General features: G+C 36.6%; 2 protein-coding genes and 1 non-coding gene across 3 annotated transcripts; 1 reads left to right on the forward strand and 2 right to left on the reverse strand.

Moving 5' to 3' along the window:
- Positions 1–17,439: 17,439 nt before the first annotated feature.
- LOC110931176 lies at positions 17,440–18,174 on the reverse strand. Its single transcript, XM_022174583.1, has one exon. The coding sequence runs from the start codon at positions 18,172–18,174 to the stop codon at positions 17,440–17,442; it is 735 nt and encodes a 244-aa protein (XP_022030275.1).
- Positions 18,175–20,367: 2,193 nt separating this feature from the next.
- Positions 20,368–45,606, forward strand: LOC110928588 (ent-kaurene synthase TSP4, chloroplastic). The gene is made up of 14 exons (XM_022171609.2): positions 20,368–20,489; positions 24,620–24,657; positions 24,733–25,024; positions 25,098–25,278; positions 38,410–38,618; positions 38,731–38,851; positions 38,938–39,035; positions 39,116–39,330; positions 43,823–43,935; positions 44,024–44,122; positions 44,227–44,439; positions 44,529–44,670; positions 44,776–45,021; positions 45,097–45,606. Exons 1-14 carry the CDS (start codon positions 20,411–20,413, stop codon positions 45,409–45,411), a joined length of 2,361 nt encoding a protein of 786 aa, XP_022027301.1. The 5' UTR covers positions 20,368–20,410; the 3' UTR covers positions 45,412–45,606.
- Positions 45,607–66,728: 21,122 nt separating this feature from the next.
- Positions 66,729–66,834, reverse strand: LOC118490973. The gene has a single exon (XR_004890198.1). It is a non-coding gene; the product is annotated as a small nucleolar RNA R71 (small nucleolar RNA).
- Positions 66,835–72,089: the final 5,255 nt, after the last annotated feature.

The raw sequence follows: 72,089 nt of genomic DNA on the forward strand, positions 1-72,089 counted from the left end.
ACACTGGCGCATTGCTCAACTTCTTCTTCAAAATGTCGAAGGATTCCTGCTGCTTAGGGCCCAATCAAACTTAATCTTCTTACGAGTCAACGAAGTTAGGGGCGCAGCAATTCTTGAAAAGTTCTCGATGAATCGCCTATAGTATCCTGCCAATCCGAGGAAACTGCGAATCTCAGTAGGAGTTTTCGGCTCCTGCCAATTCATGACTGCTTCTACTTTAGCGGGATCTACTTGGATACCTCGCTCACTTACGACATGTCCAAGGAATTGGACTTCTCGAAGCCAAAATTCACACTTCGTAAATTTGGCATAAAGTTTTTCCTGATGCAGAAGTTTGAGAATACAACGAAGGTGTTTCTCATGGTCAGCTTGGTTCTTCGAGTAGATAAGGATGTCGTCGATAAAGACGATGACGAATTTATCCAAATAAGGCTTGCAGACCCGATTCATGAGATCCATGAATGCGGCTGGTGCGTTAGTGAGTCCAAAAGGCATCACTAGGAACTCGTAATGTCCATATCGAGTCCTAAACGCTGTCTTGTGCACATCTTCATCCTTGACCTTTAACTGATGATAACCTGACCTCAGGTCAATCTTGGAGAAATAGCTTGCTCCTTGCAACTGATCGAACAGATCGTCGATCCTGGGTAACGGATACCTATTCTTGATAGTGACTTTGTTAAGCTCACGGTAATCGATGCACAGACGCATCGATCCATACTTCTTTTTAACGAACAAGATTGGCGCTCCCCAAGGAGATGAGCTAGGTCTAATAAAACCTTTAGCTAACAGATCATCCAACTGCGTCCTCAGCTCCTTCATCTCCGTTGGTGCCAACCTATATGGTGCTCTTGCTACAGGCGCTGCACCCGGAATGATGTCTATTCGAAACTCCACTTGCCTATCCGGTGGCAAACCGGGGAGTTCTTCAGGAAATACTTCAGGGTATTCTAAGATAACCGGGATATCCTCAATCTTCGGCTTTGGCTCCTCAATGGTAACTTGTGCCATATAAATGACACATCCCTTCTGCATGCATCTGGATGCCTTGAGCATGGACACTTGCTCCGGCAATCCATGCTGAGTATCTCCTTGGATAGTAAGTGACTCACCAGACGGAGTCTTCACTATCACTTGCTTTCTATTGCACAGAATCTGGGCTTGGTTATGCGATAACCAATCCATGCCTATCACTATGTCGAATCCAGCTAGCTTAAAGGGAAGCAAGGATAACGGGAAAGAATGATTCCTAATGGATATAACACATCCATCTAGGACAGTCGAAGCGGTTTCTATGGTTCCATCGGCTAATTCCACCTCATATTTCACACTTAAGGCTTTAACAGGAAGGTTTAACAACTTACAAAACTTATCATCTACAAATGACTTATCAGCTCCTGAATCAAACAAGACTCTAGCAAAAACATCATTTACAAGAAACGTACCTGTAATGACGTTGTCGTCAAGAACTGCCTCCTTGGCGTCCATTCTGAAGACTCTCGCATTAGTCTTCTTTCCCTCATCAGCTTTCTTAGTATTCTTTGGGCAATTAGACCGGATGTGCCCTTTCTCATTGCAACCAAAACATGTTGCATCCTTAATCCTCTTGCAATCCAAGGCTTTATGGTCTGTTGACTTGCAGATTCCACATCGCTTTTCGTGAGACTGGGATTTTACCTCTAAGCGACATTTCCCAAAATGGTGTCTCTTGCAGGTCTTGCATTTGGGTGTCTCACCCGATTGATGATCTCCCTTCTTGAATCCCGACCCTTTCCTATGGTCGTTGTTCCCTCTGTGTCGTTTCTCAGATCTTCGTGAGGTGTCATCCTCATGTTTCCTCTTGTTTTCCTCCGAGCTCTTAAGGGCTCTCAATCTGACTACATCTTGAGTGAGGGAGAGGGATAGATCAGCTACTGATCTGAACGTCGTAGGCCTGGATGCCTTAACGCTCGCCTTGATCTCTGGTGCCAGACCCCCAATAAAACGAGCGATCCTTCGCGGCTCCGGGGTCACCAAATACGGCACTAATCGAGATAAGGTGTTGAAGGTAGTGAGATACGCCTGACAGTCGAGGTTCTTCATTACCAGGGATACGAAATCCGATTCGATCCTTTCGACTTCGTGTTGCGGACAGAAATTTTCCTTGATCAGGGCTACAAACTGATCCCATGTCATGCTGTACAATGTGGCCTTACCGGCAGCTTGTAGGAGTGACTTCCACCATGCTAGAGCATCTCCTTTAAATGACTGGGACACGTACTTCACAACGTCCCTATCAGCACACCCGCTGATATCAACCACCGTATCCATCTCATCAATCCACGTCATGCAATCAACTGCTCCTTTTTCCCCAGTAAAATCTCTGGGTTTGCAAGAAACGAAATACTTGTACGTACAGGACTTGCTGTGCGTATCATGCTTCAGCTTGACTTCTTGCTTTGGGATGCTGCTGTGGTTGGAGGAGTGATTATCCTCCTCATCCTTCTTCGGCTCATTCTTTTTAGAAGGCGGCTTACTATGAGCCTCTGAATGAGTCTTGGGCTTGACATGCGATACGGTTCGGGTCCTACTCCGAGTCCCGCTAGATTCTCTGAATTGCCTATCCATAGCCTTGGCAACAGCGTTTTCTACCAGTGCTTGCAGTTCCGCACCAGTGACGTGAATCCTTGTATTATCTGGGTGCTCCCCAGAATGACTGTTGGTTTCTTTCGATTTGGCCATGTAGCTTTAAGCTACATAAAAGTAAGGACAAGGTCTATTTAGAAACCTAACAGTATTATCGTTCTAGACGATTTATTAACCATGGTATTAATAACCATAATAGTTAATTTAATTAATTTCATTCAGGGCTCTTATTAGCAACTATAATGGAATGAAATATATATATTGGCACAATAAGCCTAGTCACTTCGGACAACTTCTAAATTTTTAAATTTAGATTTTTATAGGATTAAAAATTGTATAGTTAAACAAATAATTCTTTACTAGGCAGGGAGTTATAAACCACAACTGCCTTTTTGCTTTATATGACATAGTCATAACCCGTAGGTATCAAGTCATAATCGGACTTGTATACAGATATAGTCTGTAGATAATTTATTAAAAGGGTGGCTTGTGTGATTTTGCAGATCATGCTTAGCCAGGAATGTTAACATGTTTACAGATGTTAACAGAGATTTGAATCTTTTCAACCAGGTTTTACCATATTGGCCAGGCCTGTTAATAAGACATTCAAGCTAGGTTTTACCTTACTAAGATCCTTATTAAATAGCAAATCAAATAAAAATTGATATTTTCCATTTATTTGTATATTAAATTCATGCACATAGATAAAATGAAAAACTTAAATTAACCATTTTAAATAAAGTAAACTAGTACAACTTTGCCCTAAACGGGACTTTTCTCAAATAGCATGCCCACGCAGGGGCTAAACTAAATAACAACAAACAAAACAAACAAACAGACAAAACCCACGCAGGGGTTAACAGAAACAACATACCCACGCAGGGGTAGAACAAGAGAAATATACCCACGCAGGGGTAGAATACAGGAATGAATGTCCTCGCAGGGACATGAGTAAATGAGCTAACAACCAAAGGATTTAATAATCCTTCTTACTCTTACCCTTAATCAAGTCAACCATCTTCTTGAACATACCGCGGTTGTGTCGGCGATCATGTCGCATTTCCTGTCGCAATTCCCGTCGCACGCCGTGTATCCCTTGCAGGATTTCTTGGACTTGCGGTGGCGACATCATCGGCGCCGGCGGCGGTGGCTGATACTGCGGTGGCTGTGGAGGCTGCGGCTGCTGGTACCCTTGCGGTAAGTACCCAAAAGTTGATTGTCCCGTAGCCCAGGGACCTCCAAACGCACTCTCCTGGTTGAGAGGGTTGTAGCCTGAAGCTAACCAGTAGGGATCTCCCGTATAATCATAACCGGGAGGAAAAGTCGGCTCGAAAGGGTTGAACTGTGCTGCGCTAGCATACGCAGGGATTGGCTCTCCAAAGTTCTGTGGTGGCGGTGGCGCAATAGGCGCAGAAGAAACCTCTGAGACGGGATGCGGAGACTCTCCCATCTCTGACTCCTCGTGGAGCGGCGAGTAGCGGCCGCTACCTGAATGTCGAGGGGTGCCAATGCGAATCCCTCCTCGCGTAGACATACGCGCGTTCCTCCTTGGCCTCTGAGGCGGAGGAGGCAAAACCGGTGGTGGTGGTGGCGACGGAGTGACCATGTCGCGCCAGAAGGCCTCAGATGGTTCCTGCTGCTGAGGCTGCTGCCGATGCTGCTGCTGCTGGGAGTGATGCTGGGAGTGCACGGGAGAGTTGTGGTAGGACTGGTGCATGGGGGAGTTATGGTAGCTGGGGGTATAGACCCAGTCGTGCTGCTTAAACCTCTCCTCGTAGCTGTCAACACCATTGAAAGGTGATCCCCTGTATGGTGACCCATCCGATATCTCAATGGGATGGTTGGGAGTGCCGGACGGTGGCATGGAGGGATCGGTGTCTTCGTCGACCTCCATCTCGTTGCCACCAGAGAAGTGGTCTTCAGGTCCTAGTGGGTTATGACCCACTGGTTCATCCAAGTAGGCATCAGGGTTGTACAGGCCCTGATAAACGGGTGCTGGGTAGTTGTGAGGTGACTGGTGAAGAGGTATGAAAGATCCATGGGAGTCGTGGGGCCCATTTTCAGAATGTGGCCCAAAGGAGTGAGGTAGGGATGGTGAGGTACTCAGTGATACCGAGTGCCTGGCTGGTTCAGCAAATGATCTCCAAAGATCGTGGGCAGCAGTGTTGTGGGATGCTGATGGGGTCCGCCTATGCGAAGGCCCTGCCTCGTGGTCATGTGAGGTGGCAAATCCTTCTCGTCCCCTTCCTCGAACTCGTGGCGGCATGTTGAACCCTGTCCAAAATCAAACAAGTTGCCCAACAAAAATATATATATGAGACAAAGTTAGAAAATGAAAATAAAAATAAACGAAATTTTGAACATTTCCTAAGTTCTTTGTCTAGACTCGAAAATCGAGGAATGTGCAATTGTGTAACTGAGATTAAACACAAAAGACTAGTGTTTAATTCACTCAGCGTTGGCTCTGATACCAACCTGTCACACCCCGGTCTCCACGTGTCACCGGTGGGCCCGGTGTGGGGTATGGTGACGTAGTTGGCATCGTCATAGACAAACAACACAATATAATAATGCACAGCGGAAGCAGAAATAGATTCATTTCAACTTTAATTAAAATGTAATAATAAATATCACAAGTAGTTGAAACGGATCCACAGGCGGATCAATTAAAAATGAGATATATTGTTCAATAGTTTATTTGTCATCCGAGCTTGCGAGACTATAGTGGACGCTCTTAGGAAACAGCCCGCCTAGTTCGTATAGTACCTGCACTTAACCTTTTGGGAAAAATACGTCAGTTTACACTGGTAAATACAAATCAACCGACTCATTTTGAAAATGATTGAAAATTGATTTAAATGCACAAGGCATAAATATTTTTATTAACTTGGGATAATTATGCAATATAAACTTGTGAACGAATTACATGCTACTCGTACTTTTGGTGGCCCGGGATCTACTGTCCAGGCTAAAGATTAAATGACACACCACATTAAAGAGTTATACACGACGGGTGTACGCCTACACCCCGTGCTCTGGTCGTGGCCATCTCGTAAGATAATGCCAAGGATATCCGGGACACGGTCAATAACCCCCCAAAGGCCTAAAGTAAGAACAAAACTGTTTAAACGAGTCGCACAAACTTTTCCAACTGGACACCCAAGGGTGCAGGATCTGTGCGCTCGATCAAGCGGTATTCTATATACCGTACCCCAATAGGGAAAATAAGTTAAAATGTATTTACCTGAGTAAGTATGAATCACAATTGGTAAGTGTAGATAGCTTTTACTGGGCCTCCTAATCTGGAACAAAGGTTTATAATAACCTATTAGATTTCTAACGGGTCTTTTATTTAAGCCTAAGCTTTGACCGGCTAGTTTTAAGGACGATATGGTACAAGCGCACGATTAAGCGAAAGACCGGATAGAATGTGATTTAGATACGACAAGTTTGAATACTTGTTTAATATAGGTATACTAAATACCAAGGTTGGAGAACTCGCTAGTCGCTAGTCGGCCGGTGAAGTGGGGACTAGCGACTACTCGGGATTACTCGGGATTAATCAGGATTAATCGGATCGGGTTTTTTATATGTAATTTTCAGTTTTATGTATAAATATATACCTTTTTATAGGTAAATATTTTAAGTAGCTAGGTTTTAAATCTTACTCAACTCATTTATTTAAGTATACATGATTAATTGTTGGAATTCAAATGATTTGGTTGGAAACTGACCGGAATTTAGAGGTTTTGGCTGGAATATACAGGTTTTTTGCTGGAATCGTCGACTTTTGGCTTGCCTAGTCGGACCTAGTCGTGCCTAGTCGGACCTAGTCGGGTAATGGACCGATTTAAGAAAAATTACTCAGTAACTGGACGACTAGCGATTAATCGCCGACTAATCGTCGCCTAGTCGCGATTTTTACAACACTGCTAAATACATTCTGGATTTTGAGACAAAAATGATAACGTTTGACCCGTTTCGGTCAATTTACGCAAACTAGTTACGTAAACCGAACCGAACGCAAAAAGGGCGTTACGGGTAGCCAAATGAGTCGTATGCAAGTTCCCTGAGATAATATGCTTTAAATATGATATAATATCAGTAAGTTATGTTCTATTATGCCCCGAATAATTCTAAACTCAATTTATGCCTTAGAAGGGCATTTTGGTCATTTAAAAGATTATAAAAGAGTTAATTTGGAAATCTGAGTCTCGGGTCTGATTTATACAGTAAATATACTTCATTTAACATATTATAACAGTAGGGTATGACCCGTATACAAAACTTATCATTTAATATCAAACTATGCACCGTAGGGGTATTTTAGTAATTTCACAAGGGCTAAAAACGCTAAAACTGGAAATCTGAGTTCAAAAATTTATACTTACTGTTATTACATGAAAATATGCTAAATACATCAGTAGGTATGAGTCTTATATGTTTAATATGAGTATAACGCTTACTATGCGCTAAAAATGCTAAAAATGCGATTTAGAGCCGTTTCCGGGTTTTCAAAAGAAAGCAGAGATTTTTATATTTCCAGAATGCTCAAAATAATTTATTTAACATATAAAATCAGTAGAAAAAGGTTTGGGGTCAAAAGAATGTATAAAACTCATTTTATGGCTTAAACGGTCAAAGCCGGCATTAACCGAATCGACTTAGCGATCTATGATACGTTCAGCCAAAAATTAAATAAAAATCATCAAAAATCCCAAAATATTATATAACATCAGTGGGTAAAAAGTTTTATATCAAAACGTGGCCTGAAATAGGTTATACGCGAAGTGCGCCGTTTACTAAACATAAAGGTATAGTTTTACGCTATCGGCCATAACTCAAAATCTGGACCACCAACTGACCTCAAATTTTCGGTGCAAGTTTATAAATTAGTAATAAAGATTTCTACTCTTTCACTTTTCCAAAAATCACGTTTTATATCAAAAAGGGCAAAATAGTCAACTTTTAAGCATAATCGGAAACATGCATATGAATCGGTTAAGCATAGACTCAAGATGTAAAAATTCCAGAGAGTTAAACTAAAAATAAAAATGGTTCAAAATATGCTCTAATACAGATCTCAAACATGCATGCACGGATCCGAATCGAGAGTCAACGAAAAAGTCGTTTTATAAGACTTTCGGTTCCAATCCGGGTTTATACTAAAGATTGTCGAGTTGATCATGGTAAAACATATTCTTATATTCATTATAAAGCTATTTTTGATGATCAAACTGATTGCACGTCATCTACATTACCATTTACGCTATATTTCGCAAAAACCATTTCTGTTGACTTTTTAAGAACATCTTTGACTCGACAAATAGCATGCATAAAGTGGGAATCAGAGAATACCCTTTTGAGGGTTTGTTCCCCACATAAATACCAACTTATAAGTGGTTTCAATTTGAGAAATGACAGAGCCAAACTCGTTTAATCGAAAAGTCAAACTATATGAACAACGGTTTGACTTTTAACTAATAATCAAAGCAAGAACGAATTATAGAATGATATAGAGGCTTACAAAGGTCCTAATGAAGCTTAGTTAACACTTAGAGTCTGCCTTGTCGACCAGAATGTCCCTGGAGAAGCCTTGTGAAGTTCTTGCAAGTTTGGTGTTCTTGATCACAATGCAAGTGCCTCAAAAATGTGAGCTTTTGATCTAATTTATGGTGAATTCAGATGTTACCAGAGCTCCACAGGTGTCCCAACATGCAAAGGCTTCCATTGGTGAGTTTTAGAGGTGCACACAGCTGTTCCCCACTTCAAAATTTGGACCAGAATGCAAAATTCGCGAATTACTGCATCTGATAGGGGCATGCAGCCCGCTTAGACCTACCCAGGCGGGTCGCCTGGCCTGCTGGTCAGCCAAACATCTTTCATACTTGGCAGTTTTGGTCCCTGTTCTTGCACGCGATGCTTTGGCTACTTATTTTGACTCGTAAACCCCCAAACTTGGTTTTTAAGAACCTTGGGACATTTACCAACATGGTAATGTCCTCGGATAACTTTGCGCTCAACCGAAAAGCCATGAAATTCGACGTTGACGCTTTTAACCCCTCAAGTACGGTTTTGGCCATAACTTTCTCATACGTTAACGAAACTTCACGAAATTTTTACCACATATTCTAGTGAGTATATTTTAGCATTAGAAAGCTTCGGGTCTGCCAAAAGTTCACTCAGAGGTATAAATTCAACATGTTGACACTTTTAGCCCCTATAGTTTGTAATTCCTCACTTTTGTGCAATTTCCGCTTCGTATGATCCATGAACCATCCGTTTAAGGTTATGAACATTATGTAGGGTTATCATAGAGTCTATTTATCCATTGTTGACACTTTGGACCCTTACGTTCCATAGTTTTCACTGTTTGTCAACTTTAGTCCCTCTAAAGTTTGTTTTCACATACCGGAACCTTATGACACGTGTCAATACATTATTGGACGTAAATTTTCAAGGTGTTACACATTCACGGGAAGTCCTTTCGGCCATATTTAAATACTCTTCGTTCTCGTCTGGAGTGTTACCGGTTGCAAGTTGTTTAATAGCCGATGTAACTTTTTGCAACGGTGTAAAACTCTTCTTCATTCTCGCATCTACGCCCTCTTCAAATCACGAGTTATTCGCTTCCACGTCGCTCACAATTTTTAGAAACAAACTTTTTGACATACGGAACTGGTGACGAAAAATACTTCGTTATATTTCGGTTCCTCGACAAAATAATCCGCCATAAGGATTTTGTGGCCACTCTCACGACCACGATGAACATAACGTTTCTTACTAGATGTGCCCGTGTCTTGTAGTTCGGCTTCGACGATGAGTTTTTGGAAAAAAAACTTATGCTACTATCGGATGAATCACCGTTATCGGGTGGGAATAAGATAGGTATTTCTTCCACCATTTTTAAATAAAATAGGGGTAGAGATTTATAGATTTGGTGTGAATTTGTTTAAAATGGGTGTGGTTTATATAGATTTATAAAATAAAAAAAATATTTTTTTATATGTAACGGCTATAATGCGGTTTGAAAAAGCAAGTTCCAACGTTCAAATCATGGTTCCCCAAAGCGGCATACTCACCCGATTTAACTACTCCCCGCGCGACAAATTTCCTTGGCGGCGACGTTCCCAATCGACAAAAGGGTTGCCGATAGAGACCACCCCATGCACCCTAATAGGACATGATTGTTCTTACTATGTCAGAGCATGGGTTTGATCGAGTTGTAAGACCACCCGTAGTGGGGCGTGATTTTTAAAAAAAATTGCAAAAAAACGCCCCAAAACGCCACCACCCCCATTACATGGGGTGTTATCCGGCATTATAATTGAATTTGAATGTGGCCGGCATTTTTAAAATAACGCTAAAGTGGTCAAATGCAAGTGTAAAGGTGGCCAATGGGAGTTAACCAAGTGTAAAGGTGCCATTTCTTTTTTTTTTCTCTATAAAAAATAATTGTTTATTGATTGGAAGGGGCGTTATTGGCATAATGCCCCACTACGTCACTTTTGCTATAATGCCCCATGCTGACTGGGATGCCACGTGTCGGATAATGCCCCAAGATAGAGGTATTATTTTGTTCCACCACTACACATGGTCTAAGTAAACTACACATGGGTTTGACCGAGTTGTAATGGGACATGATTTTTTAAGGGTCCTAATATTAATACATGCTAAAATCTTATTTACACATGGTGTATACGGGCCGTATACAATTATACGGCCCGTATATAATAAAATAAAACTAACAAAGTCTGTGCCTTCAGACTTTGTCAGTTTTTTCATTCCATACGGCCGTATAACTGTATACGGCCCGTATACACCATGTGTAAATAATTTGCCTGGTCGTATACAATGGATACGAATAATTTATACGGGCCGTATACAGTTATACGGCCCGTATGAAAAGAAATTAGATTTTACCCAAAGTATTTAATGGATTTAAGGTGTCAATCACACGAGACATTTTAAAGTTGTTAGGTGGTCAAAGCTTTCTAAAAGTAGAAAAAAATAAAACTTTAACAAGTAACAAAGACTGAAAAACAAAAAAAAAACGTGTCGTATGACTGTAATAAAAAGGAATGGTGAGGCATTTGATGAGAGTTGTAAGGAGAAGCGTTTTAATCACTTGTTTTCAATGGGGATGTAATGCAATGATTACACAGGGTGATATGAACCCAAACCAACTGCTTTGTCTTGAGTCGTCGGGAAAACTTTTCCTCAGGGGAGGGTGAGTAGCATGAGTCTGAGTCCATTATGGTTCGGGAATGTTTCAAGGTCTTAAGTGATGGACAATTGGTTAAAAGATGTAGAAGATTTTGTTGGTTTGTTTCCAAGTAGGGTTTAGAATGTTTGAAGTATTCTTGGTTCAATACCAACTCTTCTGAAAGACAAGAATACAACGTTCATGTATCACAAGGAATGACCGATCTAAGGCAGAGAACCTGATTTAGATACACAAATTCATCACCGGTTTCTACAGCACAAGCACATACACAGTTTGTTTGAAGAACCTTACACGTCTTCTGCTAGTTACTCTTTTCTTCGATTTCAACAAATCTTTCAAGGTCTTAAGTGATGGACAATTGGTTAAAAGATGTAGAAGATTTTGTGTAGAGATCTTTACGTACAAATTTGCATCATCCTTACGGTTACAAATGAAGTAAGAAAAAAGATGTTAGTTTCTTGACAATATGGTTTCTCGACAAATGAAGTATTATCTGTCATTGCTGCCTCTTCGGTTGGTAAAAGACATAGGATGGTTTCTAATACAGGCTCTTTTAGAGAAGCGTTGGGATTCAAGGGTTTATGAGTAAAAGATGTTAGTTTCTTGACAATATGGTTTCTCGACAAATGAAGTATTATCTGTCCTTGCTGCCTCTTCTGTTGGTAAAAGACATAGGATGGTTTCTAATACAGGCTCTTTGTCAGTTATGGTTGATTTATAGCAGGAGGTTATGAAACGAATATATGTTTATGCGAATTCACAACATCCTCGCTTTATTCTCTTTAATCTATTAGAACGATCCTTGTTTTGTCACGTACATGCGTTTAATTCCCAACATCATCTGTTCATCATTGTTCTTGAAGATGATGATGAAGATGAAGAAACGAGGGTAGTTTCTCATTAATCTATTAGAACGATCCTTGACTTGAATTTGTGGATTTCGGTTGGATCAGAAAAACTTAACAAGAGATCAACTAAAAAAATACAATTGATTACTCGGTCGAATAACCGGTCCGTTAAAGTTGACCTTCCTGATGCAACTTTCACAGTGGTACCAATGTCCTACTACTACAATCCTTCCAACGCCTGATTTCGATACAACCCTCGATGTTGATGAGTGAAAGAGTTAACATTCTGATTCAGATTCAGGAAGCAGATGTTGATGAGTGAAACAGTTAACATTCTGATTCAGATTCAGGAAGCAGATGTTTATGAGTAAAAGATTTAACATTCTGACAATATGGTTTCTCGACAAATGAAGTATTATCTGTCCTTGCTGCCTCTTCGGTTGGTAAAAGGCATAGGATGGTTTCTAATACAGGCTCTTTTAGCGAAGCGTTGGGATTCAAGGGTTTATGAGTAAAAGATGGTAGTTTATTGACAGTATGGTTTCTCGACAAATGAAGTATTATCTGTCCTTGCTGCCTCTTCGGTTGCTTTATTCTCTTTAATCTATTAGAACGATCCTTGTTTTGTCACGTACATGCGTTTAATTCCCAACATCATCTGTTCATCATTGTTCTTGAAGATGAAGATGAAGATGAAGAAACGAGGGTTTATTCTCATTAATCTATTAGAACGATCCTTGACTTGAATTTGTGGATTTCGGTTGGATCAGAAAAACTTAACAAGAGAATCAACTAAAAAAATACAATTGATTACTCGGTCGAATAACCGGTCCGTTAAAGTTGAGCTTCCTGGTGCAACTTTCACAGTGGTACCAATGTCCTACTACTACAATCCTTCCAACGCCTGATTCCGATACAACCCTCGATCTTGAAACCGGTTTTACCTCATGAAAAGGAAAGAGTTAACATTCTGATTCAGATTCAGGAAGCAGATGTTTATTAATGTTTGAGAAACTAACAAGGTAAACCTGAATTTTCAAAATTTTTTACCATGCGTATACGGGTCGTATACCGTTTATACGGCCGTATACAACTGGTAAAAAATATATTTACCGATCGTATACTATGTATACAATGATTGTATACGGCTCGTATATTGTTATACGGCCCGTATACTATGGGTAAAAATGGTAAAAATTGGTTTATTCTCTTTAATCTATTAGAACGATCATTGTCTTGAGAACCTGATTCTGATTTAAACAATGGAATTTGTGGATCAACAGAAATAACTGAAAATAACTTGCCATTCTCTTGCATCTGTATACGTTGATTGTGGATTTAAGTTGCAAGAATTGTGTCTGTCGCATGGACTCAGACTCATACTACTAGCAGAACCCGACACGTCTTCTGTGATGATTCGAAACATTCCGAATCACTAGCAGAAGAACCCGACACGTCTTCTGTGATGATTCGAAACATTCCGAATCATGCCGTTTTTTCTCTTCCGGTTACCAGGCCTATCATCTCCGTCTACGTTTGGTTTCAGCTACTGGAGTGAAATATTTGTTGGAATTTGTGGACCAACTGAAATAACTGAATACAACCGGTCAAATCACACACTATATAAAGTGTAAAGTTATCGTGTGTTGTAGCTTGTAATAGATTAACTAGACCCCTCAAGTTGTCATTCATAACAACTAAGCGTCTGGAGAAGAGTATGTTGATATAGGAGAGTTGATGCAATTTTACAAGCATTTTACAAGTTCATCACCGGTTTCTACAACACAAGTTCATCACCGGTTTCTACAGCACAAGTTCATAACCGGTTTCTACAACACAAGTTCATCACCGGTTTCTACAGCGCAAGTTCATCACCGGTTTCTACAGCACAAGTTCATCACCGGTTTCTACAACATAAGTTCATCACCGGTTTCTACAGCACAAGCACATGGAAAAACAAGGACCATTCACCTCTTTCAACCTACCAAAACACCAAAATCCGTACCGGTGATTGTTTATCCATACTATTCTTCATAGCCATATTCCCACTCACAAGTTGTTGATACTGAGCTTCCTGATACATATCGTTCGTAAGAAACTTTTCGTGCACTGAACCTTCAGTTGTGTACTCTTCAATCTTCTTGAGTATTTTTCTAACTTTATGCTTGCATCCACCACAGTGAATATTAACTTTGAGTGAAAGAGTTTGGAAACTGGACGGTAGAAACGAAGTAACTGTTGGAATTTGTGGATTTCGGTTGGTTCAGAAACCTAACAAGAGAAGCAACTAAAAAAATACAATTGATATCTCTTCATGTTACGGAGAATGTTCTAGAAATTGAAGGAAAAGGAAAAGATTTGTTGAAATCAAATTCAACAGAGATAACTTAATACAATCGGTCAAATCACACACTATATAAAGATTACAGAGGTTTTTACCATATGTATACGGGCCGTATATGGTTTATACGGCCGTATACTCTCGGTAAAATTTTTTTTTACCGATCGTATACAATGTATACGAACGATATATACGGGTCGTATATTGTTATACGGCCCGTATACTATGGGTAAAAAATGGTAAAAATTGGTTTATTCTCTTTAATCTATTAGAACGATCCTTGTTTTGAGAACCTGATTCTGAAAGACAAGAATACAACGTTCATGTATCACAAGGAATGACCGATCTAAGGCAGAGAACCTGATTTAGATACACAAATTCATCACCGGTTTCTACAGCACATACGCAATGAAGTATTAAAAGATGTTAGTTTCTTGACAGTATGGTTTCTCGACAAATGAAGTATTATCTGACATCATCTGTTCATCATTGTGTGAGATTAGCCAAACGAGGATGAAAGATACTCAAACCATTTGATCCCGTTGTTGCAAACTCCTTTAATGTGAGATTCTTCAAGTTTGCACATTTTGAGAAAATACCAATGTGTTTGTCAGCTTCGTCAACACACAAAGTGACATAATGACGTGGAAAAACAAGGACCAGATGTCGATTGTTGAAAGTTTGAACTGATTATTTGTTATCAGGTGAGTTCCAAGCATTTTATCGTGTGTTGTAATTTTAATGAAGCAATGAAGATTGAATATGCACTAGGGTTTTTTCTCTTCCGGTTACCAGGCCTATCATTTCCGTCTACGTTTGGTTTCCTCAACGAAGAACCATCAGCCATTATCTGCCCTTTTTCCTTTGGTTTCTGGTTGATTTTGAGGGTGAGGGTTTTGCATTGATTCCTACGCTCCAATCATCTGCTTCCTGAATTGAATCTGAATCTGAATCTGAAAGTTAACTAGACCCCTCAAGTTGTCATTCGTAACAACTAAGCGTCTGGAGAAGAGTATGTTGATATAGGAGAGTTGAACCGACACGTCTTCTGTGATGATTCGAAACATTCCGAATAACTAGCAGAACCCGATCCACTTACATTCGAATAATGCTGAGAATCCACAATGTCTGCTTGTTTTATTATCACGAAAATACTGAACAACCGAGATAGACACAATAACAATGGTCTATTTGCTTCGTCCACTAGAACTATTTGTGTATGCATTCTTTTGGTAGTTAACAACGCTAATTAGAAAAAAATCTGTAACATTAATCATATCGATTGCTATAACAGGATGGATGTGACACACACAGATAGATAAGTTGTCACAGTTGTCAAGACTGTTTGTTGGGTTTCCAATGCTCACACAGGGTGATAAACAACTGATACGAACATATGTGTTTCGAAATAGGCTTTCTTCTTGGTTTAATGAAGTTACACGTAACATCTACTTATATTCAGATTTAAACAATGCCCGCCTCAACTGAGATAACGGACATCCATCAAGCTCAAAAAGAAAACTTGTGTTTCCCATAGTCACAAAAGATTGCGGTTTGTATTTCGCATAGCCACCGTTTCCATAGTAAAAAACGGTTGCGGTTTGTATTTCGCATAGCCACCGTTTCCGTAGTAAAAAACGGTTGGGTTTGCACATTCAATCTTCAATACTTCATTAAAATACCACTAGTAGAAGAACCCGACACGTCTTCATGTTAGGAGAATGTTCTAGAAATTGAAGGAAAAGGAAAAGATTTGTTGAAATCGAATTTGATAACTAGGACAGCTTATTAAAGGTAGCAATCACCTCCAATCATTTCCTGGTCAAATCACACACTATAAAGTTTAAAGTTATCGTGTGTTGTAGTTTGGAAAGATGACCGAACATAGATCTGAATAACAAACTGTGGAGAACTTGTTTGTGTCGGGTTCTTCTGCTAGTTACTTGATCAACGGACTGATCGGTAACGTTACTCTACTTGTGCTCCGATTTAAGCGGCGTGTTCCGATCAACGTTGTTTAAAGGTGATGAACATGGTTTTCGTAACCGGTTCGGACCGGCTGGTTCAACTGGTCCAACCGGGGTTCGGTCCCTCAGCAAATATCACAAAAACATGTGTATTGTCACCAAAAGTCAAAACATGAACAGATCATAAGTATTGATGGTTAATTTCAACAACATTTGATGAAAATCTAACCTGATCCTTGACGATAACTTTTATACTATCATCGGATTCGGAGATAAGGGTTTTTCTTTGAGAGAGAATGGAACAGATTTGTGGTTTGATTTTATGAAAAAAGATATGTAAGCACTAAGCTGAAAAGTTGAAGGGTTGTTGAAGTTTAAGGGTTGTTGAAGTTGAAGGGGTTTAAATATATTATATATATTGTGTCATCCGGTTTGTAAATCCGGTCCGACCGGTCAAACCGGTTCAACCAGTGAACCAGTAAGGCGTACGGTTCAATGTCCGATCCGGTCCTGAAAACCATGGTGATGAAGAGTTTAGAAACCCTAGAATGATGGTGCTTTTACGGGAAAAAAACGTGATAATTGAAACCCTAGAATGATGGTGGTTTTACGGGAAAAAACGTGATAATTGAAAAACATTAATCTATACGGCCCGTATACAGTTATACGGCCCGTATACATTTGGTAAACATCAAAAACCTCAGAAATAAATCCATTGAGCCGTATACTTTTTATAAATCGTATACACTTGTATACGGCTCGTATAACTATATACGGGCCGTATATAATAAATAAAAAAAAACATTCTCTGCGCATTTTACTTTTCAAAAACATTTTATACGGGCCGTATATTTTGTATACGGCCCGTATACACTAGGGATGTGAAAATAAGATTTAGGGGGTGTGGGAATAAATGGGGCCTTTTTTAATCACATGATGTGCATTGATATGTCATATGAAATTTGGTCTTTTAAATTATTATATATACACACTAATTAAGACACAAGCTTTGTTTGTATCTGAATATAGAAAGTATATGATCTATTATATCACCGACCACATGTGCTAGCTGTAGATTAATTACTAAAATATTATACACACTAATTAAGACAAGCTTTGTTTGTATCTGAATAGAAAGTATACGATCTATTATACTATGGTGAGGATAGACTCCAAAGGGACCATCCGTCACGTAGACGTTAAGTAAGCAAAGGTGAAGGACCATCTTTTGGGGACTATCCAAGGATGTGATGGATGGTCATCCCCTATTTTTTTATTATTTTTATTTAATTAATTAATTAAAACAAAGTAAATAAAAATAAAAAAGTTACACTTAAATAAAAACCTAAAGTTACATTTAAATAAAACCTAAAAAAACACACTTTAAAAAAACCTAAAGTTACATTTAAATAAAAACTAAAAAAAACACACTTAAAAAAAACCTAAAGTTACATTTAAAAAAACTACACTCCCCCACTCCATTTTTTCCTTCATCATTTGTAAAATAGGACGGTCTTCCGGTGGATATTCGCTAAGGTCGGTAGTCATTATTTTCCATTCCTCCAACTGCTGCGCTTCTTCTTGCCTCCTTTGCTTCTCCTCGGCTTGTCGTTTCTTCACCTTTACCTTCTCGGTTTGCATCTCGGTAAAGGTTTGGTTGAATGCTTTCAACTCGGCCATAATACCTTCCAACTTCGAACCACCACCACTTCCTGATGCGGCTTGTTTCCTTTTTTCAGCCGCTATCTTTTTACTTTTGTCCCTTCCTGGGGGACGTTCTTCCTCTCCAATCGGCTCCTCGTCATACTCGGACTCGTCGTTGATATTTATTTGGCAACGACCGGTTGAGCCTCCAACGCTATAACTTCCTGACTCGGAAGTTTTAGACCGTTTGGTTGCTCGTTTCGCGCTTGCAACCTCATTTGGAGTTGCCTTCCATTTTGAATGATCCTTTACAATTTGCCAAGCACGGACATGTGGGAAAGAAATTTTATCTTCATTTTCGTATAAACGCAACGCTTCATTGAAAACATTTTCGTTGTTCCACCCACTCGGTTTGTTGGCGAGCGTTGTGTTATAAAACCCACAAAAGCGTTGGCTCAACGTATTCATCTTGCGCCACTTGAAGCCGATAGAATCAACGGTTCTGTACTCGCCTTGTTCCATAATCGCATGGAATATATTAAGGGTTTCTTGCCAAAACCCATCGCTTTGTTGATTGTTACGTACAAGTTAGTAACAATAATAATAATATTTTGTTAGAAAAATATAGTGTACAAATAAATGTTAATAACAATAATAATATTTTCTAACAAAAATATAATGTACAAATAATATTTAATAACAATAATAATATAATGTACAAAAAAATTAATTTTTACCGATTATAGGAGACGTTGACGAGCCAAGATATGCCTTCGCGAACGCCTCTTCCTCAATTTTGACCATGGCCGTTGTTGTTGTTTGGCGGCTGCATCTTCTTTTTTACCCTTTCCCTTTTTTTCTCTTTTTTGAAGGTTCAGGTTGCGTTTCTGGCACAACCTATACGTCATCGTCTTCTTCCTCGATTTGTGTTGGACGTGCTTGTGGCGGTGGTTGATATGACATATTTAGCGGGTTTTGCATTAGCTGCTGCATTTGATATGGCATTTGGTTGAACGGAATGTTGGGTTGTTGCATTTGCATTTGGTTGAACGGAATGTTGGGTTGTTGCATAGGGTATTGGTTTCGTTTGTTGAAAGCGTTGGGCATTTGTTGGTAACCCGCAAAAGAGTTTTCCATGACGGGTGTGTAGCCGGGTGACGAAAACGGGAGTGAACTTGAGTTAGGATTATTTGAGTTGTAGGGATCCATAATTTTTTTTAAGGTTGGGAGAGAATTTTTTATAAAAATGGGGTGAAAAGTGGAAGGTTTTGGTAAAAAAAAATGGGGTGAAAAGGTTGAATATATAGTGGTGGGGGTGATTTTTTTTATATAAAATAGGGATGTTACCGTTTGGGGGGGGGGGGGGGGGCACTTTTTCAAACCTTTTGGTCCGTCTCCAACGTCTCGGAGAGGACGAAGGCAACGCAACGGGCCCCGGGGGCGGTGTGGGACGACCCACGACGAGGGAGACGGGCCGGAGACGAGGCCCATACCCTTTGGTCTTATGTCACCAACCACATGTGCTAGCGGTAGACTAATTATTAAAACATTATATACACACTAATTAAGATATATGCTTTGTTTGTATCTGAATAGAAAGTATATGATCTAAACATTACTAGTATTCTAATAGTGAATACGGGTATTTAAGTTTCATCTATTGTGGGTCTGGATGAATTTTTCACTCCAGGTCTCAAGTTCGAGTTTAGGTGATAGAGGTTTCTTATTAAGGGGTTTAAATTGGGGATCTATTATGCGAGGGGGCTCTCTAGTGCGGACCTGGTTAAGAAAACGTATGATAGACCTCCCGACATTCATGAATAATTCACACCTTTCAAAAAAATAGTATATGATCTATTATGTCGCCTACCATGTGTGCTAGCGGTAGACTAATTATAATAGTATCTTAGTTTTGTGCCATTCCAAAAAAAAAAATATAGAATCTATTATGCGAGGGGACTCTCTAGCACGGACCCGATTAAGAAAACGTATGCTAGACCTCCCGACATTTATGAATAATTCACACCTTTAAAAAGAAAAGTATATGATCTATTATGTCACCTACCATGTGTGCTAGCGGTAGACTAATTATAATAGTATCTTAGTTTTGTGTCGTTCCAAAAAAAAGTATCTTAGTTTTGTGTCGTTCCAAAAAAAAGTATCTTAGTTTTGTGAAAAAAATATTTAAGGATGCTGCCATGCTGGTCTCATTAAAACTTTGATCCACCAACCCCTTCATATAGCACACAGTTGCTGCTGTACCTCCTACCTCATCTGCATTTTTATCAACATTTATTTTTCTCAGGTGACATGCCAAATTCTTTTTTTGTTTCTTACGCATTATTTGTCATGAATTTCTTATTGCATCCTGATATGATACATTTTTCGTTATTACTACTACTACTACTACTATTATTATTATTATTATTATTATTATTATTATTATTATTATTATTATTATTATTATTATTATTATTATTATTATTATTATTATATAATGAGCTCATTTGATACTTGTATCAAAGGTCTTCTTGTTCGTAACTATAGATGGTTAAAACAACAATCGTATGATACTTGTATTTGTATCAAAGGCCTTTGTTGTTGTAAGTATTTGCATGGTTATTTATACCAATTTTTATAAGGTTAAAAAAGTATACATGCTCCATCCTCATCCCCCTAAATACACTTATTCATTCAGTTTTGTCAAACAGAACAAGGTTGCTGTCAACTGTCAAGAGAGAACCAAGAAGCCCTAAACATGTTGTCGCACACAACACATGGATCATGGGTTGTTGGTTGTTGCATGCAGCAGTACAATCTGTCAGGACTTCAACCAGGTACAAAGTAGCTGTGCATAAATATTGACCTTTCTACTATTTTGACTCCTTCCCCATAGATATTATTTCATCTAGATCATTCACAGTTGAATCTTTTTCTCCATCTTTATAATTACATTAAAAATATTAACTTTTTTTTTCAATTAAATAAATTTTTTTATACTTTTATTATTACATTTTCTCTCTTCTCCACTTATAACCAATTTAAAAAATATTCAAAAATAATAGTAGGTGTATAGTGTTTTCTCCAAATTTACTGACGAACTATGTTGTCAAAGACGCAAGGTGCAGGCGAGGCGCATCGGCTTCGCCCGGAGCCTAGGCGCAAGGCGCAAAAAAAGCGTGAGCTTTTTTAAGAAAAGCGCACGTAGAGAAAAAAATATAAAAAATATGTTATGCTCTGAAAATAAATAAGATTTCACATATAAAATTAAAAAAAAAAAACTATTATACATGCCATTTAAGATCATGTAGCTAATAGTTTTATACTTTTGTTATTACACTAAAAACACTATTTTTTTTCTTTTTTAATTAAATAATATGTTTTATACTTTTATTATTATATTTTCTCTCTCCTCCACTTATAACCACTTTAAAAAGAATTAAAAAATTATAGAGGTCGTATAGTGTTTTCTCCAAAATTGGTGATGAGCACTAATATTTTCACTCTCTTCCACTCACAACCATTCTTAACCACTCTATATAATTTAAAGGTTCCACTCACATACCCATATCCCATATCATATCAAATGTGAATGCTATTATAGGATATGAGTTGGTCAGAAAGTCCAAATTTCCTAAAAAGTGTAAAAAGTCATAAAACACCATAATATCAACCATAAAACACACCAAAAACCCACAAATAATATGATGAAGATTACTAAAACATCATGTATGTGGGTTTTGTGTTGTGTTTTAGATGTTAAGGCTCTGATTTTGGAATGACAAATATTATTGTGTTTTATATTGTTTAGCATTGTGTGTTTTATATTCATAGTTCTACGATGGTGTGTTTGAAGTTTTTTATGGACTATTAGAGTTTGAATATGGTGTTTTAGTAATATTCATTCTATTATTTGTGAGTTTTAGGTGTGTTTTATGCCTGAAATTATTGTGTTTGATGACTTTTTACACTTTTTAGGAAAAACACACTTTCCGTAGGATCCCCACTCTGCTCTTATATACTTAAATAAAAGGGTTTTTTTGCAACTAACCTCCGGATGACATTTGACATTTTGTCTTATACTTAAATAAAAGGGTTTTTTTGCAACTAACCTCCGGATGACATTTGACATTTTGTCTTAAAACAAAAAGCTTTCACCTTTTGTTTTTTTTTTTTCAAAATGAGTAATTACTTTTTAAGTCTTTGTGTTTTAATGGTATTAATCACTTAATTCAAAATAAAAAAGTTTAACGTTCCGAGTCCTTTGTTCTAGTTATACAGTAATATATCACTCAAATTAAATATAAAAAATGATTGATTTCATACTGCAGTTTTTCAAAACAAAATATAAAAGATATCTTACAAGAAAAAGTTATAATCGTTTAAAACTTTTGAAATAGTCAACATAACTGACTATTTAAAAAGTAATCTTACACCCCTCTTTTTTTCTATACTTTCGTCTTAGTCATTGATTTAAAAATAAAATATCAACATTCATTTTTATCTATTTATGAAAAATCAACTTTTTATTTGATCATACCACCTCCTAAAAAAACATCTTTAATTATTAATGTAATTTTTACACCCTTAATATATCTATAGAAAATTTCTATCAATTTCATTCCGTTAAAGATGTAAATAATTTCATATATCCATACAAATTATATATATATATATATATATATATATATATATATATATTATTTTTTCTAAAAAAACAGGGAATGTAACATACATATATTTAAATATTTTTATAAAGACAAATTTGATTTAAATAATCTCAGCTTTCTCAATTTGGCCGATAATAATCCCAACTTAGTTATTGGCCGATAATAATCCGAACTGGTCCACTTTTGACCGATAATAGTTTGCCGTTAAAAATAGTTTAACGGAGTTAAGTTTTTTTCCGAATTACAAACTGATGTTTTATGGATTTTGATCAGAAAGAGGATACGAGTCGATTTATGTAAAACTTACCTCGAAACGATCCTTCAAACGGCTTGATTTTTTTTAATTAGAAGTTTAAACACCCGAATTGAAGTACCATTTTCGTCGTTTGGGGCAGTATTTCGAGGTAAATTTTACATCAATCTACTCGTATTATCGTTCTAATCAAAAGCCCTAAAACATCAGTTTATAGTTCGGAAAAAAACTTAACTCCGTTAAACTATATTTAACGCAGACTATTATCGGCCAAAAGTGGACCAGTTCGGATTATTATCGACAAATAATTGAGTTGGGATTATTATCGGCCAAATTAAAAAAGCTGAGATATATTAAATCCAATTTGCCTTTTATAAATATATATAAAAAGCGCCGACTAGTTTTTTTTAAATGTTCAAAATATGTATGTTATATTTTTTTGGACATATATATTATGTAACATGTAATTTTTAACATTTAAAAAAAACTACCCGATATTTATTTGTTTTTTTTACAAAAATGTTCAGGATAACACTAAATCCACATACTCAGATAAACACAATACCTCATACCCAGTAAACACAAAATGAAACCCGATAAAACATTGTGAAGAAAAAGTAATGAAAACAAAAACTGTTAAAATACGCTATATGAACATGCATAAAACGTTAACTTTAACAAAAACCTGCATGTCGCCTAAACACAATATACTTACCATTCCCACAACTATTAATTGCATTAGACATCAAAATGAACACATGTAAAAAGTAAAAAAAATAACATAAAAATAATATTCTAGAATGGAGATGAAGGATGCATAATGTGATGAAGGTAACTGAATTAGTCGTGGGTTTAGAATAATGGTTTCCATAAAAATCTCAAATAATTAAACAAATATATCTCTACCATAATTAAATTAATTAGTCAATTACAAATATACTCTTTTATTGAAATATCAGAGATGACAAATGTTATCACCAAAACACTTCCTAATTACCAAATAAGGTTAAAATATAATGGACGACTTGTAGCATGAAGCAAGACGTACAAACTTAGTAAAAAATCCAATTTTACTTTATATCAGCAATTAGTTGAAACTCCTTTCAACTATATATTGACACAATTCAATTTCAGATACCCTATTTAAAACTATATTAGTCATTAATCGCGAACTTAATTCTAAATTAATAAAAATTATTAAGTTATGGTTTTATCAAATTAACAACTTTAATTTAAAAACCAAAATAATACAACTCATTTCTTATTTACCTTTCTATGTCAAATTAAAATGCCTTTAATCTATCTAGTCGTTTTATGATTATAAAAACAGTTTTGTCGGTTAAAGATTATCTACATTGAACAATCTATCACAACCACACAAAACAACAAATATAGATTGAGCCACTAGTGGTAGTTTGCTCAGTTTCGTTCGAGCCAGTGAATGACCAACTAAACCGGTCTAAAAGGGACAAACAACGACAAGTCTGGCCTTGCTCTCACTTAGTCCAAGATCTCCATATTCATGGAATTGTTCGTTTCCATCCTCGGTCTTCAATATCTTGTCTTGTATGATTTTAGAATTTATAAAATTACAATTGTTAAAATCAAATAAAACCTACCTATTATAAAGGGTTCCAAAAACCCAAAAAAAAATTATAAATAATGAAACCAACCAAAAACTACAAACAAACAAAAAACAACCACAAGTCTCTATGACTTGGTTTATGAACAATCACAAAAACATCCAAAACGGTAAAGGCTTGATCTTTTTATCAAACAAAAGTTTTGACAATAAAACGAAAGAGCAATTTAAACAATATCTGAATAAGTAATTGTAAAAGTGGTTCTGATACGACTGTAGGGATTCCAGGGTATCTGTTTTATGTTTATATCTGTTTTGGATGTTATACAAAGCATTTGTTGTTGTTTTGAGAAAAATAGTAGTTTGAAAAATCTTGGAAATGTTCAAAGTCGTAAATTTTCCATTTTTTCTCAATTTCATCTTCATTTCCTTGCTTGATTCATATTTTTACTTGAGAAGCAGCTTCTTCAAACGCTGGACAACGCAATCAGACTGCTATGGTATGACTGGTTCTCTGTGTTTATTGATGCACTTGAAACAACAAATCAACATTAATCCCTTTGAATTTTATACAGGCCCTAGATATGACCAAAGAACGAATCCGTAAACTGTTCAGCAACGTTCAACTTTCTGTGTCACCATATGACACAGCATGGGTAGCCATGGTCCCTTCTCCAAAATCTCCCATGTCTCCTTGTTTCCCTGAGTGCCTAAACTGGGTGATGGATAATCAGCTTAATGATGGTTCATGGGGTCTTCTTCATCCCAATCTCTCATCCCCATTACATAAAGATACTCTTTCCTCAACTTTAGCTTCTATTGTTGCATTAAAAAAATGGAATGTTGGGGAACACCAAATTGACAAGGGTAAGGCTTTTTGATCAGTTCTTGCTTGTCATTTATTAATGTTCTCTACATAAACAATAAACTCCTGTTGCAGGTCTAGCTTTTATCGAGTCAAATTTGGCCTCAGCTACTAACAAGAATCAACCATCTCCAATTGGTTTTGACATTATTTTCCCCCATATGCTTCAGTATGCACAAGATTTGGACATAAAGCTCCCTCTAAAACAAAAAGATTTGAATCTGTTGCTACATGAAAGAGAATTGGAGCTGAGAAGGTATGTTTTTTATGAAGTTTTACACGTGTTTATTTTTCATGGTATATATAACTGTATACGTCTATTCTTTTGCTTCACTTACTATAAGTGGCGGACTCAAGATTTTTTTTTCCAATAGGGTTCATTTTTTTCGTGTTCAAAATTTTCATAACATAACGTTAAAATTTTCGGGTCTTGAATTAGTTTTAAAAAAACAGAAAAAAGAGGCAATACAAGTCCGGGAACCCCGACCTGCTTTATGTGGGCCCACCCCTGATTACTATTATTATTTAATTAGTTAATTAATTCTCTCTGTTTATGTTTATATATTTATTAATTTCAAATATAGGAGAAATATTATAGTTTTGGGATTTTAAGTTTTTGCCAGTTAAGGTTTTCCACTTTCCTTAATTTCTTCTAAAAATACTAAATAGAGAAAGTAAGCGGCAGACACTGAGATCGAAGAGAGAGATGACGATGGAGTGGGTGTCGGCCATGGCCTCCGGCCGGCCACCCTATCTTGAGGACGACGGTTGTGCTAGTTGTGGGTATTGGAGATAGCGATGGTGGTTAGGGATAATGATGATGATTGAGATTAGTAGTCACGAAGATGATGTTTGTTGTGGCTGAAGTTGATGCCAGTGATATTGGTTGCGGATGTTGAAGGTGGTGCATTTTGGGGTTTCACAGCGACCATTGATAGAAGGTTTGATTCCAACTAAGGGCTTGATAACGATGTTAATGGCTGGTAACTAACTCTTCCACCTCCTATGCTATCTCATGGCTGATAAACTGATATGTGTTTCAAACAGTTTCATCAGATACATATTTCTTGTAGCCGTGGATACGTCGACTAAACAGGTCAAAACAAGTAGGTTAACTTTTGTTCGTCTTTTCTAGAAAAAAAAATATAAATAACTGATATAGTAAATATGATTACAAAATCATCTTTACCTCATTTAGCAATTTGGGAGCTTGTATGAAATACAATTATATTTTTGTAGACTTTAACCTATTTGACCAGTTTTAGATTGAAAATAACATGAATGGACCTAGCCTTGTATAAATGGTTCAAATTGCAACCCTACCACTCACTACTAGAGAATAAGGTATTTGCTACCACATTTTCGGTCGCAAAATGGTAGCAATTGCTATTTTGCCACCGTTTTGCCACCAAAAACTCGGCGGCAAAAGCACACCTAGCAAATGCCCTATTGCCACCTATTTGCTACCGTTTTATTTTTTGCTACCCTTTTTGCTACCATTGATTTGTCACCGTTTTGCTACCTCTTTTTGTCATCGCTACCACTATTTTGCCACCTTTTTGCTACCGTTTTTTGTCACTGTTTTGCTACCACATTTTGTTTTGCCACCGTTTTGCTACCGCTATTTTGCCACCTTTTTGCTACCGCTTTGTCACATTTTACCACCGTTTTGCTACCATTTTGGTATTCCATTCTATAAATTGGCTATTGCATTTCATAAAAACATAACAATTTATAACTTGTTGCGATTCCATTAAAATGTAAAAATATATACATCCAATGTTCCTCATAATAAACAATCAAATCAAAACATCAAATAACTAAAATTAAAATTTCGAAATCCAAACATCGAAACTAAAAGTGTGTGTTTGTATAAGGGTGGGATTTCTTTCAAGGATAAATTGTTCTTTAAACCTGAGCTTGCAAGATAACTCTCAATTACTGCAAAAATATGCATCAATCCCCATGATGATCACAATATACCTTTCCTAAAATGAGATTATAAATGGCAATGGTAACCTGATAACCATACATAAGCAAATATTCGATTAACTCAAAAACTATGAAAGAATAAATAAAAGGAGAAAAAATTAAGTGTCAAAACACTTGTAGCTTCAACTACTTGGAAAACCTCACCCTCATCAAATTCAAGGGTCAAACCTCCCTGCAACCAGGTCAAAATGGCAAGCTATTGGGGTGGGATGGTGACTGACCTGTCAAGTTACCTACTAAACTCACATGTATCCTTTCATAACCACTTGTAGCTTCGACTACTTGTCTAACCACTTAACTACTATTAACTATAATGATTCCTTTCATAACTAGTTACCTACTAAACTCACATGTATCCTTAATCCCAAATCATGAGATATCATTAAAAAGCATGATTTTTCAAAGCATGGCATAAGTTTTATCTTTACCTTTTGAAATGAAAGTTGCAGCCATTGCCATTGTATTGACAAGTAAATCATGCGTGTAAAAAGTGATCTCTTCTTAAACCTTGTCACCTTCGCTTCAGTGACTCATCCTACTATAAATTCCATTATTCGTTGTTCATAAGAAACTAGTTATCGTGGTTCTTATTAAGCATAGACCAATAATGCAATCTGGTGGGACCGGTGCATAATCAAAGAAGTGCAAAAGATAACTTACGGGCCTGCATTCGACTGGATACATGATATCCACATGATTCGGTCTCATCTTCCTTGAAGGAATGATAAAAGTTTGTTTTTTACACAAAGAACATTCCTAAATCATTATAATAAAGCCATGTAATTTGAAAATATTTACCTTGGTAGCTCCATCGCTGCTAGGAATAATGTTGAAGGACGCGGCTCTTCCGCCTCTCCAATCCTTCATAGATGGACTATCAACAGTCTTTAGGGTAGCTGCAATGAGTTAACAAGAAATTAGATAAATTATACATTTCAACTCCTTGTATAATGAAGTGATTTAATTAAGGCCACATTACCCGTCATGGAATCATGGAATCGCACCACCAGTAGTATAGGCATCATAGATTTGTGCAATTGAATGAACCTCATGAAGTTAATTTCCTATCAGCAAATATTGATCACTAGATTAAGTAAACTAGCATCCTACAGTTTAGTTCCTTTCCATCCAATTGAAGTAATTCAACTACAATCTTTTTGCAACACTTTGTTCTAAAACATTACAAGCATTGAAATTCAAAACAGAACTCACACTACTATTAGTATACAATAAAACTAGTATAAAAAGATTAGATCCATCTTATCATTCCATTCCAATCTGAACGATAAACATAAACCTCACCATAACTAACGATCTAGAAGAAAATAAACCACTTAAGATTATAACATGGTAACTTTTCAAGACCATCCACATTAAAGAGACCCAAATACACCCAAAAATCCACCAATGCTAAATCAGGATTAGTCAAATGCAATAGCCATGAAAGTTTAAAATCCACTGATCCTATTCAGCCTCAGTTTTTGGGTTTACCTAAAATAACCAATGCTAGATAACTCTTTAACAAAAAAAAAATCCATCTACCTAATAAAATGTATACTGATATACTCTTACCACAACCAATGTTGATAGGAGTAAAAAAATCCATCTACCTATTCAGCCTCGGTTTTCGGATATGTTGTTGCCTCTGTATCTCACTTCCCTATCTGACTGCACAAACAAATAGATAATTACAATTACATCTCATAACAAATTAATATAAAAGCACGAAAGTGGGGAAGGATGGATGCATACACCATGTATAATTTCTTGAAACGCATCCGGTTCTTGTTCCTGAATGTATTTCTCAGCAGCAAATAATATGTCATCTGGCTTACTAAACACATCTTTCTTTTTAAGAACATAGCAAATGTTAATCTTCTATTTCCCTATGTAAAACGGTCTAAGATAATGCTCATAAACATATGCAGCACCACTGAAGTGCGGTATCACAAACTAGCAGTTTACAATCAGCTTTGCAAATGTTAATCGTATGTTTCCCTGTGTATCCTGACAAGTGTTACAAGCATATTTAAGAACATACTTTCTACTCATTAACTAAAAACAGACCATACTAACTATACAGATAACCATCACATAACTTTACCATTCGATAAGCATAGCAAACGTTATTTCAAATAGAGTAATCATAGAATACATAATCCAATAGGTAAGCCATTGCTGATCATCCGCCAGAGATTTCGTCTCTATCGCCCCTATTGAAGCATATATGTTGCGCACAAAAAGAAGTTCGCCATTCACTGATTAAAGCATAGACTTATTCTAATTAATTTATAAAACGCATTCTGGACAGAACTTACAGAGGATAAGCCAAACTAACCACCAAGCTGAAACACAAAATATACAATACAAAACAAAACAAAATAAGCAAGTACCTTTAAGGAGGGTCTGAGTTATCAGTCCATGAATGTGAAGAAAAGGAACCTCAAAACAGAATAAGCAAGTACCTTGAAATGTAATTCCCACAAGGCATGGAAACCATAACAAGCCTGATAGACTATTTCTGCAAATGGTGTTGATGTCAGAAACTGTGTAGCTGACGCTATCCAAAGACCAAAAGACTGCAAGATGTTTGAAGACAAAATTACACCATGAAGCTATTGTCAAGGGGGAGTTTGTTGGTGCATGTTTTGTGACATCAGCTTAATAGTTTGTTTATTTAGTCTTTGGATATTTTGTATTGGGCTTAGCATTATTGGTTAGAAAGTTAATTAGTGTTATGGGCTTGGAGAATGGCCTAGCCCAGACCAAAGCCCATGTGCAAAGCTTGTCCTATATAAACAAGGCTTGGCATTAGGGTTTTGTTTTAGCCATTTGACACACTTAGAGGGATTGAGAGAGAGTTAGAGAAATCTACAGAGAGTGGCTGAGAGATTTCTTGTGGGTCTTGAATTGATTGTAAACTTCGTGTTGGATAATCAATAGAAGACCGGATTGAAAGTGTATCGTGTTCTTGATTCTGTTTCTACTCGTTTTTTTGTGAAATCTGATCTAGGGGATTCCGCACTATAGGTTAGATCGATGATTCTGTTACGATCCGCACGACTTAGGGGACCTACAAATGGTAGCATGTTTTTGTCAAGAAAAATGCTTGCCAATACGAATATAAAGTCTAGACAATGTTGACCAGGTTACCGTGTTCTTGTACTACATAGTAGCGAGATATTTCAAGAGACTGACCATAAGATTCAATCACTAACCTAAAATATTCTCATTTCCAATTGAACATAGTGCTTATCTAATACAAATTCCACATATATATTGCTTACATATCAATATCAACATATATGTTATTTGTAACAACAATTGTTTTTTGAATTTAAGTGTTTAATCATCTCTTCTACATAAGTAAGAAATCATGTCAGTTGAAAGGAAACTAATAGACTAACGGTGAAGAGACTGACGTTCGCCGCCGATAGCAGTACCTGTGATTAACTCCGCCATTAGCCACTGTTCGCCAAAGAAGTAGGGAGATGAGGGCGAAGGAATTGAAGTTGTCGTTCAATGAGATTAAGAGAACCGATCTGCGATTATTTGAAACCGTCATTCGCTGAGATTGAATCGATCTGCGATTGAGGAGGCGAGTCGATTGGAAGAGGTGAAGGTTTACTGGCGATGAACAGGTGCGATTCTGCAGGTCATTCGGTTTAGATGCGAATAACAGGCTTGCCGCAAACCTCTTCCGACGGTTGATACTTCAAAATCAGGAACATATTCGGTTCCAATTTCATAGATCTGGCGTCCAATTTTTCGATTTGTTCTAATAGTTGTGAATCTTTGAAAATGCGAAACGAATATCGAATTTCAGCAATTATTGTTGTGAATCTCCTTTGAGGAGTTCATCGATTGGATATTTTTTGTGATTTTGAATCATTTGTGTTTCTAGAGACCATTCGGTTTAGAGCTCTGCGTGAGGAATCTAGGTTTAGTTTAGCATTGTACCGTTTTATGATATCAAATAAATACTTTATTTTGAGTACAACTTCGTTTTTAACAAAACTTCTAAAGGGAATGTCGAGCAAAAAATCAAATACAACTACGTACTTGAGTTTTTAGAAACAAGTTATAAACGTAAATTATTAAAGACGTATCAGATTACATTATTTGATAAATTAATATACGTTCAAAACAAGAAAAAAGAATTATTAAAAAAATGGTAAAGGAAATATATGGTTTTAAAAAAGAAAAAAATTAAAATATGTTTCTAAAAGTAAATATAATAATAATAATAATAAACTATTATAATATATTAAATAAAAAATAATAAAAAAACTATATATTATTTTAAAAATAAAGTTACTATTCATCGTCCTTCATTAACTATATATATATGTATATATATATATATATATATGTGTGTGTGTGTTATTAAAAGTAAATATAATAATAATAAACTATTATAATATTATTAAATAAAAAATAATAAAAAGCTATATATTATTTTAAAAATAAAGTTACTATTCATCGTCCTTAGCAAAAAATCAAACACAACTACGTATTTAACTTTTTAGAAACAAGTTATAAACGTAAATTATTAAAGAAGTATCCAATTATTTGATAAATTAATATATGTTCTAAAAAAAGAAAAAAGAATTATTAAAAAATGGTAAAGGAAATATATGATTTTAAAAAATGAAAATAATAAAAATATGTTAAAAGTAGATATAATAATAATAATAATAATAATAATAATAATAATAATAATAATAATAAACTATTATAATATCTTAAATAAAAAATAAGAGAAAACTATATATTATTTTAAAAATAAAGTTATTATTCATCGTCCTTGATTAACTATATATACTAGTGTGATTTCCCCACGCTTCGCGGTGGAAATATTCAGCCGGTGATCGTTATAATATCAGCACTTGCTATAATAATCCGAAAGGAAAACATTACATCAATTGAAAAGAATAAAACAAAATATTGATACCGGTACCGATGTTGTTCAATTGATATCGGTCCGATTCGTTTGTATTCCATTTTTATTTTATTTTAACATTGCAATATATTTTTTATTTTTATTTGAAAATGGATATTGTGCTGGTACCGTACCAGATCGTATCAAAACCGATTGAAACAATATCAATATTGTTTCACTACCATGCTGTATTTATATATTGTTTTTGATTTTGATAAACTGACATTGTGCCACTACCATGCTGTATTGAACCAAACCGAACAATATCAATATCGTTATGCATTAATTTATTTGGTTTCTTGTTTGATAACGGATACTTAATCGTATCATAAAAGTTATATTAGAAAAAAATATGTTCAAAAACAATTAAAGTTATAAAACAATAAAATAATAGAAACTTCAACATATTGAAAAAAGTCTTAAACTATTGTTCATCCACACTTTCTACTAATATGTATAATAATATTTGGTTATTTGCCTGCGCATTGTGGCGCTACATTATCGCGGTCATTCGACGGGTATTGATTTGATTTGTTGCAGTACCGGTTTGATATATGCACTCGGTATAGAAATCAACACATGTTTTACATCGGTCAAACACAAAAAAAATGAACACCGTCACCGGTAGCGGTTTTGATGTTGTTCGAAGGATATCGATTGGATCAGGTTGTCACGAAACTGGTACTGATATTCATTTATCTTCGCAGACAAAGTTGTATGAATACAGAATTATCAAAACGGATATCATTAAAATGAATAAAGGTATCGGTATTGATGTTGTTCGGGTACGGTACAGTATGATAGCGATACCGAGTCACTTTATCAAAAGTAAAAACAATAATATTGCGAAGTTAGTTAGAAATACTATTACCAAATATAATTAGAGAATAATAAAAAATATATTAATATTGATATATATATTTAATGTTAATCCTTATTATTAATATAATTATTAATAAAAAATAATATATATTTAATATTGATGCTTATTAGTAATAATAATTAAAATATTATTATTTTACTATTCATCCAAAGTTTCTTTTCATATGTGTAATATAAAAAATAAAAATATTTTATTAAAAGTAAATTTAATAATAATAATAATGAACTATTATAACATATTAAATAAATAATAATAAAAAAGGTATATATTATTTTAAAAATAAAGTTACTATTTATCGTTCTTCGTTAACTATATATATCAATAATAATAATAATAAACTATTTAAATAAAAAATAGTAAAAATGTATATGTTAGTTTAAAAAAAAAGTTACTATTAATCGTCCTTCGTTAACTATATATACACAATGTAACATAATGTATCAAAAAGAACATGAACATCTCTGAAAATTTAGTAAACAATTATATGCAGAACTTCAATAAGCTTTAACTATACTTACAAAATACAAAAGCACAGAGCTTCAATGATTTTATTTATAGTATATTAATTGTTTTAGATTAGATCCAGTTGCAACAAGAACCTGAAACATAGACTGAGATTACTTACTACAATTTCTTCAAGCCCTCCTTAGCCTCACCAAGGCCAGCAACACCAGCCTTCACTTCAATTTTTATGTTCTTCGTAAATGGTAATGTAAACAAACATTCTCATAAACTCATCAACCAAACTCAAGAAAATGAAGAGTTTAAACCCCAATATTACATATTTACGTACCGTTCTTCACTTTTCGCTTTACTGTAGTATCTAAAAGCTAAACTCCGAATCTTCAATTTTCATCTACCAAATCATAGGTTGCGGAACCTATACTTATGTCTCTTCTGATGCACAGAACTTAGTTTGCCGGAGTTCTCACCGGAGTGTGACCTAAACTTTAGCTTGGCAAAAAAAAATAACATAAGTTACGAATCTATCTTAAGACATATTGATTTACTGAGTAAATCAAATGTAGGTACAGGGTTTTACCTGATTCATCAAACCAGAAAGATTTCCGTGGGATCTTGGTCCCCGAAACTCCGTCATCGTCGATCTTCAAAGGTTCCACCAGGTGTGTGGTTGTTTTGAGGGAGGTAGATTCTATGGTTATCGCCGAGATTGAGGAGGCAGTGACGGCTAGAGTTACTCCAGGGAAAAGGGAAAGAGAATGATGAATGAGGCGGTGTTCAGGGTTTTTGTTTGAGATGAGGGATTGCCTTTCCACTAAAAGTTAAACAACTCTTAATTTTCAACATCACTATACTCTCTCTCTCTCTCTTGTATCCATTATAATACAGTAGTAGATATATGTATCTGGAGAAAGTGTAGAATACAATAGTACTTTAGCGTGTGAAGATACGTGAGCAGGAGATTGAGACGCCCGTTATTCCTTATTTTTTTATGACGTGTGTGACTATGTATATAACATGTGTAATTAGGCTTTTGAAACAACCCATGCATAATTTTGAGTTTAACATGCGTAATTTTCATGTTTTGTGGCATGCGGTTTTTATTTTCAAAGGTTCCACCAGGTGTGTGGTTGTTTTGAGGGAGGTAGATTCTATGGTTATCGCCGAGATTGAGGAGGCAGTGACGGCTAGAGTTACTCCAGGGAAAAGGGAAAGAGAATGATGAATGAGGCGGTGTTCAGGGTTTTTGTTTGAGATGAGGGATTGCCTTTCCACTAAAAGTTAAACAACTCTTAATTTTCAACATCACTATACTCTCTCTCTCTCTTATATCCATTATAATATAGTAGTAGATATATATATCTGGAGAAAGTGTAGAATACAATAGTACTTTAGCGTGTGAAGATACGTGAGCAGGAGATTGAGACGCCCGTTATTCCTTATTTTTTTATGACGTGTGTGACTATGTATACAACATGTGTAATTAGGCTTTTGAAATAACCCATGCATAATTTTGAGTTTAACATGCGTAATTTTCATGTTTTGTGGCATGCGGTTTTTATTTTTTTATAACGTGGGTAATTATGCATTATAACGTGCATAATTAGGGTTTAACCCAACCCATGCGTAATAATGCAATAACGTGCTAAATTATGGATTATAACGTGCGAAATTATGCAATAACGTGTGTAACTATGTCAAGTTAATTACTATTGTGCCACCGCGCTCCATTAATGGCCTAGGGTAGGTTAGATGTACGGTTAAAATGCTCGCGTACGCTTTGCAATATAAGTTGGTCTCGGCCTCTATATATCTAATATTGAATGTTCCTAGTTTTATGGAGTTAAGAATTTGTTTACTGTAAATGTTTAGATTTATGGGTTAGAGTTATCTGATTAATTTTTTTTAACGGCTAGTGGTACTTTTTACTCCTTTTTAACACCAATTATATTAAAATCCATCTTTGCTCATGTTTGAACCTAAAACCTCTCACCCAAGAGATATTTGCCTCTACCAAGTGGGCTAGCCCACATTAGCAATTATCTAATTAAATTAATGGAGTTTAAGTTGATTTAGAATTAGGTTATTTCTTGTATAAAGAAAGGGTTATATATTCAATTGTAGTTGTCGAGTTGTTTATAACAATGAAAGAATCAAGGCCAAGTGTTTGCATCATATATGTTTTTGTGTGTTTGTGTTTATCGAATCTGGGCCAACATATAATTGTTGCCCAGAATCTTCTTAACGAACAATGAATATTCACAATGAACGAATAAACGTAAACTAACCTTTATTGAATAAATACAAATCTTGAATGTATGTACAAGTGAATGAATAAGAGAGTGTAAGTTACAAATGAATCAATCTATTCTATTTATAATTTCCTACGGGTACAAGTGAATAGACGTGTCTCTTCGTGAAAAGTCATGTCTCTTGATCTTGTGGTTGAGGAACTTGAAAAGGTGTGTTGAATGTTGTCTGCATGATCAACAGTTGCGTCCTTTCCTTGTTGCCTTGATACCGGTTCGGAAATGTGTGTGTAGAGACACACCTATTCGGTTATTGAGGGAAGTTTCAAACTTCCATCTTGTCAACTTTGGTCCTTCAACTTTGTAACCGCCACTTACTAATAAATCTAAACTATCTATCTAACTATTAACTAATTACATAATAAACCCTAATACTTATATAGGATGTGAAGAGATTATGTTTTCATTCACCCCCCTAATCTCGAACATCCATAAGTTGCACCTTGATCTTTCTCCATGTCTTGCTTGCCATCCTGCACTTTTCCATTTTTATCATGAGCATGTTGTAGTAGATCGCTGCAGTCTTCTTTGATTGCCATTAGGAGAGTTGGTTCATCGTCTTCCTGCACCAGATTTGTTTCTTCTTCTATTTGATTTGATTCAGGACAATCTGAGGCATAATGACCAAACTTTTGGCAATTGTAGCATTTTATCTTGCTTAAATCCTTCCCAAACTTCTTTTGGTTGCTTCTACTCTTGTAAGCATCATGTGATGAGTCTTCATCATCATCTTCTTGTTTGAACTTTCCATCACGCCATTTGTCTTGCGATGAGTTGAACCTTCCTTGTCCATTCTTCCCAAAACGTCTTCCACGACCATAGTTCTTGTCGCGTCGCGTATACATAAGTTTCTCTTGGTTATATACCGGGTTTTCATCCACCAAACCGGTCCTTTCTTCATAGGCTTTCAACCTTCCAATTGTCTCGTCTAGCGTCGTTGTTTCTAAATCAGCGAATTGTTCAATGGTTGCAACAATTTGAACGAACCTTTTTGGTACAGAACTCAGAAGTTTCCGTACTAAAGTTGGTTGATCAAAAGTTGATCCAAGGCCACTTGCCCTTGTGACAATGCTATTTAGCCTTGCAGTGAACGAATCGATAGTGTCTTCCTCCTTCATCTTTAACATCTCAAACTCTGTTTTGAGCGTTTGAAGACGTGCCTTTTGCACTCGATCTGCACCGACGTGTCTAGTCTTTAATGCATCCCAAATTTCTTTTGCACTCTTGCAACTTGCAACTTGTATTATCATATCTTCCGGTAGTGCTTGAAATAAATAAGCGGTCGCCATCATATCCTTCTTTTCATCCGCTTGCGTATTTTCTTTTGGTTCTATCATTTCCCATAAACCGTTTGCCCTCAAAATGGTTTTTATACGGATTGCCCATACCGTATAATTTGTAGACTTTAAGATAGGACACTGAAACTGGGAGAACGAACTACCATCTTTAATCACTACCGCGTTTGACGGAGAGGCTCCTCCTGAATCCGCCATAATTTCCTTTCCAACAATTTTCACTTTCTAAACTTTGGTTTTCTCCTAAAACCGAAGTCTATGATTCCAAAAAATTCACACTAACTTTCTAACGTGGAATCAAACCAATTTCTAAACCTTATAAAAATTCCAGAAAAATAGAACGTAGAACCTGGAATTTGAGAACCAACCGACTTCTCTTATCGTGATTCTCCGCACGGTTTCTGACTTTTCTTAACAACCCTCTTGGCTGCGTTTTTTTTTCTTCTTTCTGCTTGATTCGCGACTCTCTAAATACGAACCCAAAAACAATCAGCCCCAAACCCGCTTGATTTGCGACTAAATTTCTCAACCGAACACCCTCTTAATGCTTTGATATCACAAAACTTCTCAGATTTTGTGTCTTAAACAACCCAAACTTCTCAGATTTGCGATTGCTTTTTCAAACCGGAATACAAACTTCTCAGATTTGCTTCCGTCTTCTTTAATTCGAACCGTAGCCTCTTGCCGTGATTTGAATTAACAAAAAAATCTCAGAATCCAAACACCCTCAGTGATGATCGGATCAAAATCGAACACCCTCCTGATGACCGATTAACGAACGAACAACAATCGTACCCGCTTGATGCGATTGGTGTTAAAACTTAACAAGAACAACCCAATCAACGCCTCCTGCGTGATCAGAATTGTTAGGGAATTCAACCACCCGCCTGATGACTGTCTTCCCGAAACGAATTTGAGCCCTAGGCTCTGATACCACTGTTGCCCAGAATCTTCTTAACGAACAATGAATATTCACAATGAACGAATAAACGTAAACTAACCTTTATTGAATAAATACAAATCTTGAATGTATGTACAAGTGAATGAATAAGAGAGTGTAAGTTACAAATGAATCAATCTATTCTATTTATAGTTTCCTACGGGTACAAGTGAATAGACGTGTCTCTTCGTGAAAAGTCATGTCTCTTGATCTTGTGGTTGAGATTGGAACTTGAAAAGGTGTGTTGAATGTTGTCTGCATGATCAACAGTTGCGTCCTTTCCTTGTTGCCTTGATACCGGTTCGGAAATGTGTGTGTAGAGACACACCTATTCGGTTATTGAGGGAAGTTTCAAACTTCCATCTTGTCAACTTTGGTCCTTCAACTTTGTAACCGCCACTTACTAATAAATCTAAACTATCTATCTAACTATTAACTAATTACATAATAAACTCTAATACTTATATAGGATGTGAAGAGATTATGTTTTCAATAATGTTGTACTCAAGCATTTGTCATATTAGTACAAAAGGCCCTCATATATGTATCTTCATATGTACGTAGATGCCATTCAAAAGAGAGGGAAGCATACTTGGCATATATTTCAGAAGGACTGGGTAATTTTTATGACCGGAAGATGGTGATGAAATACCAGATGAAGAATGGTTCTATTCTCAACTCACCTTCAGCATCAGCTGCTTCAGTTATTTATCATCCAAATTCAGGCTGTCATCAATATCTAACTTCACTTTTGCAAAAGTTTGGTAATGCAGGTACACACCATCATTTTATATCTATGCATTGCAGTCATAACGGCTTTAGCTCCATATCGTTTAATATCTATCAATATCGTTCATAAAATTACTCATGTTTGGTGGATTTCAGTTCCAACAATTTACCCTCTTGATCTATATGCCCGACTTTACATGGTTGACCAACTTGAAAGATTGGGAATCTCGCAACATTTCATGGTCGAAATCCGAGCTGTTCTAGACCAAGCATATAGGTAGTAATCAATATTCATTGTAGTTAAATTAAATGGAGATATTCGAATTTCATTGGTTGGAAATATAACATTAGCCACAAAACTAGTTATTGGATGCAGAAGGATGAGAAAATATTCATGAATGCTGGGACTTGTGCTCTAGCCTTTCGGCTATTAAGGGAATATGGGTATCAAATTTCATCAGGTATATTTCACGTTCACAGATATAAAGGTATGTCATTTCTCCTATATTTTTCTATTTTCATCACATGGTTTCTGGTGTAGAGCCGTTGGCTAAAATCATTAAAGAGGGGTCTTACATGAGTTCACATGAAGAGCCTTTTGAAGACACACATGCAGCTTTTGAAGCTTATCTGGCATCTCAGATTATATACCAAGATGAATTGCCTTTTGGAGAACTAAATTTGTTGTCGGCTGATTTCCTTAAAAGGGAAATATCCGCCATGCCAAACATGCTCTCTAAACATCTCTACAAACAGGTCTTGTCTCCTTTTGAATTTGGAACTCGTAATCACTTTGTTTAAATTTTATTCAATACAATTGTCGGTTGATGGTGGGGAATGGGGAAATTACCTGTGGAAATTTTTAAGGGAAAGAATCGTCGGAAGTTCTCACACCTTTTCAACAAAACATGAAAGTTGTAGAAAACCTTAATTTAGTGACAAATCACCGACAAAAAAAACAAGAAGAAAACCTCAATAATGCGCCGGAAATCGTACCCTTTTTCCAACAAAAAACAGTGACACCAAATTCCCTTTTGTTGGACAACGTTAGTAGAATAATTTTTTGGACGAAACTGAAGATGCTAATCGAGATAGTTTAAATTATGTTTAATAGGGTGTTAATGTGTCAAAACCAAACTTCATAACCCACCAAGAATACGCCTCGCACGTATGTATGTCGTAAAATGACCTCCGGACGTCGCAACCCCAAGAGGGGAAGGTGCATGTGTGTATCGATACGTATATATAGGATTATAAAGATTATAAGTCTATAATCACGTACTAGACCCAATTAGGATTAGTCAAGTTTATGTTATTTTCAATTCTTGTTCCTTCATTCATTGTTCTATAATCAAGTTTTTGGGTAACAATTGGTATGAGAGGATTAGGCTCTTGAAGATTTGATTTTGATGGTAAATTTCAATGGTACATGAGAATCGTAAAGGAGTTGCCTCGCATATTCGTTGGCCATGTTTGGGTGAGGAAAAACCACTTGGAGACAGCGATCAGAAGTTTGTCACGGGTGTGTTTGAACTGAAAGTTTGCCTCGCATAATGTATCAATGTGACCCGCTACTATCAGGACTACTTGGTGCATTTTCTTCTAATTCTGGTGGGTTGTCAGACAAAGTTTATCCATTGGGGATTCCTTGAATCTACCGTTTCCATATGATTATTCCAGTTCCATGGTTGACCTTCCATAAACTTTACATCTCTACTGATGCATATCTTGTTCTTTGACGGATCATATAATCTAAATGCCTTAGATCCTTCTTCTATTCCAAGATATATCATAGGTGTACTTCTATCATCTAACTTCTTTTGTTGAAGTGGTAGCACCTTAGCGTATGTTGTGCAGTCAAAAGCCTTTAGGTGTTCCAGATTCGGCTTTCTTTATTTCAAAGCTTCATACGGGGTCTTGTTCACCAAAGCTTTCGTTGGAATCCAGTTTAATACATATATTGTATGTCTTATTGCTTCACCCCAAAAATTATGTGGCATGTTCATTGCCTTTAACATACTCCGAGTAGTTGACAACATCGTCATGTTCCTTCTTTCCACTGCTCCATTTTGTTGTGGGGAATACGGCGTTGTAAGCTATCTTGCTATGCCGTTATCTTTGCAATACTTGTTGAATTCAGTCGATGTGAATTCTCCTCCTCTTTATGTCCTTAGCATCTTTAACTAGGTTTGAGTTTCTATATCCACCTTTTCCTTGAACTGCTTGAAAGTTTCAAATGCTTGATCCTTGGAAGTTAGTAGATATGCCCACATGTAGCGAGTACAATCGTCTACAAGTAGAAATATGTACTTCCTCCCAGCATGTGTTGGTGGGGATATGGGACCACAAAATCTCCATAGACTAAATCCAAAGGTCTTAAAGATATGAATTTCACATGACTGGCATGACTTATTTGAGGAACTCCATGTACCAAGTTCTTTCGAGTCATTTCCTCAATAGCATCGAAATATAAATGGCCTAACCTTGCGTGCCATAACCATGCTAAATCTTCTGTGATTGAGAACAGACAGATTGGCCTTCCAATCTTCAATTTTACTTTATACAGCTTGTTCTTCATTCTCCTGGCTCGCATTAGTAACTTTCTATTTGTGTCGTGGAGTGTTAGTAAGTCTCCGTCCATAACTACTTTGCAACCAATTTCTGTGAGTTTTCCGAGGCTCATATGTTGCTTTTCAAACTTGGAATGTAGTATACTCGAGAAACAATCTTTTGTTCTTGGTTCAAACATTGTAGTAGTATTGAACCTATGCCTTTAATTTCTACGTACGACCCGTCACCGAAGCATACTTGCCTCGTCACCTTTTCATCTAATTCTCTAAAGCGACTTCGCACTCCATTCATGTGGTTGCTTGCCCCGTTGTCTAAATACTATAGACTTTCATCTTTCATGGCGTACCTTTCTGATTTTATGCGTTATTCGTTTAACAAAACCCTTTCTTGAACAACATTTTCTTCTTGTATTGCAATTAGCAATATGGGTGCTTCGTCTTCCTCGACGAGATTTGAGTGTTGTTGCACAACATCTTTCTCGGGGCAGTCTTTCTTAAAGTGTCCAAAATTTTGACACTTGAAGCACTAGATCTTACTTGTGTCTGTTTGATTTCTTCCAAACTTCCTCCAATTCCTAGAATTTCCACCTCTAGGTCTGTAAGAAGATCCTTCATTCTTAGTGCCTTGCTTGTCTTTATTGTCTCACCAATTTCCACGCGGTTGGTTGAACCTGCGACGCCCGCGGTTTCCGAACTGTCTTCCTCTGCCTGAGTTGTTGTCATGATGTGTAAACATCAATCTATCTTGGCTATCTCCTGGGCTTCCTTCTTTAACTTTAGTCTTTCTTCATAAGTCTTTTACCTTTCGACTGCTTCTTCTAGCGTTATTGTTTCTAGATCGAAGTATTGTTCCATGGAGGCGACAATCTCAGTGAACTTGTCTGGCACGACATTTAGAAGTTTGCATACCAGAGTCGGTTGACTCAGTGTTGTCCCTAATTCACTTGCCCATGTAACAATACTGTTTATCTTTGCGGAGAAAGAGTCCACATGTCATCTTCGTTCATTTGCATTAACTCGAATTCTGACATTAGGGTATGCCAATGTGCCTTTTATACCCGATCAACGCCAACGTGTCTTGTTTTCAAATTTTCCCAAATTTCTTTTGCAGTCTTGCAATTTGCAACTTGCAATACGACATCTTCCGGTATTGCTTGGAACAGATAAACAATTGCCGACTTATCTTTCTTAACATCCGACTGTGTATTCTCTGCCGGTTCAATCGTTTCCCAAAGTCCATTCGCTTCCAAAATCATTTTGATGCGAATTGCCCATATAGTTTGTCGGTTTCAATATTGGACATTGAAATTGGGAAAGAGAAATTCCTACCTTTTGAATTACAATTTGTGGATTTGGTCCGGTTACTCCTGACATATCTTCCGACTGAACAATCTTCACTTTTAATAAACTTTGGTTTCACTAAACCTCTAATCCTTAACCTCGCGATTTTCCGAAACGCGTAATAACCAAACAATCTAATTTGCACTAAACCCCGGAATCAAAACCCTAGATTCCTAACCCCTGGTTCGATACCCTTGAACCGAATAATAAAAACTAAACATGCGAATTGAAAAGAATAATAAAACCTGATCACGAAAACCCTGCCGCATTCGATGCGCCTAGAGCCTGATGCTCTGATAGCAATTGTTGCCCAGAATGATCTTTGATCTCTAGGACGTAAATGATAAAACTGAACTTTCATATAACTTAATTCGAATACATGAGTGTGATGAATGAATCTATCCCTATTTATAGTGCTCAAAGGGTGCGAGTGTAAAGACGTGTCCTTTCACGAACGGGTGCGTCTCTTGACTATGTGGTTGTAACTGAATCTTGAAGAGGCGTGTCTATAGAATCAAAAGTCGTGTCCCTTCCTTCTTCCTTTGCAGCCATCGATCCAAAGGGTGTGTCCAAAGAGACATGTCTTTTCCTTTAGGGGTGCGGTTACAGTCTTCTGATTTGACATCTTGGTCCCCGAACTACATAACTAACTTCTAAACTACTTTATACTAATACATAATCAACCCTTGTACTTTAGGATGTGTAGAGATTAGTGATTTCATTAAATATAGAGATAAAGTGTATGGTGTTAATGTATCAAAACTAAACTTGGTAACTACTAATTAATGTGTCGCATGTATGTATGTCGTGAAACTACACCTCCAAATGTTGCAACCCTAATAGGTGGCGCACATGTGTGTATCGGTGTGTGTATATAGGATTGTAAAGGTCATAAGTCTGTAATCCCAATAGAAATTTTAGTTTACTGAAGTTTATGTTAGTTTCGTTTCTTTTTCCATCATTCATTGTTCTAAATCAAGTTTGTAGGCAACATAAATACGTTTTGTCTAAAATTTGTCATTAATGGACGTTTTTCTTGCATTTTCGACCAATCTTTCATCAGGAACGATCGAGTTAGAATATATAAAATGTTTGACACAGCAGACTGACTCTGCTGTGAGGTGTCGTGTGATTGGTGTAACAAGATTCTGTAACAAGATTTCTGTTAAAGTATTCAGTCAGATGCCTTACTTATTTAGAGAAGTCAAGATCATACTGTTAGCTCCTCTAGTCAACATGGCCATTGGGTGATTACCAAAGTATATTATATGTAGTTCATTTTTTCATGTCAGATTTTATCAATGTAACTGGACTTAACTGATTATTAACTAACTTAGGTGGAGCATGCTTTTAAGTTCCCTTTTAATGCCAGTTTAGAACGTGTGTCAACTAGAAGAAATATACAAAATTACAATGTGGATGACACAAGAACTTTGAAAACTACATATTGGTAAGTTTCAGGTTGCAGGACTTATAGAAGGTTCACTTGCCAAATTTAAGATTTTAGTACTGAATATATAGTTATGAATACATTTCAGTTCATCAAACTTTGGCAACCAGGATTACATAAGGCTGGCAGTGGAAGATTTTAATTCACGCCAGTCTATTAATCGTGCAGAATTTAAAGATCTTGAAAGGTTGGCTCTAACCTTGCAATTGCCAATGTGTTTTGTTGTTCTTGATAGAAATATATTTTGATTCACAAAACTAAGAATCACGATGCCACTCTTTGTGTTGCCAGATGGGTGGTAGAGAATAAATTGGACAAGATCAATTCTAGGCAGAAAATGGGCTACTGTTACTTCTCTGGGGCTTCAGTTCATTCTTCTCCTGAACTATCTGATGCCCGAATTACATGGGCCAAAGCTAGCTTTCTTGTCATCATCTTGGATGACTTTGTTGATGTTGAAGGTTCTGTGGATGAACTGGAGAACTTGATTCAGTGTGTTGAAAAGTATATATTAATATTATCCATGATTAATTATTATTTTACAACAGATAGTCTTTTTAGAAGTTCTAAAGGATTGTTATTATCAACTGCAGATGGAATGTAAATGTCAACACTGATTGTTGTTCAGAAGAGGTTAAGATTATGTTCTTGGCAATAAAAGATGTAGTGTCTTGGATAGGAGACGCAGCTTATAAATGGCAAGAACGGGATGTAACAAGTCATGTTATACAATGTGTAGGCTAAAATCCTTGGAAGCATCAGATCTAACCTTTTCTACCTTACTTATTTTTCAGATTGTGGTGTATCGATGTTCAATTATCAATAATGTTTTTTTTACAGTGGTTGAAGTTGCTGTATAGTTTCTTAAAAGAAACTAAATGGGCGAGATATGGTGTGGTGCCAACAACGAATGAATATATAGAAAATGGCTACGAATCATTCACGTTGGGCACATTTGTACTCTCTTCTCTTTACTTTATTGGGCCAAAACTTTCAGATGATGTTGTTCAAAGCTCGGAATATCACAACTTATACGAGCTAATGAGCACTCATGGCCGCCTAATCAATGACATTAGAACCTTCAAGGTAGATGTTATCACGAGGTCAGCTTGTAAAGATATCACAATGCTACTACTATACTAATGGGTTGTGATTATGCAGAGAGAATTGAAGGATGGCAAACTCAATGCTGTTACATTGCACAAGAATTATGGAAAGAGTGGGATTAAGGAAGAAGATATTGTAGAAGAGATTAAGATGATGATTGATAATCTGGAGAAAAAACTGATGCAATTAGTTCTGGAAACAAAGGAAAATGGTGTCCCCAAAGCATGCAAGGATGTATTTTGGAAGATGTTATGTGTGGATAACTTTTTTTATGAAAAAGATGATGGGTTCACTCGAAATGACATTCTTGATACCGTGAAGGAAGTCATTTATGAACCAGTATCCATGCTTATGAATCCAACCAAATAATCCTTGAAGGATAACGTTATAATGCTCTTATATGTTTGTATGAAGCATCTACATGCGAATTACACAACTTATATAGCAACTGAATGGCATAACTACTTTTGTTTTTTTTTTTTTTTTGTCACAACTTTATTTAACAATCTTGGATATTGAGGAAACAATCTTTTTAGACGTATCAATAAAAGGTGAATTTGGAGATGTTTGCCTTGAAGGTTGCATGACAGTTGGTACAACATTATCAAGGGAAGTTTGTTGTTGTTCAATTTAGAAAGTTCTTGCTGCCTCTATAAGAATTCTCTTTTCATCCTTTTCAATTTGTTCAGGATTGAGAAGTTTCTTTCTTCATCTCTCTTAATCTCTTTTAATCTCTACAAGATTGATGTTTATTTGTGGTCTTGGAATTCTTGAAGTTGAAGAAGGTACCTTTTGTGGCACAATTTCTATTGAAAAGTCAATTAGGGGTGACAGTTTTTCAAGATGCTTGATCCTCAGTTCTTCAAGCCTTTTATAATTTTCTAAAACCCTTTCTGTTGGGAAAACAAGGAGTAAGAAAAGATTCTAAAATGATTAAAATCCCAAATGATGTCTTGTTTTTATCACTTGTAAATTAAGGATGTGCATGTACTATATACATGACACTTAACACTTAATGATTAACAAAGCATTTATATCATCAAACACAAGTCTCATCAAGTACAATGATCAAATAGAATCAAAGGCTGAATTAAGACTTATTATTTTAAATTACAACAATCATCAAGTGCAACAACTTGCCAAGTGCAACATATTGTCATATACAAAGGACCAATATGTGATGATGCAAGGGCTAAATTAACACGTTTACGCATCGAGTCTAAGGTTTTGAGGTTCCAGGGTGTTATATATGGGTTTACGAGTTGGGTTGTGTGGGCTTGTGAGGCCACGTGGGCCGTATAGTTTATTAGTCTAGTATATAATCTCGTTTTATTCTCATAACTAGGTTAGCAGTTTTAGAGTTTTGAAAATCCCAGAAATGATCTTAAGTATAGTCATTAGACGTGAAACACACCAAAATCTACTTATACGCTAATTCAACATGCAAAATCCATTGAATTGTGTGTGATTATGCAAAGAACTAGTAAATAAACGTTTCTCCTCATTCAATTCGTCAACCGAATAGAGTTTCTTTTAGTTATAGACCAAAATCATAGACGTACGCTATGAGTAGCTCTTCAATCACAGATGATGAACCCCAGCGCATCATGACATTATGTACTAACAAACTCCATTTTTAGATTTAGCTGACGTCTTTGTCTTGCGGCTTTTGAGATTATCAACATACTTCTTCTTGGCAACTTCAAAACGTTCCTTCTTCTTTTACCAAACCTTCTTTTTTCGGAACCATCTTCTTAGGCTTCTTATCTTCATTCTTCTCCAACTTTCTCCATTTTGACTGCCACTTGCTTTTAGTGTGTATCTCATAAGCGAAGCAAATACGAACAGCTCTTTGAAATTCCAATGCTTGTTCTTGATCCCTTAAATCATAGAATATTGAATTAAAGAACAACGCTTCTATATCTTTTTCAGACATGTTCACTATCCACATCGATCAAAGAGATGCCTCCCAAGGGATTCGCAACCCTTAGGGTGGTGGTTATCAAGTTCCATCTTGAAAACTTTAGTCCCTGAAGTTTATAACCGCCATCTAACTAACTAACTTTAAACTGTACACTAGTAAACCCTTGTAGTATGGATGTGCAGGGATTATTGGTTTCATTCACCCCCCCCCCCAATCACGAACATCCTTAAGTTGTTGTAGATCTTGAACTCCGAGCAACTCTCGCATTGTAGAAAACTTGACTCTTGCTAGTGTCTTTGTTAGTAGGTCTGCCCGTTGTAGTTCTCCACTTATGTGTTCCACATTTATATGTTCGTTCTCCGCGCATTCTCTTATGAAATGGTAGCGTGTATCAATGTGCTTGCTTCTTCCATGAAAGACTGAATTTCTCGTGAGTGCTATTGCGGAAACATTATCCACTCTGGGTGTTATATTCTCTTCCTTCCAGCCTGTAATTTCACATAAAAATCTTTTAAGCCATAGTGCTTTGCATGTTCCTGGAGTGGCTGCCATGAATTCTGATTCACATGATGATAAAGCTGTCACACCCCAACCAATGGCGGAAACATTGAGACGAAAACGAGATTGTTCATTACACATAACACTATAATTGTGACAAGTATTTAATTATAAATTTCCTTTCATTGCTAAAAGAATCAAATTACATCGTTTGAAAAGGAAATACAATAAGTTGAAACAAATAAATTACAATACAACAAATATTAAAGTTTAAAAATGTGTTTCTAGGCATCCTACTAAGTTCCATGCATCATCAACATCATCATAAACCTGCAACATGTTTTAAAGTATAGTTCAATACAAACGTATTGGCGAGTACACAAGTTTTAGATACATAGCATAAGTATAAAAGAATTTCTCAAAGCCAACATGGCAATTTGGTATACAAGGTCGAACTAGCATGCATAACTAATAGTCAAACCCGAGTGTCCACAAGAATAATGAGCATCCCCCGCCACAAATGTGAACGAGACCGCTATGTATAATAATGTGCATCCCTCGATACCGAAGTAATCGAGACCGTAAAGTATGTAGCTTAACAATACCCCGTCGGGTGGTGTGCTACTCCTATTGCGCTATAATTGTTAAGGTGGGCTAGCTAAGTTAATGACAAGTAGCATGTATGTATTCAGCATAAACCAAAGCATAACAAATAGCATGTATGGCGGACTGAGTGAATAAATATGTTTGTGTGATTTGTGTATTTTTGTAAGTTAAATATGTTATACCCAAAAGTGCGTTAAAGCGAAAAAGGGTCAAGTGCACTCGCAATATTGCACATGCTTTCGATTATCCATGAGTGACGAGTTGTGGGAGAATAAGGATTAAATGATAAGGTTACATGATGTTTAGGAAGTGATGAGATTCAGGATTTAGAAATTAAATATCAAAAGTATGTATACCAAAGAAATGTCCAGTTCTAAGAGCTCGTTTATGACACCATATCAAGTGGTTTCGTAGGTCCCAAATTGCCTATTGGAATCATAACAAGTAACTTAGAATCTTAGATATCTTAGCCTAAGTTTATGACGAACAATCATGACTCGGTTATCATCACAAATTCAGCCATGTTTTATATAGATACGTATAGTTTATATAGTAATAATAACATCCTAAAACTAAGTCCAATCATAGATTATCATATAGTATCATGTATGTCAAGCATGGAGGTTAAAACCTCATTATATGATTCACCACTACACAAACCATCACGAAGATGGTTCGGGGGGTCATAGAAAGTAAATCTATTCTAGCAAGTCACAAGAGTGTTCACAAGGTTCAAATGAAGGAGTGGAACTTAGTTTGGAAAGCCAAAACTTCCATTTGTTCACACTTCACAAGTCACAAGTTCATCATATGGAAGATGATGTCTTGTGCTTGCTTTCATCATTCAAATGCCATGTATAAAAAGAATTAAAATGGGTGTTTGTACCCAAAACTTTGATGGAAATCACCTCAACACAAACCCACAACCATAGACTAAGTTGTGAGCTTGGTGGGAACAAGATTCCACCTAGTTTCTATCAAAAACATGAAGATACAAAAAGATAAAAACGAGCAAAATTTTAAGTGCACTTTGGACCTCAAAAATGGTGAGGTTTCACCTTTGTTTGGCCAAGAAAACTTGTGCAAACCTTCCTCGAGGTTATCCAAGTGTTTTCAAAGAAGAAATGAGAAGAAAATAGTAGAAGAACTGAGTTAAAACTCACTTAGAATGGCTGAAAGTTTTAGCTCAATTTTGCTGAAAATGAGCTGAGTTTAGGAGTGTTTTTGAGAGGTTTAAAGTGTTTGTAAAGTGGTAAAAGGGTGGGGAAGTGTTGTTTATATAAGGGAGCAATTAGGGTTAAGTTGGTTGGGCATTAAGTGCAAGTAGTTGGGAGATAACATTAAAACAAGACAACTAACCACAACTTTAAAATTTTCAGCCAGCTTTAACTTTTTTTTTTTTACAACAATAGTTAGGTATTTGTTGTTTATTAATGTGTTACCTGTTGTTTAATATGTATCTAACATGTAACAAGGTCTAAAATGTATAATATACATGTTTTTAAGTAAGAAAAAGGAGGAAACATGTGACTATGTAGAAATCAAGTATGTAAAATATATATGTTTAGGTATCAAATAAGTGGAAAATATATATGTTAGTTTTGTAATTGAATAATCAAGCATTTGTATGTATGGACGGTTTGAAATTACGAATACACGATCGTTGTTGTTTGAGAGTTAAAATTACGTTTATGAGAATCATGAATCACGAATCAAACGAATGTATGTATCAAGGTATAATCATGTATAAACAATGTATATTTCATATAGAAGATCAATTTTATTACGATCAAAGTCTCGGATTTAAAATGACTCGAAATAGGATACGATTACAAGGGAAACAACTTTTCGAAAATAGAATTACGATACGAACTTTCTAAAAACGAAAAGCTGCGAAAAGCGAGGCGTTACAGTCTCCCCTCCTTTAGGAAATTTCATCCTGAAATTTATTCAAGAGGAAGACCTTGTAAAAAGGAATTTTAAAATGATTAACTAAAATCAAGATTTTGAAGTTTTGGAGTGTGTTGAAAATGGATGAAACTTTGAGGAACGAAAGGATAGGTTTGCAAAAGGGTTCGTTTGTCTTAGGTGAATTGAGGCATTAATCGTAAGTAAGACGTGCAAGTGTGTGTATAGGTAAGTGAGTTTGATTAAGTTCGAATAGACCGATGGGAGTAGTATTTCAAAAGATGTCAAAGAAGAAAAGTTTTCATGTAAAGCGGTTTGTATTTTGATGAAAAGTGTGGCCGCACCTTAGTTTGTAAGGAAAGTTTTATTTGTTTCAATGAGTATCAATAAATCACAAGTTTGTAGAAAATTGTTTATTGGTGATAAACGGGAAAGTTAGGTGTTTAATAAAATGGTTTTGGGTAACGGCCGACTAAGATGTTTGCGCTTAAATAGAAGACGGAAGATAGTTTTAAAAGCAAGAGAGTATTTTAGGATTCGAACGTTTAAACCGATTGATTGTAAATAAGGTTTGTATAAAGGTTAAAAGGATATTTAGGAATAGTAGAGGTATAATAGTGAACGATTGATCTAGTAGACGACTACGAGTATAAGAATGGTATAAAGGTTGGATATAATGTGAATGAGTGTTGAGGATGAGGTTTCGTCATGGATAATCGAATGTCGCACGTTTAGCAGTGAGTTTGTGAGTTATTAAAGTTTGTGTATCGGGTCCAAATAAGGTCTGCAAAACACTGAATTTCTCATGGCACGTTTTACGAAAGTTTGGTAACATGGTGAAAACACTTATATATAGGAAGTACCAGCGGCGTATCCACCATATTTTAACCATGTTACGTCAATTTCGTTATTCGGTGTCATGTTACGTTCCGTGTCTTACCATACACAGTAGTACACCCTATGATTTTCATGTGCTTACCACCATAAGCCCGTGTGCACCCGCGATTATATTGGTCGTCGCATGATCCGCATAGTTTGTACTAGTTGTGTATGAGTCAAGGTATACAGTAACTCTGAAAATAAGAATGTGTACGTATATGAATGTAGTATGTAAGTATATTTATGTTCAGGTAGGTACGAGTCCATCGTAAGCGAACCCCTCGGGTTACGCTCGTGTACAGATATGAATGTATGAATATGAGTATGAATATAAGTATGCGTATGAATATATACATGAGGATGAGTATAAGAATGAGTATGCATATAATTATAACTATAAGTATAAGCATGAATGATAGTGTTTGCGTGTATAGTATAAGTTGAAACACAATGAATGTAAGCATATAAAATGATCAAGAAGTTTTGAGTATGTAAAAACGAATGATATGTGTGAGGTTGTCGTGAAATATTGATTAAAACATGTACGATGATATGCATGTATAGTTGTTTGAATAAATCATTGCGTTTATTGAATCAAAATAGATTGAGCATGACGGAAAAGGGAGAATCAAGTTTGTGAATGTCAACGAATATAAAGTATCTGATTGTTATGTGAGATGTGTTTTGAAAAAAAGGAAATGCTACTCTTGTTTCAAAAAAAAGGATTTACGTATACCGGAGGTTGTCGGTCCCTATGTAGTCTCCTTGCCCACGTGTTTTGAAATTGAAATGATGTATTGAGCGATGTATGAAAAGGTTTATGAAAACAGTAAGTTTGCATCATTTAAAGGATCTTGTATTAAAATAAGAATAGTTGAAATTCAGAATTTTCGTGAAAACATTGATTTTTGAAAAGATTTTTTTTTAGTAATATGATTTAGGGATTTTGTTAGGAAACTTTATTTGTAAGTATTGAAGAAAATCTCAATCAACTAGATCTCTGAAGAAGATAACAGTCCTGAAGATCACAGCAAGATGAAGAAAAACAGATAGGACAACTGAAATGCAAAGTATCTACTACAAAGAATCACAAGTTGATCAAGAGTTGATTTGGATTATCAGAGAAGGTCATTTCTGACGGATCTGATGATATTTCTGATGAAATATCATCAGTTTCTGACAATTCTGATCATCAGACTTTCTGATGATTTGTTCACCAGAATTTCTGATGAAGTGGTTTATCAGAAATTCTGATGAAAGCCCCACTTGTCTAAAAATCACAACTCTATCCTGCCACCCATGACCGAAGCATGACATTATTGGTTTTCATGATTACAAATGCAACTTGAACGATGGATTCAATGAATATGTCAAATTGCTACTTTACGCAGGACTTATTGCATGAATAAACAATTGTTTATTCATGTCCACAGCCGTCTATAAATAGAAGGCTCGAGAGGCAGAAGATACTTGAGTTTGAAGCTTAGCATTCATATACAAACACTCAAACTCCACTGCTCTTCTCACCCACAGGAATCAAGATTCATTTGTATTAGATAATAATCTTACAATCACCTTGTTAAACTAATTTGTTTCAAAGTGATATAAACTTGATAATTCTGTAGGTCTTGTTTCTTGAAAGTCTGATTTCCATTTCCGCACATCTTTTTCACATATACTGAAATCACTTGCCATATTACGTAAAAAGAAGTTGTTAAGGCCATACTGGGTCCAACAATTGGTATCAGAGCAGATTGAATAAATTATTTTCAAACGATCAATCGCTCTTCTTCTTTTTTCTAAATATGGCCAGCTTTCAAACCTGGAATAATGCTTTCAATATTGGCTCTATGTCCAAACCTCCGACTCTGGTCAGGGAGGAATACCCCCAATGGAAAATCAGGATGGTCAATTTCCTTAATGGTCATGACCGAGCTCTGTTTAGATCCATTGAAAGGGGTCCACATATACCAATGACTGAAATACCTGCAATTCTAGCAACTGACCAACTACCTGCTATCCCTGCCTCCCGAGCTCCCAAAAGTGAAATACTTTGGAGTAAGGAAGACAAGGAACTGGTAGCAGGGGATGAAAGAGCAAAATCACTCTTAATAATGGCCATCCCCAATGACATATTTTCACAAGTTAATGCTTGTGCATCAGCCAAGGAAATATGGGATCAATTGGAAAATCTTTGTGAAGGAGGAGAAAGGATGAAAAGAAACAAGAGAACAAACAACGTCTCATCCTATGAAAGGTTTAAAAGTTCACCTAATGAAAAGTTAAATGACACATATCAAAGGTTCACAAAACTTTTAAACGAGCTAAAAAATTTGGAATAACTAAATCAAATGATGAAAGAAACATAAAATTTCTTGATGCTTTGCCTAGAGAATGGAGAAGTCTCACAATGACTTTGTCCTCAACCTTAGAACTAGGAAACATGAGTCTTCATGACTTATATAGCATCTTGATCCCCAGAGAGGAAGAAATATTTGAAGAAACCATTCAAAGAGGGGGATCTTTAGCTCTTATCTCAAACTCACAAAGACAAACAACTTCCAATGATCCACAACCATCAATCAGCCAGAGTTTTGAAACTTCTGATTCATCATCAGATTTTTCAGCTTTTGCTGATGCAATAGCACTGCTCACTATAACATTTGAGCAGAGGTTGAGAGGAGGAGGCCAGAGGTACCAGAGGAGTGATAGAAGGAGGATGGATGATAGATCTAAAGAAGAAGTTAGATCTAAGGATAAAGGAAAGGTTGAGGCGGTGTGTTACAAGTGCAAGCAAAAAGGTCATTATGCATCTGAGTGTAAGACCAAGAAGCTGAAAGATATTGCTTACTATGAAAAGAAGCTTGAGGAAGCTAAGAAGCAACAACAGCAAGTCAGCTTAATTGCTGGAACAGATACATGGCTATCTGATGATTCTTCTAATGAAGAAGAAGAAGAAGAAGAAGAAATGGCCAACTTCTGTCTCATAGCACTTTCTGATGACATACCAGAGACTTCAGGACAACAGGTAAGCTTAGACAATCTTGATCTTGAACACAAGCTAAATGAGCTCATGTCAGATTTTTTAAACTTGCAAGTTAAACATCAATCAGATGATAAAAAATCTGATGAGTTGCAGAGGACCTTGAATAAAATCATTCTTGAAAACCAATTACTTATAGAACAAATTTAGATCAAAGAGCTAAAATTGAGTTCTATGAAAATGAAAGAAGAGATCTTTACAAGAAAATCAATGATAAAGAAATTAATGTAAGAGGTTTTCAAGAAGCAAAAGAATTCATAAATTTCATAGAGTCCACTCCAAAGAACATAGGAGAAGGTTTGGGTTATGTAAAAACAAATAATAGCAAACCCACTGTCTTTGTAAAAGCAACTCAACAGACTTCTGATAAATTCTTATCAGAATCTGATTCTGAAACTTGCAAATCAACATGTTCTGAATACTCCTTTGATAAGCCAAATTTTGAACCAAAAAGAAGTGAATACAGTCAAGAGTTTGTAAAAACTCCAGAAGCAGTTCACTCATCTTTTCAAAACTATCCATTCATTCCATCACAAGAAGGAAAATCAGAAATTTCTGATGATTTCTGTATGTGTGTTGAAATACTGAAGCTTGTTCAACACCATCTCCAAAAGAAAAAGAAAAATTTTATTAATGGCTCAGCATTTAACAGAAATTCTGATGAAAGGTCATCTAGAAGAAATAATAGAACCAGAATATCATCAGAAAGTGTACCCAAGCATGCCTGGGTACCTAAAACCCTCTAATCATTTCATTTCAGGACCATCATGTGCAGCAGATCTGGTACTGCGACTCAGGAAGCTCCAAGCACATGACTGGAGATAGGAGCTTACTCAGCAACTTTGTCTCAAAGCTGGGTAAAATGGTGAACTTTGCAAATGAAATAAATGAAAGGAACGTAAGAAAATCTGACCATTGAAGAAAGTAGCCTATATAGGCTTAAGGTATATTCTGCTAAATCATGGTCAACATTGTGATAAAGTTCTCTTTTATTTGTAACTTGTTTAAAAAAAAGGAATCATAAGAAGAAAAAGTGCTTTTCTGATAAAACACCAGAAAATCTGATAAATTATAAGAAAATCTGATACGTCATCAGAAATTCTAACAAGTTATCAGAATTTCTGGTAACAAATCAGAAAACTTCTTGAAACAAAATTATTTAATGATTATTTGAACAAGTTCATACATTTCATCACCTTTATCAATAACTCAAATTGACAAATTCATAATTTGTAATTGTGTATTTTCTTAATTTTTATTTTTTTCTTTTCTACAATTGAAAACGTCATATGACAGAAGATTTTCTGGGGATTGATAGTAGGTGTAGAGATTTTTTTTTTCTTCTTCATTAAATACACTGAAATGATAACAGTAGGCAATCATGATAGAAAACTGAAAAATAGCCGCCTAAATCATTTAATGAAGAGAGTTCTATTTGGGTTATTCTTAATGTCACCTGAGAAAACAATTAAATAACCAAGATTGTGGTAGACAAAATACAGTGGGTAGATACCATTTATGGCAGTTCTTAAATTTACTATATATGTTTACCACATTAAGCAAAAACAATCACCTTCACTTAGATATTCAGAAAATCTCTCCATCTTCATCTTCACACATACAGACTTTCACAAAAAAAAAATGCTTACTATAAGAGCTGATCGTTTCCCACTTCCTCAACATCCATACCACAACCTCAAACTCAGAACCAGTTTTGAGGGTCCTCTCTGGGATAGATGTCAAACTGTGGTAAACATGCTTATGGTAAGTAACCTAGGGTATGCTCTCACTGCCAACATAACAATATTCCCTGAAATTCTTCAAACATTCTGGCAAAACGCAACATTGTCAGAAAGTCAAGATAGAGGGAGGATATATGTTGAAAGTAAAGTTCTCAATCAAACTATCAAAATAACTGAAAATACCATCAAAACAGCTCTTCAACTCAATGATGACAATAATGTTCTGATGTTCTCAAACGATGAGATTGAAGAAACTTTGGAGCACATGGGGTACAATCCTGAAAATGATCCCAGAGCAATCAACAAAAATGGCTTCATCAAACCATGGCAGTTTCTGATCACTCAACTGGGTGCATGCTTCTCGAGGAAGACCATAAATCATCATGAAGCATCTAATAAGTTGTTAGAAATTTGCCGAGCTGTCACATTGAAAGTTCCTTACAACTTCTCTTATTATTTAATGAGAGACTTTGCAAGCAACATGTGGCCAAGCAAGCCATTTTTGATGTATCCTCGTTTTCTGATGAAGATAATCACAAGCCAACTGGGCTTTGGTGGAATCCCTGCTGGTTATCAAAGAGCAGAGCTGTATCTTCAACAAAATGCAAGTATATCTTTACTTAGACCAACAAATAAAAATTTTGGTTTAGTAACCGAACAATGGGTACTTCTTGAGATTGAACATGGAGATGGAATAGATATTGATTAGAACCCTTCATGAATAGATCTTATGTGTGTAGATGGTATGTTATATATATATATATATATATATATATGTTTATATAAAATGCTACATGTTTTGCTTTAAATTTTGCTTTATAAGTGGGAAATGGATAAATAAGAATGATAATAAAAAAAAATTAATTTTCTGGTAACCAAAAACAAAATCTAGTAAAAGTCTGCTAAGACAAGAAAATATCAGAAAAAGACCAAGAAAGCAGGAAGATGCCAGAAACACCAGAGTAAGTCTTCTAAATTTACCTCATTCCCTCTGAACATAAAAAAAATCTATCAAAAGTATTGAAGTAATCAGAAATCTGATGAAAACGGTGACAAATTTAGGGGAAAAAACACATCAAATTCTGTTGACTTCTGTTGACTTTATTTGATCATATCAAAGAAGGGTCAAATAAAAGTCAGATCAAAGGAAATATTCTTCAGCAGAAATTGTTGAATGACTAAAGAAATGGAATTTTGACTTACAAGAAAAGAAAGGATGAAGATGAAGAAAGCTAATTGGACCTCCTCAAAAGAGTAGGGTCCACAAAAATGGAAAGGTGTCATACAACCGATAATGTTTCTCTAATCTGAATTCAGATGAAGCACTTCAGTGAAACTATAAGTTAAAAAGAACAAGTTGAAAGGGCACAACCACGATTACACGATTAATCATCATTAAAGTCTTGATACCCACGATCTAACGGTTATATCATGAATCAAAAACCGGCATCCCATGATCAAACGGTAATAAAGACAATTAATGATCCTTTAACCGCCACTACATGACACGTTCCATATCCTCTCAACTCTATAAACCCACAACACTCTGCGAAAAACCTTCACTATATAACCCTTAGCAGAAAATTCAAAAATCATACCTTTCTCACAAATTCCAAACCAAAGCAAACTTTGTTCCTTACTCAAAAATCCCTAAATTCCAAACCCAAATTCACAAACTTCAAAAATGGCCGAAGTAAACCTCAACATCCCAATTGTTCAACATGATGTACCTTTCATTGAAGACAATGAATTTCTGCCAATGAAAGAAAACAATTTGCTGATGAATACAGAGCATTCAGAATATGATGTGAGATGTCAACTTCTGATAGAATATCTCATGAACTATCCAATTTGAGGAGCTCTAACAAAAGAGAGAGAAGTACCAGAAAAACTGCTACAACAATTTGTTCACACCTTTGATGAAGTTGAAGAAAACCAACTCTCTGCCCATGTATGGGAAAATGTTTCCGTAACATTAACTCCTGCAAGGGTAAGAGAATGGCATGAACTACCTTCTTGATAACTATGTTGAAGCACCAAGCAAGAAAGAACTATTAAGCTTTATTATTGGGCTTGGTTACAAGAACAAGAAGATCAACAAAATTGGTTCAATTAGAAGAAATGAATTACCAGCAATATGGCAAGTGATGATGGAAGTATTAAACAAATGTCTCACCTCAAAAATTGGAGGAACTGATCAGATTAATCAAGCTATTCTAACAATCATGTATGGACTCATAACTGGGTTCAGAATTGATTATGGATTAGAAATTTTTAACCTAATCAAAAGGTCAATCATCACCAAAAATGGAAAAATAATCTCACATCTGCCATATCCAAGATTAATTTCTATTTTCATTTCTGAAACATTTGCTGCAAGAGAAATGGAAATTCCAATTCTGGAAAATCTGTGGAGATCAAACACAATGAAGGCCTAGAGTTCTAATCATGGATGGGAATCTGACAAAGATATTCCTATATTACCAGAAAGCATGCTATGTTTCATTTCACAAGATTCACAGTTCAGAATACAGCATGAGACACTTCTAACCAAATCAGACTCCACAACAGAAAGAGCCAGCAGAGAAGTTTTCAAATGCTCTTCATCACTGGAAGGAGATGAAGAACAAAAGTCAAGATCATCAAAAGAGGCAGGAGGAGAAGGAATTTTGATGATTACCAACGCACCAGATGATGCTGAAAATGATCAAATTCATGAAGGAAGAATTCATCCAGATTTTGATATGCTACAAGAGACAACACAAGAACATCATGCAGAATCACATATTGCTGGAAGAATTCATGAAGAAGCTCAAATTGGTGACACTGAAATTGAAACAACTGAAGTAATACATCATGATGAATCTCATATCACTGGTACATCTTTCTCAAGAACTGTTTTAGTTTATACTCACTCAAAAAAAACTAACTCAGAAAGTTCAGTAAATGTTTCTTACAACTTAGAACATAAAGAAACTGATGTTGATAAAGAGGTTACTAGTGCTTTTAATCTCAGCTCTGAATCAGAAAATGAGGAAGAGTATGAGGTCTTAACAGATAGAGATCAGGAAACTGATCAAGGAAATCTGGAAAAAGGTAATATGTTTACCTTTAAAACTTATGGAGAATCACATCTTGATGTGATTCAAGGATATAAGGAAATCCAGGATGAGAGTATGTCACTCACCTCTGGTGGAGATGATACTGGTAAACTTAAGGCTGCACCAAAATCTGGTAAAGCCAAAAGTGATCCTATCATTTCCAAAACAGCAGGAGCAAATGTCTTTACAGCTGGAATGTTAACAGGAGCATCTGTTGTTTCAAATATCCCTGAAAAACTCATGAATCAAGAAAATCTGGAAGCTATGTTGGAAAATGTTTACAAAGTATGCAAAAATCCAGTAGAAGAAAAACTTGATATGTTGCTATCAGAAATACAAGGTCAAAGGGCTGAAATGAAAACTTTGTCAGGATCAGTGGAAGCAATAAAGAAACAGACTGATGATAACACTGAAGCACTAAAATCTCTTCAGAAGATGAAAGAAAAAGCACCAGAACTCAACATTTCTGCATCAGAAATTCAAATGATTCTCACAGAAATAGAAAAGATCAAAACACAAGTTGTAAATGTGATGGAGTCAAGACAGTTAAGCAGTGGAAATAGAGTTTTGGAAGAAGTTACCATTCTAAGGGCTAGCAATAACAGTATCACAGATGCCCTTGAGAAGCTGTCAAAAGAATGTGCTGAAAATCAGATGAAAGTTCAAGCTGAATTCAACCAAGTTCAGAAAAACATGGACAGCATGTGACAAACCGCATTTCCAAGGTTAGTGTCGCTTAAATTCCACAAATCTTCAGCGTGTGTTTTTACGATTAAATTACTCGTCTTGTGCTGTTTAGATTAGTTGTGTGTGCATGTTTGCGCGAAGCTGTTAAACATTTCTACGTGTAGTGTGGCTAACCTTGAGAATTAACTTAATGGGCCGCAAACTCGCTTAACGTGCATACGTTTGGGTCTACGGTGACATACTGCTTACCGTACTTTAGGTCCGCGAAACATGGGCCCAATCGGTTTTCCGCACATCCTCTACATTGCGATAGAATTAAGGATTTGGGACAGGTCACTTTGTAGTCATAGTGGGCCGATCTTTATGTGTTTAGCAACCTTTTGTATGGCCACAAGCCCAAATCGAGCCACCTGCCATATCTATTACTCACGTAGGATAGACACATGATCCCACAACTCTTTTTACAAACCCTATTTTCCCCCAAAAAAAACCATTGACGGCAGTAACTGAACATCATCATCGAAGCTCTCTCCTATCTCGAAGTGCGACCACAGTAGATACCTACCCCCTCCCCGAGACGTCATCTTGTTCGGTCAAGTTTCGGTCAGTAATTCCATAAGCGAGTTAACTGTTAATTGCTAAGTGATGATTGTATTTGTGTATAAGCTTGATCGACAAAGTTGTTTATATGTTTTATAAATATGATAAACATGACAGTGTGTTCGTGCATGATAAGTGATGTTTAGAGTTTTCATGCTAGGGTTATGAACCATAAATGAATCAGGATTGGTCATGGCTTCGGTTACGTTACGGCCGGGTCATAATGTGACACCCCGCTGAAACACTCTAGCTTAACAGTGGCTGCCTTAACTTTCGGGACGAAAGTTCTTAAAACTTGGGGATAATGTGACACTCTAGGTTTTTCCGAACGAACACCTTGTAATATTTTTGTGTATATATATGTTATTAAATGAAAACGTGATCTTTTTGCATGATATGTGTTGTGTATGTATTATATATATAAGTATACGCGTATATACTAGTGAGTCGATGTAACACCTCGAAAAATTTCGTCCAATAATGTCTTGACACGTGTCATAAGGTTCCGGTATGAGAAAACAAACTTTAGAGGGACTAAAAGTGACAAACAGTGAAAATTATGGAACGTAAGGGTCCAAAGTGTCAACATTGGATAAATAGGCTCTATGATAACCCTACATAATGTTTATAACCTTAAACGGGTGGTTCATGGATCATACGACGCGGAAATTGCACAAAAGTGAAGTATTGTAAACTATAGGGGCCAAAAGTGCCAACATGTTGAATTTATACCTCTGAGTGAACTTTTGGCAGACCCGAAGCTTTGTAAAGCTAAAATATACTCACTAGAATATGTGGTAAAAATTTCATGAAGTTTCGTCAACGTATGAGAAAGTTATGGCCAAAACCGTACTTAAGGGACTAAAAGCGTCAACGTCGAATTTCAGGGCTTTTCGGTTGAGCGCAAAGTTATCCGAGGACATTACCATGTTGGTAAAAGTCCTAAGGTTCTTAAAAACCAAGTTTGGGGGTTTACGGGTCGAGAAAAGCAGCCGAAACAACGCACGCAAGCTCAGGGACTAAAGCTGCCAAAATAAAAACAAGTTTTGGCTGAACAAGGGTCAGGCGACCCGCCTGGTATGACCCAAGCGGGCCGCGTGGGGCTGCCAGCGATATGAAATTCGTTTTGGGTCGAATTGGGTCCGAATTTGAGTGACATACAGCTGGTTCTTGCCTCCAAAAGCTCCAATGGGATGCCATGCATGGCTACTACAACAGTACCCTCGAAATTTCAGCTTTAAATCAGATTACAAACCATTTCTTGGACATTTGCATTTGATCAAGAACTTATTTCTCTCTACATTCAAGAACTCTCTCAAGCTTTCTGGAGTTAATCTGATCATCAAGGCCGAATCCTAGTGTTCACTAAACACCTATAGGACTCGTGTAAGCTCTCAATTCAATCTTTAATCCGTTCTTGTTGTGATTATTGCTAAAAGTCAAACTATTTGTTCATAAGCTTTGACTTTCTGATTAAACAAGTTTCAATCAGTCATTTCTCGAATTGAAACCTGATACATGTTGGTAATATTATGGGAAACAAACCCTCTAAAGGGTACTCTCTGATTCCCACTACATGCATGCTAAATGTCGAGTCAAACCTATTTCTAAAAAGTCAACAGAAGCAATTTTTATGAAAAATGACATGAATAATGATATAGATGACATGCAATCTGTTTGATCTTCATAGAAAGCTTTATTATGAATATAAGAATGTATTTTACCACGATCAACTCGACGATCTTTAATGTAAACCCGGATTGGAACCGAAAGTCTTAATAAACGACTTTTTCGTAAACTATCGGTTCGGATCCGTACATGCATGTGTGAGATCTGTATTTTAGAGCATTTTTGACCATTGGCATTTTAGTTAAACTTTCTGGAAATTTTATGTCATAAGTCTATGCTTAGCCGATTCGAATGCATGTTTCCGATTTATGCATAAAGTTGACTATTTTGCCCTTTTTGATATAAAACGTGATTTTTGGAAAAGTGAAAGGATAGAAATCTTTATTTCTAATATATAAACTTGCACCGAAAATTTCGGATCAGTTGGTGGTCCAGATTGTGAGTTATGGCCATTAGCGTAAAACTATATTATAAATTTACATAAACGGTCCTTTTCGCGTAGAACCCGTTTCTGGCCACGTTTTGATGCGAAACTCTTTACCAACAGAAGTAATATAATATTCTGGGAATTTTGATGATTTTTAATTAATTTTTGGCTGAACGGATCCTAGATCACCTAGTTATTTCGGATTATGTCGGTTTTGACCGTTTAAGCCGTAAAATGAGTTTTACACATCCTTTTGACCCGAAACCTTTTTCTACTGATTTTATATGATGAATAAATTATTTTAAGTATTCTGGAAATATAAAAATCTCAGATTTAATTTGAAAACCCGGAAACGCCCTTAAATCGCATATTTAGCGTTTTAAGCGCATAGTAAGCGTTATACTTGTTTTAAACATATAAGACCTATACCTACTGATGTGTTTAGCATATTTTCATATAAAAACAGTAAGTATAAGTATATGAACTCAGACATCCAGTTTCGGCATTTTTAGCCCTTGTGAATTTACTAAAATACCCCTACGGTGCATAGTTTGATTTTAAATGATAAATTTGGTATATGGTTCATACCCTACTGATATAATATGTTATATTAAGTATATTTACTGTATGAACCAGACCCGAAACTCAGAGTTCTAATTTTACTCTTTTATTATCTTTTAAATGACCAAAATGCCCTTCTAAGGCATAAATTGAGTTTAAAATTATTCCGGGCAATATAGAACATAACTTACTGATATTATATCATATTTAAAGCATATTATATCAGGGAACTTGCATCTGAATCAATTGTCTACCCGTATCGCCCTTTTTACGTTCGGTTCGGTTTACGTAACTAGTTTGCGTAAATTGACCGAAACGGGCCAAACGATATCATTTTTATTTCAAAATCAAGAATGTATTTAGTATACCCATATTATACAAGTATTCAAACTTGTCGGGTCTAAATCACATTCTATCCGGTCTTTCGCTTAATCGTGCGTAAACCGTATCATTCTTAAAACTAACCGGTCAAAGCTTAGGCTTAAATAAAAGACCCGTTAGGAATCTAATAGGTTAATTATAAACCTTTGTTCCAGATTAGGAGGCCCGGTAAAAGCTACCAACACTTATCATTTGTGACTTATACTTGCTCAGGTAAATACATTTTGACTTATTTTCCCTATACGGGCTTGGGGTACGGTATTTAAAATACCGCTTGATCGGGCGCACAAGTCCTGCGCCTTATGGGTGTACAGTCTTGAATAGCTTGTGCGACTTCGTTTAAACAGTCTTGTCTTACTTAAAGGCTTTGGGGGGTTATTGACCCTGTCCCGGATATCCTTGGCATTATCTTACGAGATGGCCACGACCAGAGCACGGGGTGTAGGCGTACACTCGTCGTGTATAACTCTTTAATGTGGTGTGTCATTTAATTCTTAGCCCGGACAGCAGATCCCGGGCCACCAAAGATACGAGTGCATGTAAATCGTTCACAAGTTTATATTATATAATTATCCCAAGTTAATAAAAATATTTATGCCTTGTGCATTTAAATCAATTTTCAATCATTTTCAAAATGAGTCAGTCGATTTGTATTTACTGACGGGTGGTCCGTTGGACAACCTTTAAGTGGTTTAAAAAGATTAAAATTCCATGCTTTACTTGGTTATTTGCTTGAACTTAGTAACTACGAGTGTTTGTGACTTTTACAGGTAAAACACAAGTAATATGGCGAAATCAAAGGGTTGTAAAACATAAAATACATATACACGCATACAATAGTTTTTGGGGGTTTTGACTTTGATAAAAGAAAAGGCACATCAACATCAAAGAGATGAGTTGGACGGCACATGCAAGGAGATATCAATCATCCAACATCAACATATAATCATGATTTTTGGGATTCCTTGGACATATAATTGGCGGCAGACTTGGGAGAAACAAGGAGAGGAATCAACATTAATTTAAGTTGTCAAAAGTAAACATCAACACAAGTGGGCAAGTTGGGCGGCTGGTGTAATTGGGCCAACACTTTAAGATGGGCGGCACACATGGAGCCTTTGGATTGGGCCGCTTGGAGGCAGACTTTGGTGGATGTGTTTGAAGCAACATCACGTGATAAGTGGACGGCAATATTAAAAGGTTTTGATTAATACGATAAGATCTTGGAGGTGGGCTTGTCATACATGCACATGAATAATAAATGGGGCGGCACATGTGGGTGGCTGTGATTGGGCCGCCAAACAACAGCAAACCATTACCACACAAGTGACATCATCACGTGAACTTGGGCAGCCATCACAAGAAGTCAACAAGTAACAACATTAAACCATCATAATCATCATTCCAAGTGGCCGCACATGGGCTGACAACATCACAACAAGTCAACATTGCATCACCGTAAAACAGATAAATCTCATCGTAAAACATTGAAGGTCACCGTAAATTACGGTTATACCGTAATTTACGGTGGAGGCGACGGACAATTCGTAACTGCCATCATTTATGCAGTTGGGGGTGTGTCTTTTGGGATATTCTCATCATTGACGGTTCTTAGATACTTTGGGGGCGATTTTGGAGTATTTGCTTGCTTGGTGAACATTTCGAATCATTCGGTTTGTGTTTTTAATCTTTATGAACATTAGATTGATGTTGATGATGATTCACCGAGCCATGTCCGGCTAAACTCTTCGGTGATCATCCTAGGTGAATGTTTCTAAGACTTTTGTGTGTTTAATTTCTGCATTTCTAGAATGATATCTTGCGTTGCATGAATGTCATGGTGTATGTTTGATTGTTTGTAGTGTGTTAATCCATATCACAATTTCTAGTCTTAATCGTACGTTCTTGGTGCCGTTGGCAACCGAGATATCACGGGAAGGGTTAGGGTTGGTTATTGGTTAATAGGTCATCGGGAAACAACCTCGCGTTATCTAATCCGAGTACTTTGTTCCCTTTTATCACTTCAATCACATATACACGAGTTATGTCTATGTAACTCTTTCTAGTGAACTTGCACACAACTGTTTAAAGAAACTGAAACCTAGGGTGATCATTGTTCTCTCCTTATTGTTTAAAACCAACTGTGAATTGATTTAGTTCTTAATTTAGTTTTTCTAAAACAACAATCCCCAATCTTGAATTTTAATTTTCTGCAATTTAGTTTAATTTTAGTTTAAATACAAAGCTATACAATCAACACATTTTCCACATATTCCCTGAGTTCGATACCCTACTACCGCTAACTACAGTTGTTTAGGGATTAAATTTGCGTGACCCACGACATCACGTCAAATTTTGGCGCCGTTGCCGGGGAGTAGTGCGCAACGTGTGTTAGTTTAATAGTTTTGTTTGTTATTTTCGGGTTTACGCTGGTTGTGTTTAGTGTGCAGGTACTTCAGGTGTATGCATACTAGAGGCTCTCAAAGGTCATCACCGCTATCGTTTGATCCGGAAATTGAAAGAACGCTTAGACAAAACCGAGTTTTAGTGAGAGAAAACAAAATCATTGGTTCACCTACTTCACCCATTACACCGAGAAATATCATGGCTGATTCTCAGATACCACTTACAACCAGTCAAACAACCTCATCCTTTATACCTACTTCCACCCAACCATCACCAAACACTACATTACCTAATACCACTGCTGGATTTACACCAACCAATTCCACTCAACCAATCACCACTCAAAATGAGCCTACCATCACTTACGATCCATCCACCACAATCCCACCATTATCTCACTTCTTTCCCCCAACTATGGGTCAATCATCATCTACCTTCACAGTTGCACCCAATTCAACTGTTGTGCATACTACTTCATCTTTTAGACCACAACAACAACAGTCGGGTTTTCAGTATTCGACCATTCCATTTGGGCAAACTTCAGGAATTCAAGGGGGTGGTTATGATGAGGGATTCGAAGACTTTGAGGGGTATGAAGATGATGGGTATGGTTATGGAGATTATGGTGATCAAGGGGATTTTGGGTATGTTCAAAGTCAATCTCAAGGGATGGCGAGTGTTGGTGGAATGCAACAACAACAACTTATACCGCAACACATTCGGCCAAGACCACAAGGGCCAACAATCCAACAACCTACTCCATTGCAACAAGTTAGGCCACAACATGTATACCCACAATTTCAAAGGCCAAATCAATACCCACCGATGCCCCAACAACCAATCGCACCACAAGGGCCTATACCAAGACCAATGGGTCCTATTCGTCCAAGGGGTCGATTGGGTGTTCCAAGAAGGCATCATAGGGAACAAGCAAGGGGAATAGAGGCACATTTCAGGCCAATCATTACTCAAAACCCCTCACCGGTGGTTATCCCTCACAACAACCAAGGGAGAACTTTTGAAGTAAGAACAAACTCGTTGCAAAGTTTACCGAAGTACAAAGGGTTAGCAACGGAGGAGCCGTATTTCCATCTAGAGGCCTATGACTCAATTTGTAACACTTTTGGGAGTCAAGGTTTTTCGGCCGATGAAGTCAAGTTAGTCTTATTTCAGTTTTCTTTGGAGGATAAGGCAAAGAAGTGGTTCTACACTTTGCCTTCGGCATCAATATATACATGGGGGGAGATGCAACAAACCTTCTTGGATGAGTTTTACACCGCCCAAAAGACCAATGATGCAAGGAAGGGATTGAGAAGCTTTCAACAACAACATGGTGAGATGTTTCATGAGGCGTTTGAGCGCTTCAATATGATGATTAAAAATTGCCCTCACCATGGGATTGAATTATGGGAGTTGATGAATGCCTTTCATGAGGGGTTGAGTGCCGAAGACGCACGTGATTTGATGTCTATCACCGGTGGGACTTTTGGAACAAACTATGAGAATGAAGATTGGGAGTTCTTGGAAAGCATGGCAACTACATCAAAGAGGAAAGCTCAAGCCTCAAGAAGAGCCCGACCGACCACTAACCGACCTCAAGTGCACGCCATAGATGATGGTAATGTTCAAACCACTAACCAAATTTATGATGTTTGTGCTTTGTGTAATGAGATAGGTCATGCGGCTGCAAATTGCCAAGGAATGGTGGAAGGGCAATATGAAGAGGTGCATGCGATTCAAGGTCAAGGTCAAGGAGTGGGTGGTAGAAATTACAACAATATGAATTCTAACACTTACCACCCCGGATTGAGGAACCATCCGAATTTTCGCTATGGGAATCCTTCAAATCAAGCTAACCCGAATTTCCAAGGAAACCAAGGATTTCAAAGGCAATATCAAACGGGTCAAAGCTTTTCGGGTGGGAATGAGATGATGGAGATGTTGAAGGCGATGCAAAGTGAAATGCAACGAATGAACCAACGTGATGAGGCTCGGATGCAAAAGGACGAGGTTCGTGACAAAAGCATCCAATCGTTGACTACTCAAATGGGTCAACTTGCAAGTGACGTGGCGATGTTAAAGAAAGCAAAAGGCCAGCTACCGAGTGATACGGTGCCAAATCCCAAGAACATAAAAAGCATCAACATCAATGTGGTAAGCACCGTTCCAAATACTAAATTTAATGAAAAATGTCTAACATCTTCTTGTCAAGTGAATGCAGGTTTGGAAAAAGATGCCGAAGTTGAGAATGATAAAGAGTGTGAAGCGCCAATCGTGCCTATCCGTGTGGGAAAATTAAAAATCCCTCACGCATTGTTGGACTACGGGGCAAGCATGAGTGTGCTACCAAGTGATTTATACGATATGTACGACTTTGGTCCACTTGAAGGTATAGACACCATGGTGAGCTTGGCGGATGGAAGTTGGAGGCGTCCACGGGGAATGGTAAGGAATGTTAAGATTCAGTTGGGAGAATTTGAATACCCGGTGGATTTTCTAGTTTTGGACTATGCTTCTACCAACATGGCATCACAACAAAGGGTGATTTTAGGTCGACCGTTTCTCTATACGGCAAATGCTCAAATTGATTGTAGAGAAGGAATTATTACCATGACCGAAAAGAACCGTAGGTTGTATTTTGATGTTCAAACTAAAGGGATTAGTTATGAGTCCATTGAGAGGAAGGGTGGTGAGTCTAGTGATTGTATGAAAAACGTGTTACCACGAATGAGGAAAAAACACCCACCGGACTGTGAAGAAACATATATGGGTGCGAGCAAGAGTGTATTTGAGTACCCACCGAGTCAAAATGAGACGGATGCATTGTGCCCAATGATAAGCTACAGTGGGGGAGGTGATAGGAACCGATTCTTTGAGCCACCATAAATAGTGGTGGCACGGTCTGGCTGAAGACTCGAAACTTAGCGCTGCTCGGGAGGCAACCCGGGATTTTATATTGATCTTGTTGTTTATCTTTCTATGTTTCAGGGCCATGGCAACACTCAAGTGTGGGGAGGATGTACGGATATTTGGGTGAAGGTGGTGATAGGAAGTCGGATTATCTACAACATCTGTTGTGGCAAACTTCACCAGGTCGATGTACTCTTTCTTTAGTCTTGTTGTGTTCTTTAGCTTTGAAATATTGGTAGTTAGTTTGTTTGGTGGTGTCATGTTTAAAAAAAAAATTATAAAATGAAAAGTATAAAAAAAAAAAAAAAAGAAATTTGGGTTTGAGAATTTAAGCAATTGTTGATGTTTTTGGTTAAAGCGATCCTTTCCTCAAAGCCATACATTGGGACAATGTATCCCAAGTGTGGGGATGGGGGAAATTTTTGTGAGTTTTAAAAAAAAAAAAAAAAAAATTTGTAAATCCGAGCGAAAATTGTTAAAATTTGAAAACTTGATATTGTGCCATTTGACACACCGACACCCATTCCTAGTCTTTTCTTGGTGAGGATTTGAGCCACACATGATTGTTATTGATATTTCATTGTTTGAGTGGCGGTGTGTGTTGTGTGTTAATAGAACTTGTGTGTGAATACTTGTTAAATCCTAGAATTAGCATGCTTTTGAAAATGATAGGGGGACTTTTAGGAAGCCTCGTCTAGATGTGTGAAAGTGCGGGATTGGTGGGTTGGACCTCATACGTTACATATATGAGCTTGGTATTGTGAGGGGTGGGGGTTTGGTCTTTAGAAAGCCATGTTGAGCCTTAGACCATTCGATTGTAACCCGAACCTACTTCCTACAAAAATTTTACCTTTTGAGATGACCCGGTTTAGGAGATTTAGTTTGTAGTATTGATGTTCTTGCATATATTGTTGAGTTTGATGTGTAAAAAAAAAAAAAAGAAAAGAAAAATATGAGAAAAATACAAAAAGAAGTATTTAGTTGCAATAGAGTTGAGAATGTCAAGAAGCTTTGTATATATTTTTTTTTGGTGTTTGTTTCGTAGTAGTAGACATAAAAATACCGGGTCAAATCAATTAGCTCTCACATATATATTCCACCATTTTCCTACCTTGACACCTAGCCCCGTTACAACCCGCAAGTCCCTTTGATTCTAAGCATGTTAGATATTTGTTAGGAGGAAACTTGATTTTTATACAAGCTTATTGTCGCGCACACACACACGCATTGAGTGGTGTAGCATTATGCTAATAATTTTTGTTACCGAGAGATTTTTGTGAGGGGTGTGTCTTGTGGTATGATGGAAGGTTAGTAAAAGGACGGCACATTTAGCTTGGTTTGCATAATTGATCGCTTGTGGTTTTGAATAGTTGTTGAATGGGTTGCTTGGGACAAGCAACGGGTAAGTGTGGGGATGTGACGGGTGGTCCGTTGGACAACCTTTAAGTGGTTTAAAAAGATTAAAATTCCATGCTTTACTTGGTTATTTGCTTGAACTTAGTAACTACGAGTGTTTGTGACTTTTACAGGTAAAACACAAGTAATATGGCGAAATCAAAGGGTTGTAAAACATAAAATACATATACACGCATACAATAGTTTTTGGGGGTTTTGACTTTGATAAAAGAAAAGGCACATCAACATCAAAGAGATGAGTTGGACGGCACATGCAAGGAGATATCAATCATCCAACATCAACATATAATCATGATTTTTGGGATTCCTTGGACATATAATTGGCGGCAGACTTGGGAGAAACAAGGAGAGGAATCAACATTAATTTAAGTTGTCAAAAGTAAACATCAACACAAGTGGGCAAGTTGGGCGGCTGGTGTAATTGGGCCAACACTTTAAGATGGGCGGCACACATGGAGCCTTTGGATTGGGCCGCTTGGAGGCAGACTTTGGTGGATGTGTTTGAAGCAACATCACGTGATAAGTGGACGGCAATATTAAAAGGTTTTGATTAATACGATAAGATCTTGGAGGTGGGCTTGTCATACATGCACATGAATAATAAATGGGGCGGCACATGTGGGTGGCTGTGATTGGGCCGCCAAACAACAGCAAACCATTACCACACAAGTGACATCATCACGTGAACTTGGGCAGCCATCACAAGAAGTCAACAAGTAACAACATTAAACCATCATAATCATCATTCCAAGTGGCCGCACATGGGCTGACAACATCACAACAAGTCAACATTGCATCACCGTAAAACAGATAAATCTCATCGTAAAACATTGAAGGTCACCGTAAATTACGGTTATACCGTAATTTACGGTGGAGGCGACGGACAATTCGTAACTGCCATCATTTATGCAGTTGGGGGTGTGTCTTTTGGGATATTCTCATCATTGACGGTTCTTAGATACTTTGGGGGCGATTTTGGAGTATTTGCTTGCTTGGTGAACATTTCGAATCATTCGGTTTGTGTTTTTAATCTTTATGAACATTAGATTGATGTTGATGATGATTCACCGAGCCATGTCCGGCTAAACTCTTCGGTGATCATCCTAGGTGAATGTTTCTAAGACTTTTGTGTGTTTAATTTCTGCATTTCTAGAATGATATCTTGCGTTGCATGAATGTCATGGTGTATGTTTGATTGTTTGTAGTGTGTTAATCCATATCACAATTTCTAGTCTTAATCGTACGTTCTTGGTGCCGTTGGCAACCGAGATATCACGGGAAGGGTTAGGGTTGGTTATTGGTTAATAGGTCATCGGGAAACAACCTCGCGTTATCTAATCCGAGTACTTTGTTCCCTTTTATCACTTCAATCACATATACACGAGTTATGTCTATGTAACTCTTTCTAGTGAACTTGCACACAACTGTTTAAAGAAACTGAAACCTAGGGTGATCATTGTTCTCTCCTTATTGTTTAAAACCAACTGTGAATTGATTTAGTTCTTAATTTAGTTTTTCTAAAACAACAATCCCCAATCTTGAATTTTAATTTTCTGCAATTTAGTTTAATTTTAGTTTAAATACAAAGCTATACAATCAACACATTTTCCACATATTCCCTGAGTTCGATACCCTACTACCGCTAACTACAGTTGTTTAGGGATTAAATTTGCGTGACCCACGACATCACGTCAAATTTTGGCGCCGTTGCCGGGGAGTAGTGCGCAACGTGTGTTAGTTTAATAGTTTTGTTTGTTATTTTCGGGTTTACGCTGGTTGTGTTTAGTGTGCAGGTACTTCAGGTGTATGCATACTAGAGGCTCTCAAAGGTCATCACCGCTATCGTTTGATCCGGAAATTGAAAGAACGCTTAGACAAAACCGAGTTTTAGTGAGAGAAAACAAAATCATTGGTTCACCTACTTCACCCATTACACCGAGAAATATCATGGCTGATTCTCAGATACCACTTACAACCAGTCAAACAACCTCATCCTTTATACCTACTTCCACCCAACCATCACCAAACACTACATTACCTAATACCACTGCTGGATTTACACCAACCAATTCCACTCAACCAATCACCACTCAAAATGAGCCTACCATCACTTATGATCCATCCACCACAATCCCACCATTATCTCACTTCTTTCCCCCAACTATGGGTCAATCATCATCTACCTTCACAGTTGCACCCAATTCAACTGTTGTGCATACTACTTCATCTTTTAGACCACAACAACAACAGTCGGGTTTTCAGTATTCGACCATTCCATTTGGGCAAACTTCAGGAATTCAAGGGGGTGGTTATGATGAGGGATTCGAAG

This window comes from Helianthus annuus, chromosome 3 (assembly GCF_002127325.2).
Source record: "Helianthus annuus cultivar XRQ/B chromosome 3, HanXRQr2.0-SUNRISE, whole genome shotgun sequence".
Taxonomy (NCBI): Eukaryota; Viridiplantae; Streptophyta; class Magnoliopsida; order Asterales; family Asteraceae; genus Helianthus; species Helianthus annuus.

Coding starts and splice junctions, on each gene's coding strand:
- LOC110928588 (XM_022171609.2), top strand. CDS start 20,411: ATGTTGTCGCACACAACACATGGATCATGGGTTGTTGGTTGTTGCATG. Junction 39,331..43,822: donor CTAAACATCTCTACAAACAG/GTCTTGTCTCCT, acceptor TAACTAACTTAG/GTGGAGCATGCTTTTAAGTT. Junction 45,022..45,096: donor ATGACATTAGAACCTTCAAG/GTAGATGTTATC, acceptor GTGATTATGCAG/AGAGAATTGAAGGATGGCAA.
- LOC110931176 (XM_022174583.1), bottom strand. CDS start 18,174: ATGGAACAAGGCGAGTACAGAACCGTTGATTCTATCGGCTTCAAGTGG.